The sequence below is a fragment of the Salminus brasiliensis genome, chromosome 7, assembly GCF_030463535.1.
Source record: "Salminus brasiliensis chromosome 7, fSalBra1.hap2, whole genome shotgun sequence".
Lineage (NCBI taxonomy): Eukaryota > Metazoa > Chordata > Actinopteri > Characiformes > Bryconidae > Salminus > Salminus brasiliensis.
Window position 1 is genome coordinate 3,352,209 of NC_132884.1, and position 62,693 is coordinate 3,414,901.

The following is a 62,693-nucleotide window of genomic DNA, read 5'->3' on the forward strand; positions in this document are numbered from 1 at the left end:
TAAAATGCCCAAAATGTGTACACTATATGGACAAAAGTATTGGGACACCTGCTCATTCATTCTTTCTTTCACAATCAAGGGTGTTTTAAAAACAGCTGATCCTGCATTTGCAACTTAAAATACCTAAATACATTCATCAGACGGGGTGTCCACAAACATATCTCTAGTTATTACCCACCTCTGACCTAAACAGGCATGTTTAGAAGCTCGGAGTGTTTACTTAAAAGTACCTAAGAAAGGAAAAGGCATATTCCGGCTCTGGGCAGGTTGTTAAAAATATCCTAGAAATAAACGCATACGTAAAAAGTCACGTAAAATCAGTGTGGCTTCAACCCGTCAGCATGACAAACACTGATGTATTACAATAAACATATGCATTTAATATACAATGTGTAGTACAATGAATTCCTTGCTGTAAAATTTACAAAGCAGTCCTTAAATAATCATTGTTAATAATAAACAAAGGAAAATCGCTTCCCTTTTCAAACAAAAAGCCAGATTTAGAAAAAGAGCAGCTATCAACTGCCATCACGTCTCAAATGAAGGCGCATGCGCGACAAACCTCAGGTACAGCCTGGCTTCTTCCAGAGCGCAGAGCTCGGTGGCCAAGCACAAAGAGACAACAGGGTTCGTCCAAAATAAATAAGAGGGAAAAAAAAGCAACTGAAAGTCTGTACAAGTCTCCAACGAGTATCAATGTACAAAAAATCCTGGAAAAAATGTAGCTTAAAATGCTGTTACAAATACATTTATTACTCAGGCTTTTTTTTGTCTGTCTATCAAAGAAGAAAGGAAGGGATCTCTGGAATTTAGAGAGTGATGTTGGCCTCAACTGGCAAAAGCCATTAGGAGAATTCTGCAAACACTTCAGGTAATGCCGCGCCCAGCATCCACTGACATTCCTGACCCAACTGGGCCAAGAGTACAGTTCCTTCAGAACAACAACAAAAAACCCCCATCTCAGAACATCTCAAAAACACAGCCGTTCCCTTTATGCACTTGGATAAATGTAGGAGTTTATGGTATGGTGCCACCTCGTCCAGGTCCTGATTTGGTCTTAGACTCACAAACACTTTTAAATAAATGAGATATGGCATTGGCAGCTCCTGTCTAGACCAGTGTTCCTCAATGCTGGTCCTGCAGAGAGCCCTGTCCTAACACGCCTACAATTCAACTCATTGGGAGCTAATTAGTCTCGAAATTCTCATTAATTAGCAGACGAGCTGACGTCACGTTTGGATCCTAAGCCTAGGCTTAGACCAGAGGGTCCCGATCCCAGTCCTGGGGGCTCCACTCTATATTTCTACATCATGTTTTCATGCTTTCCCTCATCCAGTACATCTGATCCAGCTCTTTAAGCTATTACCAAGACTGATCACGAGCTGGGTCAGGACAAAATGCGAATGAGCAGAACATGGGTTCTTCAGGGCTGACTTTGGGAACCATTGGCTAGGAATAATATGGGTGGTCAATGGAATTGCAATGGAATTGAGACCAAGATGAGGATAAAAACATGTCCTGAAAAAAACAGGATTAAAACAACAATGAAGGTCTGATGGCACTGAATCGTCTAGAGTCCAGGTAATTAAATCTGGACCTTAAATCCAGTGTCCAGTCCTAGAGTTTGTTCTCGCTAGAAGTTAAGGGAGCGGTTAATGTAATTGTATGGTCACTTAATGTCTCACCCAACAAGTGGATTTAAGGTCCAGATATGAAGACCTTTCCTCTGGAGTAGTCCACAAGTCCACTAGTTATCTTAGCAGCCACTCGCCACCACAGAATATGGTCTTAAGCTAAGCTAACTGTCTAGTTCTAATATCTAAATATCTTAACCACCAATTTAGCCAATTAGCTTTAGCAATCAGGCAACTTAGAACCTCCAGGATTGAGATTGGATCTGAACCACTGGTCTAGAATCAGCCCTGACCACGATCGGGTTCATGCTGTGGTCCCAAACATTGGTCCTGCATATTCTGCTGCGTCCACTGCTCAAACACACCAATCAGCTAATTAACAACTCATCTACGAGCTGAATGTGCAGGACAGGGGGAACTACAGGTCTGGGATAAGAACACCATCGGCAGTGAATGATTTTCAATCCCAGTCCTGGGTTCCCTACACATTGTGTGTTCTCCCTTTGTCCAACACATGCAACACAACTCATGGTAAGAAGGTCTTGGTAATTACCTGATGAGATGAGATGATGTTTGAGAGAAGTGAAAACACTAAATATGCTCCAGGATCGGGTTTTAGAACCACTCAACCAGCCCCTTTAACAATACCGGCCCAAGCTGCCGTTGGTACCGTGGCACTCTTTTATATTCATGTGCAGCATCAGGTCAGCCTTCATGCCCACTAGAGCAGCACAGAGGGTGGGATACTGAAGTGGTGGTGAGGCATGATAAATGGCACTTAATCATTCGCAGGAAAACAAACCAAAAAAAAAACACCCCAAAAAAACCCACAAACCCTCCAAATTACGGCTTTCAAAGGAGAGGTAGTCTGGCAGGTCTACCAAAACCACCACAGATTTGGTTTACAAGTACAAAACAGGTCAATACTACAACTGGAGACACTGGCGGACTCATACGAGTGACTCCATGGCCTGTGGGCTGGTTGCTAAACCATTAATCCAGCTAAACTTGCCAATTGAAGTTAACATGGCCCCCCTGGAAGTACCTTCTGGTACACCCAGGCCTTCCTGCCACTCTGATCCGATCACTGAAGGGCCTTTAGCAGGAATAGCACGGCAGATTTCTAGAGTCCCGCCGACCTAATGGAGCATCGGAAGTTTCTCCTAGACTTCATATGAACCCTGTGGCTGGGCCGAGCTGAGCTCCGTGGTCCTGTGGCGTTAGCATGTGGTCTCTATTGCTGAGGGCTGTTACAGAACTGATTTGCTCAGAACTGCAAGCACCAGAGCTAATGTGCGACGATAAGCCGGTCTGAAAGAGACGGACGACAGAAAGAACCACAGAACAGAGGAAAAGAAGACGTAAGGAGGGACGAGGCACTAGAGTTTCTGACAATCCTTTTGGCACGGCTCCATGGTGACCGCCACACCGACTCCACTTCGCCCAGAGGTCATCTTTGTGACCTCTGTCCAGGTGTCCGTTTCAGGGTCATAGCACTCCACACTGTCCAAGAAAGTGTTTCCATCATATCCACCTAGAGGAGACGTGAAAAGGTGAACTGTCAACATCCTGGACACCAAGGCAGAACTGACTGCTATTCTAAAAGTAGGCTGTGTACAGCATTACGCAACTGTAAACAAGTCTCACTGCCAGTTCTGCGCAGAGTGGCTCATCTGGCCGAGCCCTTTCACTTCATCCTATCAAGAGGGAGAGTTTTCTGGCCTTGGTGCAAGCTACTATCAGGTGAAACCTCATACTGGTAAATAACCAGTGCAACAAATACCCTAAGCACTGTCATTTCCCTGCCACCAGAGGGCGTGCACAATTGGGTGGATTACTTGTAGCACCAGAAACGCTGCGTCACGTGGAACAAGTTCTTGTTTTATCTGTAGGGTAATTTAAGGGTGAATTTGAACTAGACTTCACATGGTTCTTTAAGCAATGCCATAAAACCCAGGCCTTCAAATCTGTACCTTGAATCCATTTTCCAGTCCTGGATTTTGTTCGCACTGCAAGTTAAGAGAACAGTTAATGCATCTGATTGGCCACGTAGTGTCACACCTACCAAGAGTTACAAAGTCCAGGACTGGAGACTGGATTCAAGGTCCAGATTTGAAGACCTATGTCACCACTTTTGTCGGGTTCCATAAAGAAGCATGTTTGAGACTGAGGAAGCTTTATAGTGGTAAAGAAACCTTTACCATGAGTGAAGGTCCTTTAGAACTTGACAAGTTCTCCATCTCTCCATTTGAAGCACCCTTTAGTTTTTAGAGTGTACACCAAACAACATGCCCTTCAAAGCCTAATAGAATCGGTCATCCCGTCTGTCTACGTCAGGGCTGCCCAAGCCTGCTATAGTAGAGGAGAGCCACAGCCCTGCCAAACTCATTTCCAGCCTGATCCATCTATTTCATCTAATAGGTTCTTGAGGAGCGTGTGAATATTGGAGCATTTTATTTATTTAATTATTTATTTTAAACGCAAGCAGTGTGTGCTCACCTGACAGCCTCAGTGGTTTGAGTAAGGGGTCATGTTAGACTATAAGGCACCTGGTGTGTCTCGAGGACTAGTCTAACATACACTGGACCAAGAGAATTTCTACAGAAGGCACAGTCACACTGAAAGGACACAGCTAAAATCAGCGCCTCCTTGGACGTTCAGTGCTGCTATGTGCCATACAGTCCTACAGGACCACCCCTTTATAGGTTAGGGCAAACAAAAGCAGTCGTGCTATTGGCTGATGATGTCGACGATTTCACCAAGGTTGATCTTGAACTGCTGGAAGTCTGTGTCAGTGGCTACACTATATGGACAAAAGTATTGGGACATTTGCCCATTCTTCTGAACTAGAGTGTAACGGTCCCTAGTGTCCAGAGAAAAAGGCTTTGTACTAGATTTGGAAGCATTGCTGTGAGGATTTGATTGCATTTAGTGACAAGAGAACACACTTCTTCCACTGCTCCACAGCTCAATGCTGGGGGGCTTTATACCCCTCAAGCCCACAGCTGGCATATTGTGCAGTACTTCTCTACAGTGACTAGAGTGTGTATGTGTGTGTGCATTTGCACATCTGTGTCTGTGTCTGAGTGCAACTTAAAGTAGCTGAGTGCATTCATTAGAAGGGGTGTCCACAAATATTTGGACATATAATGCATATTTTTCCATTTAAATGAATGCATTTCTTGCAAAACAGGGCGAGGACGGGGTGGATCTCTTGCGGGGCATGCAGAAGAGCAGGCCGATTTAGGACCCTTACCCAGAGCGTAGATACGGCCGTGGTGAGTGGTCACGCCCAGCGCACTGCGTCGGTGTCTCATGGACGAGATGAAGGTCCAGCTGTCCGTCTCCACATCGTAGCGCTCCACCGTGTTCAGCTGATTGGTGCCGTCATAGCCACCCATCACGAAGATATGGTTTCCCAACGCGCACACACCTGGACAATGCACATGGACTGGATGACTCACATCTCAAATTACAGCCTGGAATTTACACTTCAGCTGAGAAGTAAATCATGAAGGGGTCACGAAACAATGATCAACAATGACTTGCTTCATCTAGTTTACGGCGGGGTTGCTGGACTGCACTTGAATCATGACAGTGCAGAAACGGGTTAATGATTCAACTGGGACGCAAATGGCTTTGCAAAATAAAACGAACAAGGGTCACATTAGTGCACAGGCAGCTTTCTCATGCTTACGTTATACATTCAGGCGATTAAAGAACCTACACGTTCCCTGTTCCTCAATTTTAACTACCAAATATAATGTTCCAAAAAAACACACAGTTCATACTTTCCCAATTAGCTGACAAGATGTGGTCAGATGTGAGAATCTAAAGATCCTAGCTGCCATTTCAATCTGGATTTGCTCACTCTAGCTGGGTGTGGTTTCTCTTTGTCTCCTACTAAGCCAGTCTCTGACCCTGTTTACACCTGGTCACTTCTTATGACCAGCATCTGGGTTGTCTTCTGATAAGATTTTAGTCACATGCATTTACACTGGGTAGTCAAATGAGTCAGTCGGTTTCACTGGGAGGAGTTGGAGTGGGGTGGAGTGATGGATGTGCTTACACTGATATAACGTGGCTCAAATGCATCTCCGACCACCTCCTAAAGTGGCCTGAGTGATGGGACTTCTATCTGGTTTAAATGAATCTAAGGTTACACTTGCAGTTTTATGTGGTTTGGCCTGATCTAGATCTAATCCTGATACTCAAGGCAGGTGAAGTGACCAGGTGTAAACAGGATTTTCCTTAGGTGCCATTCTCCAGCTTTTTTCCCCCTCCTTATAATAATATAAATAATATTGTTATTGCTTTTTTTTTTTACTTCTAATATTTATATTGTGTATATGGTGGTAATTTATCTACGTTTTTGCATCCGAGTGTCTTGCTATACCTTTGCTGCTGTGACACTGACAATTTCAAGGATTATCTTATCTTATCTTACTCAGTGTCTAATAGCCTATTTCAGCCTGCCTTCTACTAACCTGTACACTTAAGACTATCTGAGCTGAATTCGTTCTACCACAGCAATACAGTCAGATTTAGAAAACTAACAAGGGTCACGTTTTACATTTAGACAAATCGAGAACCTAAACATTCACTGTTCCTGAGTTATAAGGTGTCTAGAAAAGCTGCTTTGCCACAACAAATGTCCATTCTTTGCCAATGCAGACGTAAGAAACTGCCAACAAGACGTGTGTCAGATCTGAGATTCTACTGATCTAAACTTCCTCTTAAATCTGGATTTGTTCAGTGTAGCTGGGTGTGGTTTCTCGATATCTTCGACAAACCTAGTCTCTGAGTCGTTCCCAAAGTCCCTTAGCTCTCAACCACTTTATTTAGTACTCACTACCTTCTAGTTTCTTTCAGTCTGCCTTATACTAACCATATGGATATTGCATTGATTTGTACTGGTTAAAAAACACAGATCTTGTTTATATTCACTGAAATAACTGTATGTTCCAAGGCTTAAGTCTCTACCAGTCTCTAGTACCTCTAGATCAGTGGTCCAGGGCACCCACTGGACATCTGATCCCTCCTGAAGGATCATTTATAACCCTTCTATGAGGTGTGGATTAGGTGGGGTGGGGAAAATATTAAAGCACTGGGTGCAGTTGATCCTGAGAACTGAGAATTTCTTTTGAGCCAAACAACTGGACTACCTTGCCACTCACCTGCTCCACTGCGGACAGTGTTCATGGATGATGTGCTTTTCCACTCGTCCTTCTCAGGATTGTAGCACTCCACCGAGCTCAGCCGGTGAGTGCCGTCAAACCCGCCCACCGCATAGAGGAGACGATTGATGACTGCCACCCCGACCCCGATCCGTCGCGTCAGCATGGGGGCCACGAGCTGCCACGTGTCTCGTTCCGGGTCATACCTGCATGGGTGACATGCACAGGGACATGACGCTATCAAAGCTGAAAATCCCGCTTATTTGGTGTTGTCTGGAGTGTCTGGCAACGTGCCACTGGCACTTTACGCAGCCAGTCGATATCATGGTCACGTAACAGTGGACTGTTTACTTTATAAGGACATCATGGTTACTCCCACCAATCAAACATTAACCAAAAGCCTCGGGTGGGACTTTTTTTTTTTCTTTGTCGGTTTATTTTTATCCACTGCTGGGGATAAGTAATAACACCAAGCTGCTCTCTTTGCTAACTGCCCAGCAGTTCCTTTCAGAGTACGGTTAGAAAAACTGGCAAATGCAGCAACAAAAGATTCTTTCAAGCTTCTCTAGATATTAGGAACTGCACTGAAATAACGCTTTCTTTGAGTTTCTGTGGAAAGGTGCAGGGGTGGCAGAGAGAAGGTAAATTGCTAATAATAGAATGCTTTCTGTTCCTTCTTCCTCTGGGTTCGGCTTTGTTCTGTGTCATTATCTAAGAGCTGAAGGCTGTGATCTAAACACACTTCCTCTTCTCTTAGCGTCACCATCACAATCCACATTACAACTAAAAGAGTGAGACAGAGAGAGGAAACGTTCTGGAAAGAATTTAAAGTAAGGGGATTTTGGGAATACACACTGAGCTCTCTTTATTCTAACCATATAGCAGCCAGCCGTATAAACAGCAGCTGCATCAAAAAGTAAAAAAACTAAATAAATAAATCTGTTGCTCTTGGCTAATATGAAGCTGTTCTAAAAACGCAACCCAACCTCACTCATAAAAGACCACCACTAGACTACTCCACAGTAGGAAAAGCAGAAAAAACACTGCCGCACACATCTTTAAATAAGCTATACCACCGCTTAACATGGATACTGAATTATTCACAGTAGATAGTAAATAATACATAGTTACTGAATAACCCATAACAGGCCCTAAATCCCTCACAGCGCACGCCGAATCCCTCACAGCGCACGCCGAATCCCTCACAGCGCACGCCGAATCCCACACAGCGCACGCCGAATCCCACACAGCGCACGCCGAATCCCTCACAGCGCACGCCGAATCCCACACAGCGCACGCCGAATCCCACACAGCGCACGCCGAATCCCACACAGCGCACGCCGAATCCCTCACAGCGCACGCCGAATCCCACACAGCGCACGCCGAATCCCACACAGCGCACGCCGAATCCCACACAGCGCACGCCGAATCCCACACAGCGCACGCCGAATCCCTCACAGCGCACGCCGAATCCCACACAGCGGACCCTGAATCCCACACAGCGCACGCCGAATCCCACACAGCGGACCCTGAATCCCACACAGCGGACCCTGAATCCCACACAGCGGACCCTGAATCCCACACAGCGGACCCTGAATCCCTCACAGCGGACACCGAATCCCTCATTGTGGATCCCGAATCCTTCATTGCGGATTCCCTAATACTTCATAAATCAAAACAAAGCATAAATATATAACAATTTAGAAAACAATCAGAACGTATAAACTGTAGATGTATAAACTGAGTAAAATCGGACTAAAATATCTAGACTAATAACGAACACACACACACACACACACACACACCACCCAGCTGTTTCTCTTAAAAAAAACCTGCTGCCCTGCACATTTTAGTGTTTACCCTGCTCCCAACACAGCGGACACAGCTGATCTAATTAAAAGCTCTTCCTGACTTTAGGTAGTGTGAAGTAGTGAGTCACAATTAATTGAATCAATTGAACCAACTGATACTTTAATTATGATCATTTTAATGAACAACTAAAAAAGAAGAATACTTAAAAGTTCTGAATGTCTAGGAAATTTGGTCCAGCCAAAAGAGATGATCTCGGTCGGGATCAACTGAACCCTGGTTTGTTTGTGTGCAGTAAAAACACATTGGATTTTCTGAACAATTACAGGAAGTTAAGGCAGGTTATCCTCACCCATTAAACAATAAGAGAAGTAAAAGAACAGGAAAATCATTACTGACATAACTTGCAGGACAAGCGCATTCACTTCAGTGAACTGGAACTAGTCTGAAATTCTATGCTGCTGGTAGTGATGCTTTACAACTTAAATGTGAAACCAAAACCAACCAGACTTTAAATAGATTAAATACATTAAATAGATTAAATAAACAATGTAACAAAAACATGAATCTTGGCCGGACTGTTCCATGTTTCTTCTTTTTATTTATAATATAAATTATATATATATCATTTAAAGATTATAGTGTGAAGTGTGTGTGTGTGGGTGTTCAAACAGCATTAAGACAGCCTCTCGTTCTTACCTCTCTACACTGTTGTGGTGAATGCAGCCATGGGACCCCCCTACTGCATAGATCATTCCGTCGATAACCCCAACCCCAATCCGATTCCGGGGAACACTCATGGGCGCGCAGGGGAGCCAGCAGTTATTCATGGGGTTGTAGCAGTCCAGCGTGTTGGAGTCCATGTTGCCATCTGGGGCGTTGTTTCGGCCACCCACAGCGTAGAAGAGTCCGCTGATGACGCAGGACGCCAGCCCGCTGCGGGGCACCTGCAGGTCGGCCAGGCGCAGCCACGCCCCCGTGCTGGGGTTAAAGGCCTCCAGGTAGCAGAGCGACTGGCGGAAGTAGCCTCCTGCCGTGTAGATGAGCTGGGGCACTTTGGGAGTGCGGCAGGAGATGACCTTGGTGGGCTTGTGAAGGGTGAGGTCCTGGAAGATCTGGGACAGGTAGTCTTTGCTCTGCGCATCCCACTCAAAGTGCTCCAGCTGCCGCTGCAGGAAGTTCGGCGTGAGCGAGTGGCAGCGCACGGCCTGCAGGAGGGCCTGGACATACGGCCGGCGGTTGTCACGGTCGTACTGCACCCACGCCACGCAGGCGTGGAACACTTCCGACTCACAGCGGACGTTCAGCTCGTCGCGGCTGATCAGCGTCACCAGCTGGCAGTGGGACAGGTTGAAGAACTCTTCCTGCGTCGCCACCTTTTGGTTTGGAGCAGAAGGAAAAGGATAAGGAGAGGGAGAACAGGAGGTCAAAAACAAGGGTTATGTTTAGAAAAAGAACAAAACAGAAAAATCTAACAAAATTAATAGATTTTTTTGTTCACTCCTCAATTTATTTAGTTAATCATCTTTCAATCTGCAGATAATGAATCCAGATGTAATATATGGTACATGCATTTACACCGTCTACATTAACATTTATAAAAACAACCAAATTGGGATGTCCCAATCAAGCGTGTGTGTTGGCATTAGCGTTAGCCTCCACTGGGTTCTGAATAATCTTCAGTGCTGGTTTTTAAACAGAGAAAGGCGAGTGCCGGTTCTCCCGCTGGTAAAACAGAGCGCATCAGTGAGAGTTTTATAAAGGGTCAGATATTATGGTCTGTTTTCATGTTCCACTGTAAAATAGCTCCACACTGCAGAGCCTCAACTCCTTCATTTACCTTCTGACAACGTCCGCACTGCTGCTGCTGCAGCCGGCTAGGCAAAGATGTCCGCTTATGGCACCCTGAGGCCACAAGATGGCGCTCTGAACACCGTGGTTAAGCTAGCCAATACCTGATCCATTAAAATATGCCTGGATTTACCCTCCTTTTCAGCAGTTTTATTATAATCTCCCACCCACCCAATCACATGCAACGCTCCCGACACTAGCACAGCCAGCCAGCACCAGTGCCATCCAGCATTGCACTAGAGTGATGTGTCGTAGAAACATCTCACTAACATTAGCTAGTTTAATCGTGTTTTAAGAAGAGGGGCTAGCTTAGCCTAGCGCAGTCAGAATCAGCATGTATGACCTGTATACTGGTGTAGGACGACCTTAAAAAAGGCTTGGGCTTGGGATATGATGGCTGATGGCAATCCTTTAATCTATCGTCTATCCATCAGATTATGTTAGGACATTCTTCTCCATGTTTGAATTTCAGAGCTGCTTTAAGCCAGCTAAGCAGACACTGTTAAACAAACACAAAAATGTAACACTTGCAAAAAGCACTGACTGACTAGAAGAACCAGTATTAAGACTTCAGGAATCGCACAGTGGTATGGCACACTGACCCAGTATTTAGGTTTTGTTGGAGAATTTTAGATGGGTGTGTCCTGGGCTTTAGGCCCACAACTACTGCACATACGGACATGACCATAATGAGTTATAATGACTGTTTAAAAACAGCAGTTTTATTTATTAAAGATATTTAATATCAATATCTAAATATTTATAATATTTATAATAATTTTAAATCACCTGCTGTCCAAAAGGTTGCAATTACATTTATGCAGTTACATAAAATGGTCTTAAAATGACAATAATAAGCGCTACTCTGGAAAACACCTTAACTTCTCAGGTACACATGGCTTTTACCGGCACATATACGATAATGTAGCTGGACAGGTACATCTTTCTTACTCAGCCTCACACCCACACATACCTCCCAACCATACTCACAGCATTCTTAGGCATTATCTAACTCTGCCAGTTCAGGCAGAGTCATGTTAGGAAGGATGTAGCTTTCACTGGAAGGAAATGTAAAAAATTGAATAGCCTGTTTTCATGAAGCTACTCCTACGTTTGTGGACCTTCACAAGTTACAAAATTGGTTGATTTGCTCGTTTCTCCAAATCCCAAATCAACTGACCTGTCGAGGCACCTGGATGGTCCTTAACCCCTTAATGCAGCAAAGCATATTTATTCAGTAACTACAGAGACTTCTGTACAAACTGGTGGGGTTATTCTGTGGTAACAGAAGTTTGTAATAACACTTTCGGCCTATCAGCGGGACATAGGCTGTTTAATGGGATTAACCATACCTTGCAGTAGGGCTGTTGATACGGTAAGAATACTATATCACAATATTTAAAGACTTTTTTCTTTATTTAGCACGATACATGTAATCATAGACTAAATACATCAGTAGCAACAGATTCTTATAAACGACTATTCAGATACTCTCCTGTACTGAATACAGTGATTTATACTCAACATCTGCTGCTCTTCATCTAAATAACCCAGTCTAATTACACTGTTAGTAATGAAACCTGCAGCTGATCAGTGTTTAATAAGCGCTAACAGTATTCACCATATGCTTAGAAAAGAATACTGTGTATCACAATAACAATATTATCGTCATATTGCCCAGCTCTAGTGTGCAGTGTTTCAATGAGCACTGCCCTGATGAAGAAGCCATGGTCATCAGGCAATACCATTGCCATAATGAAGGGGTTATACCCCTTATACACCTGGTCCACTACAATGCTTAGGTTGTTTGTACTTGAGTGTGATTATGAAGAACCCTATGGCATTGATCAAAGAACGCTCTGAAGCACCATTATTTTTAAGAGTGAGTGTGCCAGATACCACAGAACCACAGAGGTATTATAGACTCCATGCCTTGACAGGTTGCCGCTATTTCGGAAGGACCAAACGCATACATGATTCATAATGTTTTGGCTTGTTGGTGAAACTAACTTTTCAGTGGTAAAGCAGTCTTTAGCTGACCACAGTGGAACTGACTGAAACCTGTGGGACTCTAACCTGGCTGAAGTTCATGTATATGTATTCTCGGGCCTTCTGGTGCAGCTCAGTGCAGCCGATCTGCTCTGCAAAGTTGGCGATGCCGATGGCATTGCTGGGGTCCAGCTGCTGCACCAGGAAGTCGCAGCATGCCTTCACCACGCTGTCGATCTGATACATCACGGCACCGTTCATCACATGGATCACACACTTCTCTCCAACGGAGATACTCGCTGTGTATGCAAACTCGATCAGGCGACCCATGACCTGTTGGGACAGTAGTTGGAGAGCAATTAGAGAAGAAACAAGAAACCAAAACTCATGTGCAGGCATGACTCAGGTGTTCATGAGTATTGCAGCAGAGAGATTAACTGTTAACGTTGTGATTTCTAAATCACCAGCAGCTGCCCTGCAATCCATCTTGGTGCTTTACCCCAGTAATAAAAGAAAGCAGTAAAAGATTACACCTCAGCTTTCTTTCCTGGCCGGGAAACTGCAGACATGATGAAGGGAATATACGCACACACACACAGCCCGTCTAGTCCATTTTTTAGAGCACCGCCAGTAGGATAGGACTCTCTGGAGCAGATTAACATCAACCTATTGGCACCATGCTGCCTAATGCCAGGCGTGGGCTAGACGGGTTTAAAGAACAATGGAAGAACTGTGTTGGTGCTCCATCCAGTACTTTTGGGACATGAGTTGGACATGACGAGGTGGAGCAATGATCATTCAACATCCTGACCTCCCTAATGCTATTGTCCGAATTGTCCGAAACAATGAATGAGCAGGTGTCCCAATAGTTTTGTCCAAATTGTGTATGTTTTTAAAATTAGACCCATGTAGAGATCCCACCTCCTTGTAATTATTAGTCAAAGTACAGAGTTAATGGCACGGCACATTCTGTCTCGCTCTCTCAGCAGACTTGACCAAATCTAATCTCCACAGCAAACACAGCTGGAAAAACGCACCAGCTGAATCAAAGGCCAGCGTGATAGCCATCACTGGTGTGTGATGAGTGCCGGAGTGTGTAAAGCTGAGTGGATTCAGTAGATCTTATGATGATAATGATTGGGTGTTAAGATGGAGGGCAGCAGGGTTAAGGATTTTCTGCTTGAAACGAGGCTGACAGTCACACTCAGGAACAGAGTGTGAGTGTGTGTGTGTGTGTGTGTCTTGAATTGGGCTCAGCAAGGGCGTTAATCAGTTTTACACAGATGGTTCAGCCAAAAGTGAAACTTAAGAGAAGTCTCCAAACCAAACACAGTCAAATCAGTCGAGACATGTTTGTTAGAAACGGGCTGGTGAGTCTATAATAGAAGGGCTGCAACATATGACTACTGTGACAGACATTATCTATTGATTATCGAAAATAATAATTGATTACTCTGATTATTAAGAAGCACTTAATTACCAAATAACTGTTGCATTTTAATGAACTTTCCTGGCGATCGTGTATCATCTAGATTCCCAAGTTTCCCACGGAAATACAACTTCACTGATTGTTCAAGTGCAAAGTGGTACAAACAGTATTTCCCAGTTTCTGACATTAATCTAGAGACACATTTGACTACATGAATCGCATCTTAATTTTTGTCATAGTTTTCTTCACTGGCTTCTGTACAGTGTGTAAATAACTCTGGATGAATGGACCAATAGAAATGCTCTAAATGACCTGGAATAAACTCTTATTCTACATTGACTTTCATTCAAAGCTAAGAGCATTTTTGCATTGTGCTGTAAAGTCACCGTTTTGGAGAGACATGTTTTTAATTGCACAGCAACAAAATGCATGTGGCTAAAATCCTATCAGGATACAATCCAGATACTAGTCACATGAGATGTAAACAGGGTCTTGGCTTTCTAGATTTGCATTTGGATTTACCAAAACAATAAAATCTCTTGGCTGAAATACAAACGGGACTGAAAACCCAGTGCCTTTTAATTACCAGTGCATTCATTTTAATAATTAATTTAGCTTTCAATTCATATTCTAAATGAAATTAACTGAAAAATAATGATGAAGTAATGTAATAAGCCTTAATTATTGAACAGTCGAAACTGCATCTCTTAGCCTACTAACTAACTAGCCTCTACTGAGCTGCTACTGTACTGTGCAGAGGTTTTAGGCCCCAATCACATTATTATAAGTCGGTTCTCTCAGCAATAAGAGACTTTTTACTGTAGAAGCTCCAGATCTCATTAGAACAGATGCAGCTGAGCATAAATACAGTAAAAAGGAGCAAGAGCTTTTCATTCTGAAGAAAGTAGTGAGATCTTGTTGGTGAGCTAGTCTGAAGAACAGAGCTCAGCTCCTCCAGGTTTCTCCTGGACGCCCCCCAGTCCAGCCAGCACAGCGTGGAGGATGTGTTCAACCCCATCATCATCATCAGCAGCAGCAGCAGCTCACCTGATTTACCCTCATTAAGCCCTGATTTACCACCAAACCAGATGCAGTTTCGACTGTGAGGTACCTAAAACTAGGAGATGTCTATTTAATTTCTCATTATTGGCCAAAAACCAAAAATCTCTGTCTCTTTCCTGTAGCTGGCTGTTCTCTCCTTCAAGCCTCCTGTCCTTGCCCTCCCCACCTCCACCATTGTTGGTCCACTCACCCGCGGGTGGATCCCCTCGATGGGCACCACCTCCATGCCGCACTCTTTCAGCCCGTTGGTGAACATGGCCCGGAAGACGGGCGAGGAGGATGCCAGCACCACCTTGTGCGCCACAAAGTCCACAGCCTCCAGGTCGTTGTACTTCACGCGCAGCGTGACGTCGCACAGCTGCCGCTCGAGCCGCAGCTCGTTCATGATGGCGAAGGCGGCGGCCGTGTGGCTCTCCAACGTGTAGCTGAAGACGCGATGGCCATTGCTCGTGGACGGGGTCACCTCCGCCTTGCACTCAGTCATTCCTGACGCCGCATACATCCTCACCGGTGGCTGCCGCCCGGCGCTCGCATCTTCGCTCGCCAGCTCAAGTGGCGGACAGGGAACGGTGTGCAGATGAACAAAGGACGGAGGATGGTCTACTCCCCCACCGTCCCACAAGTCCCAGCCCCCAAGTTATCTCAGCGCTGGAAAGGGTAGGTACGGCATTGAGAAAGCTTGGACAAGTCCCTTGGCCTTTTATGAGTTCCTTGGAGATAAGAGCTTGCTTCTTCCTTGTGACGAGTTCCTCAAAACAACGTTTCTTGTTCTACTTGACGCAAGCTTGTAGTCCACGGGTCGCCTCCATGCCAACATGTAATTCAGCGTCACGTTTGAGAGCTCAAAGAAACATGAGATACATCTTCATTAGAAAGCCTAGGTGACCTGCTCACAGTCTACTTCGAAACATAAACATCCTGCTGTTACGTGAGGGTTATTCAGCAGAGAGAAGAAGAAGAAGAACATGAACAGTGTCCTACAGCCTCAGGTGACCCGGCTTCAGAAGGAAGCAATCCAGTTTGTGGTGCCCCAGGCACATTTGTGGTGGCAACAGCAGAACCTTCTGAGTGTGGAAAAGCAGCTAAACCTCACAACAGAGTCAGGCCGTTCTCTTGGAAAGGGGCTGCCTCAGTACAAAGATGGAGATACATAAGAAGTATACAAAATATAAAATCCGCTTACTAACCCCAACAGAGGTACAGGAACTCATTCACTTGGAAAGAGATCATTTCCTCTTGTTTTGGCAAAAGGGGCTTTTCTAAGTTAAAAGCTGCAGTTTCACCTCCGCCCGCAAGACCCGAAAAGTCTAGTCTTCAGCCTTAAAGATTACAGGCGTGCGAAAGGTGCCAGAGGTTATTCATCAGCCTGCGCAGACAACCTCCTCCAGGAAAACAGCCCAGCTTTACACAGCTGATCCCGCCAGGACTGAAGCTCTTGGAAAGCGCCGTGCCCAGGAATCTGTTTTCGCCTGCCGGTTGCTCAAAGACCTGCGAGGAAAGGAGGGAGAGAGTGAGCGAGAGAGAGAGAGAGAGAGAGAGATTTACGACAAGGATCGACAGGGTGAAATCACGGACATTCTGTCCTGACAAGTACATTCCTGTTGCTTAAGTGTCACACACTCGGGCAGCGCGGCTGAAGCTTAATCACCAGCGCTGATAAAACCAAGCCAACCCAAACAGCCTCTTACTTTACGTCCCAACACTTCGGTCCCAAAGGACATGGTCCTGAAGCCAGTTCACCCATTACCCGAGTCCATGGATGTCCCAGTCGCAGAAAAACAAGTCAACCAGTCTGCAAGCTGAGGTGTTGTGGTAGAGTGAGCTGAACAACACTGTTATTTAAGACCAGTGACGCACACACACATTTGGAGTGGTTTCAATCAGGTCCGACTCCACCTCGTCACCGTGACAGCATTTTCTCCTCACGTCACATGACCCCTGCTGACGTCCGCCTGCAACTAGCCAGCTACCTACAACCCTTCAAACAGGTGTCTTGTTTTGCACTGCACACAGCCTTCAGTTTGACCTGCTAATGTTACAAAAATGCTCAAATCTGACAGCTGAAGCTGTCGCCAACTTTCACCCACTCCCCAAAAGTTACCTCTAGCTAGCTATAAAACATCTGCCACATTTCCAGCCAACGTCCTATTGACATATCAGCACTCGCTTATCTTTTTAAACGACTTTAAAAAAGAAAAAGTGGTGAAAATGCTGAAATATTATAATATCAGCAAGAAAAAAAAAAATACAAAAACAAAACAAGGCCGCGAATCCCCGGGCTTGCGTTAGAGCCGCTGCGGGGAGCAGTGATGCCAAAGGCGGGAAAGCGGTTCTACTGAAGAGCGGGTTACAAGCCAACACTCGCGGGAAGCTCCATCGTTCTCCAGCCGTCCAGCTTCAAACTTTCCAGCCTAAGTGAAGTTAAAACCTCACAGCGCCGCGTCTAAAGGCTGGATAATGTTGTATCTAATAATGTTGTATCTAATGTCTCGTATCTTGATATATGTGAAATAAGGGGTATGAAGGCAGTTATTAAGCATACAGTCAGCTGGGTAAGGAAAGTAGGCGATCGTGTGTCGCTTCGCTAACCCCTGGACCCCGGTTTGGATTATTCAGGGGCTTCAGCGCCGCTTACTAAAGCCAGCGAGTGTGAGTTTGGGGCTGAATCAGTCTTGGCAAAGCGCCTTTGGCAGTGACTCATCGTGCCCTGTTGTTAACTATCGTTACAGCACGTTGTGTCCCGAAAGCATGAACCAGAAGTGCAGCTGAACCCTTATGTAAACCCTCCTCAATAACCTGCACCACCTTTTCAGCGGGGCACTGTGATCATAGCAGCCCATGCACTCTCAACCTGAACCGAATCTTTGCATGAATCGCAGCTCCGAAGCTTTGCATTATGCGATTCCTCAAATTGCAACTAGGTATATAGCTACGTTATGTTGCTACAGACAGGCAGGCAGGCAGACAGACAGGCAGGCAGGCAGACAGACAGGCAGGCAGACAAAAACACTGTGTTAAACTGTGCACTCTGGAGAAGCACGAGCAGATGAATCACTTCGCACCGACTCAGCAAAAAGGGAGGCGGTAAACAAAGAAAATGCACAGGGAAAAAAGTGCAGCTCAAACGAATCACAGCGGCGGTTTTTGCAATGCAAACGTTTTAAGGTTGCTACTCACGCGTCCGGTGAGGATGAAGTCTGGCAGTGCTGACTAAAGGCCAGAGGAGAGGGGGAGAGAGACCGCGAAAGCAGTAAGTCACCATGACTAAGCACTGCGACCGACTAGCGACGGTCGATTCAGGAACGAGTTGTTCTCTTTGAGCGACTCGCTCAAGTGAGTCAGGTGAATCGATTCGCGAGATTCAGAGTAGTTTTATTGTAAGGACTGTATAGAGAACACTATTGGCAAAGCATTAGCACAATAACAACAGTAGTAAATAAATAAATAATGATAGTAAAAATTGGGCAAATGTACAATACTTAAAATATATACATACACGTGTAATAATACTTGTGGTACAGTATAAAAAAGTCTATACAAAACAAAACAAAACCTAAAAAATCAAAAAAAAAATATATATATATATATAACTCCCTTATTACAATGAGGCATGAAACTATAAACTATTAACTACAAGTTAAAATAATATATTTTAATCATATTTTATATAATAAGTTATAAATAATATTATACAATATTTACTATAAATAAATAATTAGAATCTCTTTCTTTAGTAAGTATGTTACTTAATTTTACTTGGTGAGAGCAACACAAGTATGACATGTAACAAACACACAGACTGTTAACAAGTATTACACTAAGAGAGAGAGAGAAACACACCAAACAATAAATAGAATAAGGAATAATATAGGTTAAAATACTAAAAAATAATAAAGATTAAATATATATAATATATTACATTTACATAGATAGATAGATAGATAGATACAGATATATAGAGATTGCATCCAATGATCCTTCAATGGTCCTGATGATGCGCTGTAGTTTGGCTCGCTCTTAGGAGGTGGAGGAACCAAACCAGATGGTTATTAATGATGTGATGTCAGGTTGAATTTCTTGAGCTTTAAAAACGTACCTATAGATACACATCTCACTTACTACAAAAAGAACAACTCAAGAATATATACAAAAAATCCATCTACAACTACACTAATAATCACTGTAGACACATAGACTAAACATAAATATGCATTTAGACCTAACCTCGATAAAAGGCAGTGCAGAAGAGCAGATATCAGCACATAAATGACAGTACTGAACAAACATGTGCAAATATTGTTCAGAAGTGTAGATGTACAGGAGCACAGTAAAGTGTTAATAGTATAAATATATACATATTTATATCAGTCAATTGACCAACCTTTATTTAGGTACATTGATGGCGGTTCTCATTTTCAGTGTAGCCAGACGTTTACAATAAACTGGGATTAATAATGAAATGATAAAGAAAAATAAAACAAAATACTGCACTGTTACACATAAGGCCCAGCCCATTCCCTTCACCCATACTCTAATCACCCACTACATCAGAGGTGCCTCTCTTTATCAGTATTTTGCTGAATTAAGCCCACTTCCTTTATCCGCTCTCTCGTTCTTCTGTCTTGCTGTGGCTGTTTATGATCCGATTAGCATGATTTCCATTATCATGTCACTGAACTTTAGCAGTTTGCAGTGAAATAATACTGGAAGTCTGGACTCTTAAGACACCTAACAGTTAAGGTTACACACAGGGCCCAGCCCATTCCCCTCCCCCATGCTCCATTCAGCTGCTACGTCCCAAGGTATTCACAGGGGTCGTCAGGTAGTCGCCTCCCTTTGTTAGTGTTTCGCTGAATTAAGCCCACGACATCCCTGGAAGTCTCAACAGTGAAGTCTGGCGTCCCAGACCCACAACCTGTCCAGCTCACTTCACAAGATTTTACTCACAGCCTGAGTAACAGTATACCAACAGCAAGTGTGCACAACAGCCTATATCTCCCACCATACCACACCTTCAGGCACACACAGGCCCTCCCCACCCTCCCCACCCAACCTCAGCCCTGACTAGATCTTCCTGCTATTTCTGACAGTTCTTTTTTAATGGCTCTGAATCCACGTCAGTTCAGGGTTGTGCAGCACAGAGACACACTGTTAGTGTACATCTCCAGTGCAGAATAGGTTGGACATGATACAATAAGCAAGAGAGGAAGCCAGCTGCAGCCGTCGCCAGGCACTGCTGGAAACCTTCACTTAGCTACAAAAGCCCAAACACCTGTTCTGTACTGCTCTAATATCTGCCGCCACCCACACTCTCCTACCACAGCCACCAAATCTGCATACCTCAACCTTTTCCTTTAGCGAGCTCCATCAGCTTCATCTCCAAATGCAACTGTTTGCACAGAAAGAGAAAAATAAAAATAAGATTTAATCAACATTAAATTAACAAATAAAAAAACAAAACACTGGAAGGAAAACATAATAGCAGATTAGGGGTATAAAATAAATAAATTAAGATTTAATTAGTAAGAGAGGAAAAAAACACAACAAAAAACAAACAAACAAACCAAAAAAGGTAAATAGGTGAAAAGACAAAAGTAAGATCACATAACATGATTTTTACTTAATAAAAAAAAAACAAATAATAAAAAATCATAATGAGATCACTGATAATAATAATAATAACAACAACCAAAATAATAATTATATAATAAAAATAACAAAAAAAATATTATTAGTATAATAATATTAATTCTGATAATAATAATCATAATGATGATAATAATACAATACTAACAACAACAGCAATAACAATATTATATATATATAATAAAAATAATATAATATATATAATAATTGTTATTATTATACAGTAACAAAATTTCTATGAGCATTTATATATTAATTCCAGTCATAATTAAAATTAAAATATATAATTATAACCGGTATCTTAGCAACTGATGACATTTGTTAATCTTCATAAAAAATGAAGACCTAGAAAAATGGGTCCTCAAAAGGTAACAGGTGAGAACGAGCAGCTTTTTTTAGGCTAATAAACCAAAAGGAATCGTTTGGTTGAAAGAATGATTCGAAAGAGTCGATTCAGTAAACTGCCACAGCATACTTCAAACGAAACACACACACACACACACACACACACACACACACACACACACACACACGGTTACTTTAACAGACCTGTGCCTTTTTACCCGGCAGCCTTTCTGTCATCAGCTGTCAATCATTTGCAGCGCAGGTTTGACTGCAGTAGGCTTTTTTGATGGCTTGCACGAAGCTGACATGACAGACGAGCAGCTCTTGCTATCTGTGCTACAAGTGAAGGCGAACTATGAGCTTAATAATTCCCCCTCGTGACTTTTTGGAAATAGTGTCAGATCTAGTGATCGCGTGAACGTGTTTGGCAGACCGTGCACCAGGTCTCTTCTGCACTGGCCTGTGCAAAACCCATGCAATCACATGCCTGCAGCACTCAGCGATGTTTAATGTTCAAATGCATTACGTCATCGTGAAGTTTGCGAACGCATTACGTCATTTTTAAAGTAGGCTGCCCACCCTCTCCCTCCCTGCATGCGGTTCACAACTCAAACTGGGCGCACGCTGAACAGAGTGCGTGGTAATGCATATCTGACCATTACCCCTGACCAGACACCAACATCTGCTGCCTGCTCTTCTATGAAGGCTTGTTCTGAAACATGCTGATGTATGATATGATGGTTCTGAGGATTTTAGACGTTAAGAGGTTTTGCTGCGGCAACTGAGTTTGCAATGCTACGCACAATCCCACCACTAGGTGTCACTATTGGCCAGATCAATTTTAAAACGTATGGAACTACCTTCAGAGGGGCACATGTAACCCCAAGCGAGTCCCACCTCATTGCCTGTGACCAAAGGTCAGGTGTTTACATACACATTAAAACCACGTGCCACCTTTTATATAATCTAGATTTATTATTATTATTATTATTATTATTAATTCAATAATTGCTCTTTGGGTGTAACTGGGGCCTTGAGATCTCAATTTCGGTCCACCCCATGTACCACATGTGATTATCCTTGAATCCTAATATTGTGTGGCGCCCCGCCACCACCCCCCATGCTGCCAACACAGCTCTGAACCATTGAGGCCTCTGCAGGTGTCCTTAAAGGATCCACATTAGCTGTAGGTGCATCCATAACCTTGTCGCTGGTTTACCATCACAGTTGTCCTTCCGTGGAGCACTTTTGGTGGAAACACCCCACAAGACCCGCTCTGACCCAGTTGTCCAGCACCTACTGTATAAATCACATTGCCATGATACACATAAGCCCTTTAACCATGTCCAAAGCTCTCCTTAAAAGAAGGCCAGAATTCCCAGTCCTCCTCCTCAGCCCTTTATTAAAGTTAATCAGGTGAGCTGATGGCGGAACTGGCCCTCACAGAGAAGATCAGCCCCCGAACCTGTGCTCTTCTAACTAACCAACAGCACCTTCTGAGACTCCCGCACTGGTCTTGATAATAGATCAGTGCTGTTGCACGCGTCTCATGCACATCACTGCAGCACGTGTTTCGGCCGTTCTGACTCAACCAGCATATCATTCAGATCAGTTTTGAAACTATTGTGATAGCTGTGATCAGATTGTGCTCCTCCGCGCTCTGCACCCGTTTCTCTGCTTTCATGTCAGGCCAAGCTTTGATGCTGTTTGTGCTCCAGGCCTGCACCTGTGCTCGTTTGCTGTGGGCGAACGAGTGACTTGATTCAAGGATCGTAAACCCTTAATGTAATGACTAACTGCTAATTCCTACAGTCACCAGGCAGGACTCAGCATGCATGTGTGACAGGAGTGGCACAGTGGCACAGTGGACCAATCCACATGGTCCAAACTGACCTACATAGATCAACATCGGATTACTTTGATGTACATTAACATTGCATATCAATATTGCCATCAATACATTACCATTTCTAATGTACACGTTCAGCCAGAATATTAAAACCACTGACAAGTGAAGTGAAGGGCATTGATTATCTGGTTCCAGTGGCACTTGGTCAAGGAGGGGGATCTACATATTAAGCAGCTGTCTGTTCTTGAAGCAAATAATGGTCCAGTATAAGATTCTGACCCAAATTGTGATGGCTAGTCAGCTGGGTCAGGATATCTCCAAAACATCAGGTCAGGCAGGTCTTGTGGGATGTTCCTGTTATGGAGTGATCAGTACCTACCATCAGCGCTCCAAGGAACAACAACTAGTGACCCGGCAACAGGGTCATGATGCCCATGGAAGCCCCACCTCACAACTTACAGTACTTAAAGGATCTGCTGCTCCCGGGACATGCTGCCTGCCATCAGCAGCCGGATCCTGGGAGAGCACAATTGGCCTTGTTCTCTCCGGGTGGCTAGATGGCTCGCTCTCTTCAGTGGGAAGCTGGCCGGCACAGGTGTCAGCTAGCCGATGCATCATGGAGAGCTGGGTACTTTCCTCCAATGCTTGCCCGGTGATGTTGCATTGGCAACAGTTGGAAAAGAGGCGGTGGCTGGGAGAATTACATGTGGTGGTGGCGGGGTGGGGGGGGGGGGGTGCTAACGAGTGGGTTGCTTAATTGGCTAAAATAAAAGAATTGGGTAAATGTCTTGGTGCCAGATACCACGGAACACCTTCAGAGGTCTTGTTGAGCTGTTCTGGACCTACACAATAATAGGCATGGTCTTAATGTTATGGCAGATAGGTGTATGTTCACTCATAGAGACGTAGTGTAGAAAGTGAGAGAGTTGCACTGGTTGAAAGTGAGCTTCAACCACTTCTGCTACTGTTTTGATTGTTCGCTTAGCCTGGGGTGGCAGAGCTTGACATAGGCCCTAAGTGTGTGTGTGTGTGTTTTCATATGTGGGGGCTGATGAACGCGTGTTTCCCACACTTCAGTCTCATGCCTGTGGTTGGTTCAGTGCAGGGGCTTTGGTTTGCTGTGTGTGCCTACTTCTGAGAAGCGTACGTGGTCACTGCGTGTGTTGGAGCGTGTGTGTGTGTTCGCGTCTGCATTTACGGGTAAACAGGGGAAAAACTGAGCCGAAATGAGGTTTGCAACCAGGGCAGCTCTTTTCTAACCCTCTGATTCTTAACTATTCCTCCACCATTGGCTCATCATGGAGAATCGTAGGGGTAGACATGCTTGGCATTCAGTGTGGTTAAGCTGAAAGGAAGGCCTGTGATCTGACTTGGCCTGCCTGAACTCATCCTTGTATCTCCATTTTTGCCGTTTTTCACTTTTTTTTTGACATAATTTGGAACAATATTTTCGTGAGGAATGGACCAATAGAAATGTTCCAAAAGTTCTTGAAAAAATTTTTTTTTATATAAAATCCATTAATATCCATTAAATTCGTTTTTTTCTTTTCCTTCTGAGCTAAACTTGCCATTATGGAGCTACACAGTATTTGCTGCACATCGGCGATTCATGGCAGACTGAGCTAAAATATCATCAACACAATGAAATCATGGCTACAATAACACTCGTCTGGCAAACAGTTCTCAAATGCATTAAAACATAAGGTTGCTCCAAATGGTTATTTGAGCAGTGCCATAGAAGAACCCCTTTAGGTTCCATAAAGAACTGTGTACATAATAGAGATCTGAGTCTGAAGAACCTTTCTATCAACTGAAGGTTTATTAGATATTTAAAAGGTTCTTCACACACTTCCTCAGTATTATACACTTGGGTCTTTATTAAAGCAAAAAGGCTTTACTTCCCTTTTTGGGTTCTTTAGGTCTAAAATAAAACACGGAAGCTCCAAAGTGTGAGATGTGAGCTACAGAACAACCAGGAACAGTCTAGGAACCAAATTACAAAAATCATTGATGTGAAAACATCAATCAAAAAGCTAGATTACCTTATTTACAAATAATCTGCAAATATCTTCAGAAAAACACAAATCAAGTCAAATATTTAAAAATCTTAATGTAAAGATAGTTTCAAAAATAAATAAATAAACTAGCTACATTTCAGGAGTTACTATATAATACCTATTATCTTCACGTTTGATGTTTACACTTTGTTTTTTAACATAATGTAAATCTAGCAGTAGTCTTTTTTTATTGTGTCAATTTCTAGATGAATGGACCAATAGAAATGTTCCAAACTGACCTGGATTTTTGGACTTTTCCAAAAAAAGTTTTAAGTTAAAGTTGTAAAGTTTTTTCATTCTGCTGAAAAGATTTTTTTTTGGGAATGATTATATTTATTTTTAAATAATTTATATAGTGAACATATACATAGTATAGATAGTATAGTATAGTATGTTTACTATGTATACTATAGTGAACATATACATAATATAATGTACATCTATACATTTCTGTAAGTTGTTTTTAACAGTAACTGTTGGAAAATACTGTATTTAAAATATAATTAAATTATTATTAAAAAATAATGAACAATAATAATGTAATAAGTATTATTAAAATTTAATATTTCTACTGTCACTTTCTACAGTAACATTTCCTACACAGAAAATGTTACATATTATTTTGTCCTTATATTTTCATTTAGTACCTTTATGCACAAAGGACCAATTTCAAACACTGCGATCAGAATCTTTAAAAACATTTTTGTTAAAAATTCCAACCAATTTCTTCTGTAAAATGAAACTGCCCACTACTATGCAAATTTCTCTTTGTGTCAGAACATTTACCACCGATTAGTCACCGCTCCACACACCACAGCATCACACACCATCAATCAACCATAACATTTAAAATGTTTAATTTGTTATATTTATTTATATGTTTTATCATATTTATTTATGCTATTTTATTTACCTTTATATATAATATTATTACCTTTATACAGATTCTCTAAACTGAGAAAGATCGATGTGTTGATGGCTAAATCTTTGGTGTTTCACCTGCGGGTCACAGACTCTTTTCTAGCTGAAGCCTCTGCAGTTTGACTCTGGTATGTAGGGCAATGCCATTACCAGATGTACAGACGAGGGGCCCGTGCTTCAGCCTCGCAAAAATGCTCACAGATATAGAAGCACACATGTAATTTCCAGCCTTGCTGTCATTTTGCTGTTTATTAAATGTAAATATTATCAGAGTGGTAGATGTTCATCATGGATTTTGAAAGTTTACTTCTTTACTTTTGCACTGCAGCTACGAGGCTTATGTAGCTAAAAATAATAGAAGCTTATACCCACCAGTTAGCATTGTGCAAACTGCATTCCCACAGCATCACACCCTCAAAATAGGCCTTCTTATATGGTTGTAACACTGTGTGACATACTGTTCTACAAATCCATATCAAAAGCCATATCAAAAAAAAAAAAAAAAAAAAAAAAAAAAAAAAAAAATATATATATATATATATATATATATATATATATATATAAGTTAATACACATATACAAAAATCCATATATTTGTATATGAACAGTGCAGAAGTGTGTTCTCTCTCTCTACATATATGTATCTCCCTCTCTCTCTCTCTCTCTCTATATATATATATATATGTATATATATGTATTTCTCTCTCTCTCTCTCTAATGCAGGGGGGTTGTGTGTATACAAAATAATATTTAAATTTATATAAGAGAGTGTATAAGTTAATATCCATAATACAAAAATCCATATATTTGTATAATAACAGTGCAGAAGTGTGTTCTCTCTGTCTCTACACATATATATGTATGTATCTCTCTCTTTCTCTCTCTCTCTCTCTATATATATATATATATATGTATATATATATATATATATATGTGTGTGTGTGTGTGTGTGTACCCTTACATATAGAAAGAACACACTTCTGCAAACTTACTGTTTTTGAACATATTTGGACCAGGGGTAATTACAGGTCAAAATGTGTGTATGTGTGTGTGTGTGTGTGTGTACGTGTGTGTACAGTAATATAATGCACTATCATAGTACTGACATCCTGAAAGAAACGGACAGTTCTGGTTACAAAAGAATGTTTATTATTCTGATCATAATGAACATTATTTTAAAGTGTTAAGCGTAATGCATAGAAGCACATAATTTAAGGTTCAGTTTAATGTGACGTTACAAAAATAGACAACAGAAAACATTCAACACATTTCAGAACTGTGTACTGTATGTAATGCGTATTTGTGGAAAGAGATGCACTGTAATGGCAAAAGAAACTGTACACAGTGCCACGAACATCGAGATCTGATGTCCTTTCAGCAAACAAAGCCAGAAATGTGACGGTTGGCAGCGCTAAGAGGAGTATTTACAGTGCAACACTCTGTGCATGTTGCATCACTGGTCCACAACACCGCTGCCGTCGTCTGCCGTGCCTTCGTCACAGTGACGGCGAAGCCAGACCCACGGCCTGAATCACATGATAGAGACACAGGCAGACTGAAAGACTGCAGTCTTGAATGGTAGGCATTTGCTATGTCCATAGAAATGTTCTTGTCTCATAGGCTCTTTCAGCATCTGCAGCTTCTGAACTTTGTGACGTGTCGGTCCCAAGTGCTTGCAACATGAGCTTCCCTTCATAAACTCCCAAGATACTACTCCATCGGTTCTCTGCTGACACGGTGGCTGCTGTGCACAACTTCACCTGCTCATTCAGTTCTCTACATTTTTGATGCTCAGTCTGGATTTTCGAACCAGCGATACCCAGATTGACAAAGACTGTTCTCATATTAGCAGTCTTTTCTTGTCTGTCATCTTGTCTGTGGTTGCAAAGGTGTTACCTGAAAGGTGTCTTTTGTGGTGACACCGAAATCTGCCCATACCTGATTCAGAATTCAAGCACCTTCTCTGACCCACAGTTCTCTCACCACATGGTCACATGCTTCAGTCAGATTCGGTCCTGCTCAGATTTTGCTTGGTGTGGGAAAGCTACAGCTTCCCGTGCTGTGTGTCTGTCTGGCACCGTATGACTGCTGTCAATTAGAGTGCAGACTTAATAACTGATTACTCAGTGAACTCACACCGGAGTGATGGCTTTGCCTGTGCTTGTGCACCTGGGTGTCTCATTCTGAGAATGCTCGAACATTAAGATCACTCCCAGAGGCCTTGTTCACAAGCCTACGGCGTTCTTTGATTCCTCTGACAATTTTTTTTAACGCTGCATGATCAACACCTGGCCAGAGATCAAGTGATCATAACTGGACGGGAAGCTTGCCTGCTCGCTTCTCAGAGTTCTTAAACTTTTTGATCACTCTTAAAGGGCACCCCCCCCCCACAAGTTCTGAGGTGGTCCCTGGTGCATTAACAGCCTGATGCCGCTGGTGAGAGGCTCATAACTTGACAGATTGTAGCCTGGCAAGTTTTGGGTAGGTTCTGACCGGGGAGGACGTACCGTTCCCTGAGGAGATGGTCGTCTCCAGGCCTCGGTGAATAGCCACTTCGGTCTTGGTGAGGCTACACTCCAGGAAGGGCACCCCGATCTTCTTCACCTGTCCATCTTCGTTGATAAGGCAGCGGCGGCAGAGCAGTTTGATGATGGCCTTGCGCATGTCCTTGCTGGTCAGCGTGTAGATAATGGGGTTGATCAGGGAATTGATCATGGCGACTCCCAGGAAATAATCCACCTTGAAGAGGATTTTGCAAGTATTGGCCGGGCACACGAAGTCCAGCAGCAGGAGCACAAAGAGTGGCAGCCAGCAGGCGATGAAGACACCTAGGACGATTGTCACGGTCTTCAGCAGGGCCATGTACTTCTGGGAGCGACGAGCTAGCCCCTTGCGCTGCAGGCTGCCCAGCTTCTTGGTGTTAGCCTTGACCGTGTGGAAGATGCGTCCGTACAGCACTACAATGGACAGCAGTATGGCGGTGAACACGGACACACAGCAGAGTACGTAGTACTTGGAGTAGAGCGGTAAAACGGTGGAGCAAAGCTCTAGCTTGCCTATGCAGTTCCAACCCATGATGGGCAGGACACCTAGCAAGATGGACAGTGCCCAGCTGGCGCTGATCAGTGCAAACATGCGGTTGCGCTTGGTGCCGTGGTAGGGTTTCATGTTCACCATGGTGACATGGCGCTCGATCGCGATGGCCAAGAGGCTGATCACCGAGGCGGCCAGCGTGATGAAGACCCCACCTTCCCTCAGAAACCACAGCAGAGGGGTCAGCTTGAGGGTGCAGGGCCCTGACATTATGATATTGACCATGTAGGTGAACCCAGCAAGCAGGTCCGATAGAGTCAGGTTGCCCAGTAAGTAGTACATGGGCAGGTGGAATTTCTTGTTCCTCCAGATGGCCACTAGGACGATGGCGTTTTCCAGCACGATGAGCATACAAATCAGGAGGAAGGTGATGGCCTCTGGTTTGAGCCCATCCTTGTACCTGTCCTGCTTTAGCTTCCCTGTGTAATTGTAGTGCAGTTGGATGACATCAGTAAGTTGGTACTTACTGTAAAAGTCCAGGAGGGAGGTGGTGGCGGAGCCAGCCAAGGGCACTGCCGTTGAAGAGGCTGCTGCGTCCGCAGAGTGAGACCCTGCCATGACACTGCGGTGGGGCGGCTAACTTTTGCTCAGCTGGCAGGCTGGGATTTTTCGGTGCTATCTAATAGTCCGCTGGCTGGGCATGATCCACAAGTCGGTCAAGGACAAGACAGACAGCAGGCCTAAATGTTGCAGTTTCAGATTCTTGGTTGAAGTGTCCAGGCGGCCGAGAACATGAGTGAGTTCCACTGGTGTAGAGAGAAATTTCACCACTAGAGAGAGCCAGTGAGCAGCACAGCCTCGAGGTTCCAGTTGGAAATCTGTAACTCTGAGATGCCAAAACACAGAAAAACTGGAATCAGTATGGAGGAAGCAATACAACAGCAGGGCAGTAGAGATCCTAAATCTAAACTGGCTCATCTTAACCCTTTAAAATCCCTGAATCCCTGATTCCTTATTAAAACCTACAGCTTTTTGAGCAGCAGATACATGGAATACAGTCCAGCTGTTCTAGGGTTTTCCTTAATTATACAAGTGTGTAATAAACGCTTGAACCTGCAAACAGTTCCTGGTCACTTCATTTATTTTAACATTTTTTTTACTACTCTTTGACTATTTGCTTGATCTTGGCCGACTGCATCTGCCCGCTCAGCAATGCACAAAATCTTAACTTTCCTAATTCAATTACACAAATGAAAACATTGCATTTCCCTTCTGTCTTGACTCAAATTCCCTCATATCTAGACTATGCCTTGCCCTGTAAAATGCATTCTGCTGGGTTCAGGAATGTTTCCCTGCTCCGTTCCTCGCTTACACACATGGTACCATTTTCCAGTCTCTTGTTACAGTGTTACAAGTCCAGTATGTCAGAGGTTAGAGTCTGTGCAATGCAGAGCCAAATACATGCATTCAGCACTGTGGAGTGATTTCATGCAATCCTTGATTCCTATGGCAAGCTCTCTCTCTCTCTTTCTCTCTCACACACACACACATATAAAGCTGGGCTATAGCCTGCAAATGTGTGATATTGGCAATTCTAGACAAGGAACTGGGAATAAATAAACCTTGCAACACCGAACAGGACTCCAACTATGGAGTGCTGGATAAGGTTTGAACCTCCAAGAACTTCTTCTGTCGTCCGTCAGCTCTGTAATTCTGAAATTAATTCCTCAGCAGGTTGAAGAATGTTGACGTAAACCTAGAAGTAGCTTCTGAAGTAACGGCTTGAGCAAAAAAGTGTCTAAATGTCCTCAACAGAATTACAGAATTGGGTTCTGTTCATTCTTCCAGGACAGCGGACCAGGACAGAAGATGTGAAGATCAGCAATGTCTTCGGGATTTGAATTGGGCTTATTTATTTTTGGCTGAAGATTGTTTCAATATACTGTTTATTTCAGTGTAATAAAGCCAGTTTTATAGCTTGTTACCATATGAGATAATGCTTTTTGGTAGGACTGACAAATCACCTTTTTAGAGTGACCATCGGCCAGCATCTCTCAGGATAGGAACTAAAGTTTCCAAGAATCAAATTTTCTCGTTTTGGGATCTTTTTGGTTTGCAAAAGCATCAGGAAAGCTCTCAGAACAGTGCAGGTTGGCTTATTTAACGTGAAGTTAACGCAATCTGAGTAAATGGAAGCACTTACAAGCCATTCTCCATCTGGTAATGGACAAACATAATAGCTCTAGGTCGAAATGCTGCAGTGGAATGCCAAGCAAGACTTCCGTTCACACTAACCCTTGGATTAAGAGGAAAGTACAAATCTTAGAACTTACCACCACTGTGGAGGAGAACGTCCAGCAGCTGGTCCAGGAAAAAGAAAGATAGTGTGACTGAAGCAGATAGTTCAACGTCTGAGGAGCACAATGATACAGATGGGACAGGATACAAGCTAAAGAAGGAGTGGGCTGGTCTTTTTCTTTGACTTGCTCTCTCTCTCTCTCTCACTCTCACTCACTCTCTGGTTTCTCTTGTCTCCTCCCATTCTTCTGTGGTCTCTTGAATTCCAGAATCAATACATTGGAGCATAATTCAGAACATAATTCAGCTTGACCCATATGAAATGAAACCTAATTATGTAGTGTCGCTCTCACATGCGTGTTCTCCATGATGTAATGATGGTTAAATGAAATTGCAGCGTGCACGCATGGAAAAGAAAGGCTGAAGGCTTCCAGATGTTCTTCATTAGGTGCAGTAGGTTCCATTTCCATTTTTCTACACCATGTACTGATTGATGCACATTTTTCTCAGATAAACTTTCAGCTATCAGTCCAGCGCCAGTCCATTCAGGGTTCAGATAAACCTTATTCATCTTCTCATCCTGGTCAGGGCCATTGTGGGTTCAGAGCCTACGTGGAATCACTGGATGCAAAGCATGAATACCCCCTAGACAGGGTGCCAGGGTGCAGTTCAGTTGACTTGATTCTTACGGGTCAGGGTCAATTTGGGTCCAGAGCCTACCCAGAATCTCTGAGTGCAATACCCCGGAATACCCCCTGGACAGGGTGCCAGTTCATTTCAGGGTTCAGATAAGCTTTATCATTTATTCATCCACCCCTGGTTAGGGTCAAGGTGGGTCTGAAACCTACCTGGAATCATTGGGTGCAAAGCATGAGTGTCAGCCCATTGCAGGGTTCCGATCAATTGAATTAATTGGTTTGGTTCATCCCTATTCTTATGGGTCTGGGTCAATTTGGGTCCAGAGCCTACCTGGAATCACTGGGCGCAAGGCAGGACAGGGCACCAGTCCATAGCAGGGTTCAGACAAACTTTATTTAATCCTCATCTTATCCACTTCTTCTTGGTCAGGGTCACGGTGGGTCTGGAGCCTACCTGGAATCACTGGGCACAATGCAGGAATACCCCCTGGACAGGGCACCAGTTCATCTCAGGGGTCAGATAAGCTTCATCATTCATCCATCCATCTTCTTATCTGCTTCTTCCTGGTTAGGGTCAAGGTGGGCCTAGAACCTACCTGGAATCATTGGGCGCAAAGCAGGAATACCCCCTGGACAGTGGGCCAGTTCATCGCAGGGTCCTGATAAACTTCAAGGCTCAGCAGAATGTCAACAAAGAGGTCAAGCCTGCCCCAAGCTGCCCCAACGGCCATAGTGGACTTTTTGTTTGTGCTTGATTTCCTTACCTGGGAAATAAAGATGTCTCTACTTCGTTAGAGCTTTCTGAGGAACCATGTAGAAGATAGATTACTTAACTGGAAATCATCTAGTTGTTGTTGACAGTGGCAGTAATTCAAGATCCAGCTGGTCTGCCCTTGCCTCTCGAGCGTTCACTGTGTGTTTCAGTTATAGTAATCTTTGCTGCAGCATCAAGTTCAGGCTTGTCCTTACACTTTCTCTTGCTTGGCTGGGGATTATAGTGCACGGGTGATGTTGCAACAGTTCCCTCTAAGAAACCAAACCTGTGTGAGAACCTCTCTGCAAGCTGCACGGCTAGAAGAACTCCCTGTTTGCACACCTGCATGTAGGCTGCGTGAGCGTAATGGGCGGCAGTAGGCCATTGTCTTTTCAGATGGGCATTTCTATTCAAATTCAGATGGGTCTTCCGAGGTAAACCATCTGTGCCAAGTTCTTTTAAAATGGGGGAGGCCTGACGCCAACCGCAGTTTGGTGGTTTGACCCAATGAACGTTTGGAAGTCAACAGCCCTGCCCGTTTGATCAGTCTATTTGCTTCTAGTGTCTTTACCCTGCAAATGCTGTAAGGCTAGGCTGTGAGTAATCAGTAATAACAATGAATTTAACGCCTAAAAGCGGTTATAATGATGCCACTGTCTACTGCGTCTATCGATAAGTTGGATGATGGACATAAGCCTTCTAATGAATGCATTGAGCTACTTTACATTGCATCCATCGCTGACACAGATGTGCAAATGGACACACACAGCTCGTCCAGTCCCTGTAGAGAAGCACTGCCAGTAGAATAGGACTCTCTATAGCAGATAAGAAATATGATCCTATTGGCACTATACTACCTAATGCCAGGTGTGGGCTAGAGGGGTATAAAGCCCCCTTACATTGAGCTGTGGAGCAGTGGAAGAACTGTGTTCTCCGGTACTTTTGGGATGAGTTGGGGATGATGAGGTGAGGTGGTGATCATCATCATCTAACATCCTGACCTCACTTACGCTCTTGTCGCTGAATGCAATCAAATCAGGATAAACTTCAGATTTCTGAAGACATAATGAATGAGTAGGTGTCCCAATACTTTTGTCCATATAGTAAATGTTACTGTGGGTTTAAACCCAGCCAATCAGTAGAAAGAAAAGGCTGAGCACATAAAATAACATAGAAGCCTCAAGAACTAAATGTAAAGTCATACGTTTGAGTGTTTAGAGCTCCAGCTTTACCTTCATTACAGCTTCCATTCTACTCCGGAGACTCCAGTCCAGGGAAAATCAACAGGGAGATCTTTCCACAGCCCCAAAGTTCAGTCTTAGAAGATTTAAGAGCACATCGTCCCTGTGGATGTTTTTGTCTTGATTTTCTCTCTCTTAAAGATGAAAGCGTCGTTTATCTGATGGGGGCAGTGTTGGTGGTCTACCAGGTCTAGCATGGTTGTTAGGCATCCCATTTTCTGTGTATCTTTGAATCAGTTTCTGGAAAGTTTTGGAATCTTTTTGGAACAACACCAACCTATTGGCACCATGCTGCATAATGCCAGGTGTGGGCTAGAGGGGTATAAAGCCCCCCAGGCTTGAGCAGTGGAGCAGTGGAAGAACTGTGTTCTCTGGAACAGTGATGACTTCCTGACCTCACCAACGCTCTTGTTGCTGAATGCAATCAAATCCTCACAGCAGTGTCCAAAGATCTAGCAGAAGGTCTTCCCTGGACAGTAGAGACAGTTACTCCAACAAAACCCAGGATAAGCTCTTTTTAATACCCTTGATTTTGGAAGAAACAATAAACAAGCAGGTGTCCCAATACTTTTGTCCATGTAGTGTCAGAACAGAGGTTAAGGCTGGTGGTAGACGACATTTGGAGACCAGTTGGCTGATGCTGGGGGTCCTGAAGCTTCTCAAGTCAAAACTAAAACTACTGGAGCCGCAAGACTTCCTCGGGCTCCTGCATTCAGCGTCAGCTAAGCGGATTAACTGATAGCAAGACACACTGATAGTGTGTAATCTTCTGATGGACAGATAGCAGGGATTGGGCCTGGCTCCTACACCCCCCATTAGTGCAACTGTGTGTGGAGAGGCTTTCAGGCCAGGCCTCTGTCTGGTGTTCTGCGTTGGTGTGTGTAGAGTATCTTAAAGGTGCATTGTTGACATACTGGCGTGCTCAGACTCACCCACAACATAAACGTCTGTAATCGCCGTCTAAACCGTGAACCCTGGAGCTGCCTTGAATGCGAGAACGGGGCCTGAAATGTTCAACGGGATTATGGTGTATTATTGGGGGCGTAAGGTGTTCATGCTGTCTTTATTCATGGCGGCAGAAAATCTCTCATCAAATTTCAGCATGATTACATCCTGTTTAATTCCATTATTACTGCTATTGATTATATGATACGTTGGTTGAATAAACCGTGACATGATATAGCTGATAAAACCATTCATAAACATTGTTGTTCATGTTTTTAATCATTAAAAAATGCCCATCTCAGCCAAAATTGACCACATACTTAATATATATATATATATATATATATATATATATATATATATATATATATATATATAAATTCCCTTAAACCTGGCTGTGGGCTGAAAAGCATAAAAGCACGTTCCCAGTTTTGATTAGTATCCTCATTTTAATTGAGGTTGAAATTTTAATATCTATGTTGGATCAACAGTGTGGTTTTGCCTAAGTGCCAGAGGACACACAAGCTTACCGGCAATTCCAACAGACCCAACCGAACGTTTAACAGCTAACCGCTGCCTCTGAGGTCATGAGAAAATGTTCCATTTCTGAGAGATTATTGGTAATACATATCAGTTCTGACTGAATATTGATTATTTTAAAGCATAAACCAAATTATCTTCACATTATACTGTAGGAAAATGCCTGGTTAGATAACTAGCGCTAACTAGCTAGCCATGCTCCAGTGAAGCTCCACTGAAGTGGACTCGTCTGATGCTTGTGAGGCTCTTAGGTTAGCTTCTAGCCTTACGTCTTACTTGATAGCCCCAAAATGGTAAGAGCAGACGTACGGCCGTTTGGGTGGATGTTTTCGCTGAGTTTAGCACCTTTAACTACAGACGCAGGTCTTCCTCTCCTTTGTATGTGGTGCCTCACAAAACTCAAAACTTTTTGTTAGCTGGCTCTGCTCTAAAAGGTAAGGGTGCATGTATTTGTCACTGTACACTGTACAGCGAAATGTGTCCTCTGCATTTAACCCATCTGTGGTAGTGAACACACACACACACACACACTAGTGAACTAGGGGCAGTGAGTACACACACACACCCAGAGCGGTGGGCAGCCAACTCCAGCGCCCAGGGAGCAGAGAGGGTAAAGGGCCTTGCTCAAGGGCACAACAGTAGCAGCTTGCTGAGCCCATCAATAGCTCTCAATAGCTCTAACCGCTGAGCCACCACTGCCTCTAAATAATGTTAAATAGCCTGTTGGAAAGGTGGGTTAGCATAGCTAGCTACTTTCTGATCAGTGTCGGCAGCAGTAGTGAACTTTAGCCTGCGTTCACGTTAATTATGATACGACCAGAGTCAAAAACCCTCTTAACATTCAATGGAAGTCAATGTAAAAAATATTTGAATCAAACATTATAGCATTTCTATTGGTCTATTGGTCCAGAATTCTTCATACAGTTATTGATATATATATATATATATATATATATATATATATATATATATATATATATATATATATATATATATATAATTTAAATAATTTTATTCACATTAAACTGTTTTTTCAACTTTTTTCTTAATGTACTGTGCCTTTAAGACGCCCGTTTTCAAATGAGCTCTGTTCTGATTGGCTGTTCCATATTTGGCCTCATCCAAAAAGCAGTCCAGGCTGAAATACCCCTTATCAAACTTGTTTTGGACTTTTGGACAGGGGGTTCACCATTGAAGGAGACGTTCATTAATATATTTTGATAAACTGAGCATGAAGCTATTGAGCCATTTCCATGGATCTCCACGAAAACTATTCCATCAATATCATGTCCTCTGATCTTATTAGGGCACCGTTAAAGAGCAATATCCTGCGAGAGGGACAGCAGTATGGCCAGACATCAAAAGGCCAGAGAAGGAAGTGCGTACGTGTGTGTGTGTGTCTCTGGGATGAGCGGATTTCCAGATGCTACAGCAGCAAGTGACCACGCATGAAGCCATCATATCCTGTGTGTCCTCCCCATAACAGTCGCTCTCTAGCTTCTCCTGCCTCCTCCGGCTTTCGTCTCTACGTTCCGGTCCATCCCGGACCTCAGAACTCATGAGAATGGCTTTTCCAACCGTACATCCTTTATTTCTCTCTCGGGAGCAGGAACGTGCCTTTGTGATGGAACATCTAAAGCAAGCTCTGAGCTCCAGTGACCGAATAAACTGCCTGCTTTTACAGATATACAGTCTATTATTAGAGCTGACCTGATGACCTAATAAACTGCCAGAACCGTGTTGTTGGCACAGCAAAACCAGTTGCACTTGCTTGATGTTGTCAGGAAAGTCCGCAAACAACCACAGACCTCCGCCCAGCTGTGGTCCCATCTGCACAGTGTACACAGTAACGATGGGCTAACGAATTTTTCAATGGGATTTATTGTGAAAATGAGTGCACGCTCATTATACACTATACACTGCAGAACAATGATAACAATAATAATAATAATTATTATTATTAACTAACATTTCTCATTATAAGATTGTTGTTTTAATATTATTTAATATTTCAACTTATATTTGGATGTTTTTGCTTATTTTAAAGCCGCATTCTGCAAGAAATGGCATTTCTCATGGGCGCCCCCTACAGTTGTGGAGTGTAATTTACCTTTACATCACTGCAGTAAATACAAATCAGCTTGTAAAGATGCATTCCTGGACAACCTGAGAGATCCAGAAGCAGCATCTGAAGGTAAGGAAGACTGAGGCGGACACCTTGATTATTCTTATGTGTCTAGAGGCTGAGCTGGTCAACACTGTGTATCTGACTCCAGTCCCAGTCATACACACACAAACACTCTCACAGTTCCTCACTGCTGATAAGCCTTCAGTGTGGGTCAGGGGGCATAGATAAAGGCTGCATTCCTCAGTCGACTGTTACCACTTCAGATTTTGTGCGTCACTCTCCGCCTCCACTCCCCCGTGCTGTTTCAAACGACCATCCTCGCGTTCTCGTGAGCTCTTTCGCTGTGGTCTGCTGACCGCTAAGCTGCATGACCTAAGACAGTCCACTCATTATGGGCCTGGGTTTATTTACAGCAGAACTGGATGGGTTTGTGAAGTCATGCAAGAAGGACTTTTTTGAGGTTTTGTTTGGTTTGAGGACTCTTCAAGCAGTGGTTTGGGATGGGTTCATACTCCAATCAGAGTTTGAGTTTATTGGGAATGCTCTGAATTACAGTAAAATGGCTCAATTATACAAAAAAGTCATAAACCACCCTTCATTTATTTCATTTCCACTCAAAACTGCCATTAAAAATACTCTAGAGGGGATTAGACTGCAGAAGATCCACTTACATGAAGAAAGAGAATGCCAAAGAAAAGCAAGTGAGAAACAGAAGCTTCCAAAACTGGAGTTCAAAAACTACGACTTCAAAGCTACAGAAAAAAAAACCCTAACAACCCCCTGCAAGACCGGGTAAACCCCCCACCCCAAACAGCCGTCATCAGATAAACAGCACTTAAAGCTTTCTGAGAGCATCCACAGGTTTTAATGTCCATCTTTCTTCCACTGTAAGAAAATGTGAACTGATCAAGGCAACAGACAAATCACTTCACTGAAGTTGCCCCAGTTCTCAGAATAATGGACTGACCCCCCCAGAGTCCAGACCTCAACATTATCGAGTGTCTTGTGGACAACTTGGATTGTGAGTCAGAAAATTAACTTTATGACCTTCGAACACTGAACTTTGGAGGCGTGGGAAGATCTCCCTGCAGTAATCCTCCTGAGAAGGATGAAAGGTTTGATAGATAATGTGTCCAAATGTTTGTGGACACCCCTTCTAATGAATGCATTCAGCTACTTTAAGTTGCACCCATCGCTGACACAAATGTGCAAATCCACACACACACAAAGCTTGTCTAGTCCCTGTAGAGAAGTACTGCCAATAGAATAGGACTCTCTGGAGCAGATAAACATGAACCTATTGGCACCATGCTGCCTAAAATGGCAGGCATGGGCTAGAGAAGTAGAAAACCCCCCAGCATTGAGCTGAGGAGCAGTGAAAGAACTGTGTTCTCTGGAATGTTGGTTGGTGCTCCCTCCAATACTTTTGGGATGAGTTGATGAGTTGGGGATGATAAGGTGAGGTAGTGATCATCCAACATTCTGACCTCACTAATGCTCTTGTCGCTGAATGCAATCAAATCTTCACATCAATGCACCAAAACCCCAAATCTATTAGAAAGTCTTCTTCCCTGGACGGTAGAAACAGTTACTCCAACAAAAGCAGGATAAACTCTTTTAATACCCTTGATTTTGGACAAAACAATGAGTGAGCAGGTGTCCCAATACTTTTGTCTGTATAGTGTAGATAGATATATATATATAGATAGAGGTGTTTTGGATGCCATAGAATGACTACAGGCTTTTAACATGGTTGCTAGCTTGAAGATCTGTGCTTGCTAATGAGATGAGCTGAGTTCTTTCACCTAGAACATAAGGCCCAAGCCAAGAACCATTTAGAGATCATTTACAAGTTGTCTATGGTGTTCAAGCCATGCTAATCAGATAACACAGCATAGAGCACCAGTCTAAAGACTCATGTACAGGCAAGCAAAACACACAAGCAGCGTAGGCGTTCATGAGTCTCACTGCATTTCTGACAAACGGTCTGGAAATATATCTCGTAGCTCTTGGCCTTGCGTGGTGGAAATTGCTCAAAATCGAGCCTCATACACTAATATCTTCCCTGGAATTTTCTTCAATTTGTTCTTGGGAAAATCCCAAGTTAAAAAAACATTCATTGATTGTCAGAATCTTTGTTAAAAAAGTGCATAAGTGAGCTTTATTCTTAAGAACTGGTGAATAAGGCCCAGACAGGCCGAAGTGAGTCGTCTACACTCCTCCACGCCAGCCTTATGCGGCATGGAGGAGTGGAAATGCTCAGTACGAGAAAACGTCGCTGTACGAGAATCATCTGTGAGCGCTGACTCGTGAAGACGATTCCCATTCATCAGGAAACGAGTGCTTAAGGATCTCACTTACACAGATAACACCCTGCCGAGAGACACACCGAGGGGAGTGTGAGGGAGTGTGCTTGGAGGTTGTGCATGTACCCATTTGCATTGCCTCACCCCAAATGTAGTCAATCAGTCAAGACAAGCTTGCATCCTAGACTGAATCGATCTCGTGATGGAAGCTCATTGACACCATCAAGTGACCCTAAATCGTCTCACGCTTCCCATCACACAGACCATGTTTGATCGGTTGATATCCACAGTTTCTTCTGAAATCAAGAGTATTATAAAGAGCTGATCCTGCTTCTGTTGCAGTAACTGTCTCTACTGTCCAGGGAGGACGAAAATCTACTAGATGCTGTCAGGATTTGATTGCTTTCAGTAACAAGATTGTTCAATACCCCAACTCCCAATATTATTTAATATTTAATCATTTTAAAGCAGCATTCTGTGAGAAATGGCATTTCTCCTGGGCGCCCCCTACAGTTGTGGAGTGTAATCTACCTTTACACCACTGCAGTAAATACAAATCAGCTTGGACAGCTGTACAGATGCATTCCTGGACAACCTGAGAGATCCAGAAGCAGCATCATTTGACGCATGTAAAAAATGAAGCATATTAAAAAGAGTTGATCCTGCTTTTGTTGGAGTAACTGTCTCTACTGTCCAGAGAGGAAGAATTTCTACTAGATGCTGTCAGGATTTGATTGCTATCAGCAACAAGATTGTTCAATACCCCAACCCATCCCAAAAGTACTGGATGGAGCTCTGTCATCCATCATTCCAGAGTCCACAGTTCTTCCACTGCTCCACAGCTCGGCACTGGGGGGCTTTATACCCCTCTAGTCCACACCTGGAATTAGGCAGCATGGTGCCAATAGGTTCATGTGTATCTGCTCCAGAGAGTCCTATTAAGTGTCGGCAACAGGTGCAGCTAAAAGCAGCCGAATGCATTCATTAGATGGGGTGTCCCAAAATATTTGGACAGTGGATAGTGTACTTGTAGTGTACAATGTTACACACACTAATGTTGCTCTTGATTGACCTCGTGGGACATTTAGCACTTTCACTAATCAAGCCTTTTCAGGGATCCTCCGGCTCTCCTGCTTTTCTGGCGGATGATTTGGCAGCGCAGTGTGGGTCAGTCTTGCGGCTTCTTTGGTGTCGGTCAGTGCAGCTGAAAGTCTTCGGTTATTTCTACAGTTACAGTGTGACCGGGGCGCGCTGATAAGCCCCAATAAATGCGTCAGAGACACACACTTTTAATCAGGCGTAGCAGAGTGTCTATGTTGTAATGTGGATGATGCAGTATGTGTGTGTGTGTGTGTGTGTGTGTGTGTGTGTCTGAGCTGGGTGAGTGTATTGCAGATAATGCTCTGGGCTTTTTTGGTGAGCTGCTGTGCTGCTTGCTGCAGTTTCTGTCCCTGCCTTGGCCCCTGGCACACACCACGCACCAGGAGATTAAACGAAACCAAAAGCCAGTAACGAGCTACACGAGCGCAAGCCGCAGACAGCGTGGTCGAGTCCCTGCAACTCTGAAGCCTGAGAAAGAGCACAAGAGAGAGATTTTGTCTATGTCTGTTTGTTTGTCTGTCTGTCTCTAGTTGTTCCTGTTTTTTTTAAGTGGGGTTCTGCTTCTGCAGCTTCTGTGTGTGAAGTTAATTTTTTTTAAATGTCACTAATGTTAAACATATTTCCTATTGAAGTTATTCATATTTATTAAAAAAGAATAATAATGATAATGAATAGGGGCCTCCCGGGTGGCCCAGCTGTCTAAGCGTCAGCCCTGTCATCAGGAGTTTGCTGGTCCAGTTCCCAGTGACACCACTGCCATCCATGGCTGGGAATCCCAGGGAGCGTACAGAGGGTCTGACCCTCCTCTCCCTCCACCACTCGTGCGATGCGATGCTAGGCAACATGGGCGTCTGTTAGCTGATGTACAGGACTGGTTAGCGTGTTGAACTGCCCAGTGATGTTGTATTAACAATAGTGGAGCTTTATGTAAATCTGAGGAAGCATGTACTGGCCTTTGTCCTCCCGGCACTGGTAGTTTTATGTAATGGGGGAGTTCTATCTACTGGGTGGGAAATGGAAACAACTAAAATTGAGATTTTTAAAAAGGTATTTAATTATTTAATAATTGTTATATTTTGAATCAGTGAAGGTGGTGCTGGTGGTGGTAATATTCACATTTTTATTAGTAATTGCAAAGCAAAGCAGCTTTTAACCCCTTGCTCCGAGACTTTTATTACACCCTAAGGATGACTACTCATGCAAATACATGCAAAGCAATGCAAACTGGCTGAGTTGTTCCTAAGTTATACCAGTGGGGGAAAACAGCCAGGAACCACCGGAGGTTCCACAGAGTTTATAAGGCTAAATAAGACCGTCCCTATTATAACAGTGATGAATGGTTTAATGAATAATTGTCTTTTAATAGTTAGTAATTAGGTTGTAAACAACAGCAACCTTTCTCTTGCTAAATAGGGAACCTCTATTCAAAATAGTGAAATCCAGCTCAATACAATTTTTTTCTACTAATTAAAAGATGTCCTTCTAATTACAAGTGAAGCCTTTCTTGCATTTATATTTGCTTATATTTGCTTAATAGTTTCTGAATGATTTGTTGACTTTTAGTTCGGTGACTCAATTTGCTACTGACTCATTTTGAGCCTGAAACGCCGTAGGTCAATACGGAAATATTCATTTCACTGTTTAGTGTTAATTAAGGATTCACCCACTTCTCTTGTTCATTTAAAATTTGCAAACAAACCAAAGATATGGTCCTTAGATAGTTAATTAACAGCGCCTTCCATACCATTAGTGTTAAAATTAGCAGTAAAGTTAAATAAATAGATTTTATTTATTTATATATATATATATATATATATATATATATATATATATATATATATATATATATATGTACGTAAACATATTGTTAAATATATACATATGTGTAAAACTTGATACTATATATAGTGTAAATCTATAAAGAGTCTGAGGCTGTCTGGACTTATTTAATAGAACGATTTATCCAATAGAATTAAAACAAAGTATATTATTAAATATAATAAAATAAACAGTTAAAAAATAAATATTTATATTTTTTACAAAAATATTTTTTGTAATTTTGTATATATTATTTTTAGCTGTGTTAAAATAAAAAGTGGCATGGAGCAAAACATAACATGTTATTTACCTTTTTGTTAAATAATGCAAAATATTTAGGATTATAAGATATTTTTTCATTTTAAATTAAAATAATAAAGTATAAACTTCATTAAAATAAATAATAATGTAAAGGAAAATTGTTTAACTAGTGGCACAAGTCGAAAGAACTTAAGGAACTTAAATGAAAAAAAGTTGGATGATTTTGATTCTGATCTGTACGCTCCAAACAATCTTTTTTATACTTTGAGAAGATATAGTTCTAGTTACAGTAACAGTGTGGTAAACCAGTCCCCTTCCCCGTCTCTGTGTGAAGGCTGTGAGTTATTTAAATACTTCAAAAAGGTGCTCAGAGAGGGTCTGAAACTGTTTGGAGGTCTCCACTCATCTGAAACACTGTTAATTTAAACCTCACTGATGTGATCAGGTGCAGATATCATTACACAGGAAGAGTGGATGCATCCGTACATATAGATAAGTAGACTTTGGGTTGTCCGCAAAGCCCAACTGGGTAATCGGTAGAGAGTCATGAGAACTACCAGTGGGCCGGTAGCACTTTGAGCTAGTTGCTGTGGGCTACCACACTGTCTGTACCCACGTATGTAAACAGAAAGACGTGCAGACAAACTCCACACGTTTCAGCCAAGTCTACTCTCCAGTGCAGTCTACAGTAGATTTACAGCAGTTAATAGCTGTCTGCCCCCTCCTCTAATGATCCAGCCTGATTGTTATTGGTGATTGTCCCGTAGAGAAGGTAGAGATTAGACTTCTCGAGTCCTGTGTGGTGGTTTGAACCGGGCCCTGGCTGACACAATAGTTTACACAGTGCATAAGTTTGTTTACCAAAGTCACATGAATCATATGATGAAAGTGACACAAAATGAAAACAAAACAAAAAATCACTCCAAAGTAGCTACAGTGACTGAAAAAAGAGAAAAGAATAATGTAAGAATTATAATATTTAAATAATAATAAATCTATAAATATTTATACAAATATTTTATGGTTTTTTTTTTATAATTTAAGTTAAATCTTTCACAAGGGGACAAAATTACACTGTTGAAACATGTACATTTTTTTAAACTAAAAGAAGACCTTGCTTTGAATACATTTTAAAATATGTAATTAAATATTTAAATATTGATATGTACATAAAATATTTGTAAATATATATATATATATATATATATTTAAGAATAATTATTATATCACATTCTGCTAAAATTGTACAGCATTATGTTGCACATTCACTTCTGCACTTTTCACTTAGCAATCTTGCACACCAGCTATATAGTCCTTTCATTTTTTTATATCTTGTCAATTTATTGTATATATATTTGTATCCCCTTCTCTATATTTACATCTAGTGTAAATTTTATCTTTAATCTCTACGAATAATATATATGTTTTTTTATTTTATGTGAGTGGTCTGGCTTCAACGAATGATAAATTATATATAATTATACATGATATATAACATAAAATTATTCTAAATAATAATAACAAACTATAATAATAATTATAACTAACAAATAATAAATAAATAAATACATATATAATAATTTAAACACAAAAGAACCAAAGTATCAAATAATCATAAATAAAAAATAAAGAGAATAAAAAAGTCATTTTAGTTTAGACATTTCTTAAAAACATGAACCGAGAGAGTCTAATCATCAGTGCAGAGATTATTCCACAGGTTTGGGGCCTAATCTGAAATCCACCTCATGAGCTTTCTCGCTTTACAGGTCAATCATATGTAAATGAACCTGTATTGAAATATATCGTTATTAAAATTAAGAAGTTTGAAGTCCATATATGGAAGCTAAATCAGTTTCTCTGATATTACCAGAACCAACTCCTTTACTTATCCCCACCTATTCAGCCTACCACCGTTTAGCCACGCCCCCTCACACTGCAGTTCTCAGGAGCGCCAATCAGAACAGAGTTCATTTATGTCTTGGATCTGTTTAAAAACAGCATTGGGCAAAAATTTATATTTTTTGTGACAGGGCTCCCCCTACAGGTGGGGAGTGTAAGTCACCTCACATCACTGCCCTCTCATGTACACATGCATTTCTGGACAAGCTGATAGCATTCCGGCCTGTAGTGGGACCGACAGAGACGCCGTTCTCCCTGATACAGTCAGTGGACGCAGACAGAAGCAGCCTGTTTATTTCTAACTGAAAAGGTCATGAATTATGAATTATGACTCTTTTAAGTATGAAAATAAATGGACTATATAGGCGCTTTGAAAGCCAGAGAGTCAAAGATGGCGTCTCCTCAGCAGAGCTTTTAATCTGCCACATGAGAAATGTGAAAAATTTCATGACCACAGCAACTTGGCAACCCGAGCAGCTGAAACAGGGATGTGTTTTCCAAAGCGTCCTGATGGGGATTTTAAGATATGCCTGTTTTCAGCAGATACCTTGGCGTGCTCTCCACAGTGGACGGACTTCAAAGAGAATGCTCTGACAGGCTAGAACTCTTCTACACCAGTGCTGCACCTCCTGCGAAAACCTTGGAAGTCTATGAGAGCTGGAGTCTGGGGCTGTCCAGCCATTTCATTCAATAGAGCCATTTATCCGATGGAAAAAAGGCAAAGTGTAGATATTATAAGCCAGCTGTTGGTTCATTTAAGGTGAATTTGAGCGTGATGTTTCATGAAGTGTGACGAGACAGGATGGGACGCTTTTTTGCACGTTGGGCTTCATCTACACGACCGTATGTTGACTGTGAAAAGCAAAAAAAAAAAAAAAAAGCATTACAAGCAAAACAGGAAGCAATAGAGCGAGATGCTGTGAGATGTACACAGATATACACACACAGATGTAGTGCCACATCCAGCACTACTGTAGCAAACACACACACACACACGGCTGCTTTTCTTCTGCAGAACGGGTTTCATAGTTGTCTGGTGGTTTCAGACATCATTTAACATCAATTCATCTTCCTAACGTGCACCGCTGACCTGAAATTGGGCCTCCCAGCAAGTCACTTCCTAGACCATCCTGCCACACACACACACATATAGAAACACAAATCTCAATAACCACACAGCGCTCGACTGCCAGACAGACGTTTCTCTCCTGAACCAGGCTGGAGAGGCTATCTACCGAGGCTTAGAAGTGTGATAGCTTCAGATGTTAAAGCATGAGGGCGTCTCACTTCTTACTTTGTCAGATTCTGAGCTCCAGTATTAATGGGATTTGGATGGATTCAGACATCATTGCTCAGATATTTGGTGGGCTTCGAGAGGGGGGCTCTCTGGCCCATCTTCATCATCTTCACCCATACCAGATTGCTTTAGTATTTGTCTACTTTGTTCTTCTGCTTTCAGATTTCAGTCTGGCAGGTTTAGGTTCCACAAGACCCGTGTGGTTAACAGTGGGTTGTTGGTTTTGTTGGAGTAAAAAGGTTTCAAACAGGATTCTGTCAGGCTGCAGTCGGATCAGACAGAATTCTGCTGATGAGCTGCAGTCGGATCAGACAGAATTCTGCTGATGAGCTGCAGTCGGATCAGACAGATTTCTGGTGATGAACTGCAGTCGGATCAGACAGAATTCTGTTGATGAGCTGCAGTCGGATCAGACAGATTTCTGCTGATGAGCTGCAGTCGGATCAGACAGAATTCTGCTGATGAGCTGCAGTCGGATCAGACAGAATTCTGTTGATGAGCTGCAGTCGGATCAGACAGATTTCTGCTGATGAGCTGCAGTCGGATCAGACAGAATTCTGCTGATGAGCTGCAGTCGGATCAGACAGATTTCTGGTGATGAGCTGCAGTCGGATCAGACAGATTTCTGGTGATGAGCTGCAGTCGGATCAGACAGAATTCTGTTGTCGGAACAGACAGATTTCTGTTGTGGAGCTGCAGTCGGGTCAGACAGATTTCTGTTGTGGGGCTGCAGTTGGATCAGACAGATTTCTGTTGTGGGGCTGCAGTCGGATCAGACAGATTTCTGTTGTGGGGCTGCAGTCGGGTCAGACAGATTTCTGGTGATGAGCTGCAGTCGGATCAGACAGAATTCTGTTGTCGGATCAGCCAGATTTCTGTTGTGGGGCTGCAGTCGGATCAGACAGATTTCTCTTGTGGAGCTTCAGTCGGATCAGACTGAATTCTGTTGTTGAGCTGCAGCTGGGTTCAAACAATGTTGTCGGTCAGGCTACAGTTGGGTCGGGTCAGGTTACAGGTTACAGATCAGACAGATTTCTGTTGGTGAGCTGTAGTCGGATCAGACAGATTTCTGTCGTTGTGGTCCAGATCTGGATGGTGTCTCTGCTGTTCTGGAAGCAATCTGCTGCACCTCAGACCACATCATTGTTCCAGTTTCCGAGCAACACTATCTGAATATCCTCAAAAGCTTCTGGGATGCCAAGGCACTGTTTCTTTCAACCACGTTATCATCATCATCATCATCACCACCATTATCAATCCAGGTCCTGGAGTTCGGCAGGTTTGAGCTGTCCCAGCTGGGCTCCTTTCCCCTCTCCAACCCCCATCATTAACCCTCCACCTGGAACTGGAAACATACCCGGCTCTATCGAACCCTCATCTACGCCTGGTTGGTTTAGTCAGATGGTAACAATGTGAAACAGCTGTCAGCCTGCAATTTGTCGGAGTATGCGAATGTAAAAGACACTGGAGGGATTTCGGTGACTGAGAGCCAGGCCTTCTAACCACAAATCTTGAGGTTCGAGCTGCCAGTCATGTGTCACACTTTTGGGGCCTCCTGGAGAAGTGTTTTACTGCCACAACCTGTGAACTCAGCAAGTAAATTAACCCTGGTCACATAAACCTATGAGATCAGCAAGAATGAGAGAGAAGTAGAAAGGAAGCGTCTCAGTTCTGAACTGTATGGAAAAATGCCATTAACTTTAACAGCGCCTGGAAACACATTCCAAAAGCTGGAGAGCTAACTGCTCCACAATCAGGGTGGTTACTCAGCACCCCTCCATTCAGCTTCATTGCCCTGTTATGATACAGAAGTACAGGAATTTGAGGTGATATTAAACTTCCACAGAGTGTCAAAGTGTCACTATGTTAAAGTAAATAAGGGATTCTGGACATTCGGAAGTAGCCTATATTATTAATTAAGTTAATTGTGTAGTGTTACAAACTAGGGGTGTAAGAAAATATCGATATATCAAATTATTGTGATATTATGTTTTGCAATACTGTTGCAGAAACACAGAATAGGGGGCTTTGAGTGGCTCAGCTGTCTAAAGCACTGCCATGGTGCGAGTTTGAGTCCCGAGCCATGCTACTTTGCCATCAGCGACCAGAATGGGAAAGAGCACAATTGACTGTGCTATCTCCAGGCAGGTAGATGGCGCTCTTTTCCCTCTTTACTCCTAAAGCAATGTTGGAACAAGCATCTGTTGGCTGGTGCGGTGGAACTGGGGACCTGGCGCTTTCTATTGGTCCATTCATCATGAGATTCTGACACAATGTAGAGCCAGATTCACATCCTGTCAAAAAGTGGAAAATGGCAAAAATTGATGTTTTTTTGGTCAACAGTGACCATATGTATTGTTACGGCCCTGTGTGTGTCCTCTGCTGGCCGCTAGTGGGATATGCCAGGGATGCGATGGTATTGAGATAAGTTGAGGTGTGCTCGCTCAGATCCAGGGTAGACTCCCAGGAGAGATGGTAGATCCCGGCTCCCCTCTGTTGTAGAACCTGAAGACCCTAGATGACCATGTGGAGTGGACGCTTGATTGTGCTGCCTTCTACAGGCCACCCATAAATATATATACTTTTTTCACCCATTTATTCATTTATTTATATTATATTATATTATATTATATATTGTATTATATACATATATAAAAGCAAAGCTGTGAAACCAGTCATAGTCAAGTCAAGTCAGATTTATTTGTATGGCTTTTTACAACTGTTGTCGTCACAAAGCAGCTTTACATAAATAGTGATTAATAAAAGACAAAGACAAAGAGACAAAGAAGAAAGAAGAAAATAACGTAAGATATGATGGATCAAAGACCCCCAGGGAGCAGCCAACGGCGACAGTGGCAAGGAAAAACTCCCTCAGAGCTGGAGGAAGAAACCTTGGGAGGAACCAAGACTCCAAGACAAGGGGGACCCGACCCGTCCTCCTCTGGTCAGAACTATTTAAACATTAATGATAAAAATGACCAAACCAGGTATAACAAATAGTGAAAAATGGTTTTAACATGGTCACTAAACAGGTAGCAGTGGTAGGCGGGTGAGCCGCTGGTCTGCCATGGGTGGTGGTGGGTGGGGGGGTCTGCTGGTTGGACCGGTAGGTGGCAGCTGGTTTGACGCAGGTAGAGGGGACCTCAGCGGGCAATCTTCCAGCAGATCGGGCCGGGTGGCCATTTACTCGGAGAAGGTAAAAAGCGAGAGAGTTAGTTCTGACTGGTCATACAGTCTGACTGGATTAACATGAGAATGTTTATTTTACTACAAAATGTAAAAACCACAAAAAACAAGGTAAATTCAACCAATGCAAAACATCCATGGATCTTTTTGCCTCAAATTTGAACACGTTTTCTTAGAGTTCAGCACTTCCAGAAAGAGAGAGAGAGAGAGAACGAGCAAGAGAGAGGGGTGAGCTTCTCTAGCTTTTGTTTGGATTTGGAACATTCCAGCATATTAGCTCATATATGCACACATTCCCCTGAAGTTATCTCTTTTCCAGTCATTACTGGCCTAAACTGTTTTCTCATCTTGAGGAAAAATGTAGATTATCATTATTTGAGCTCACCCCAAAGCCAAGCTCACCCCCACCCCCACCGGCCCCCTCGCTCCACTCCACTCCACCCCACCCCACCACCCCCTCCAACCAAAGAATAACAGTGAGGCTCGTATGTCTTTAGATTTATGACGTTATTCTGTCCTTTCACACGCGCTGGCTTCTGGGGTCGGCGGCGGGACTCGCGTAGTTTTCTCTTAAATAACAGAATAAAAGCATCATCTCCTCACTGTTCTCCTGCGTTAATTCAATTATGGTTTCACTCAAGGCTCTTCTCAAATCTTCTCTTGCTGTAATTGCACTAAAATCACTGTTTTCATCCTTAGAGAACGGATGACGCTGGATGTGACCGGTTCCAAACACGTCAGGACGTCTCCTGTGTCGAGGAAGGCTGAACTAAACGAATAGCCTGTTTAGGAAAATAACTGTGCTGAACTTTGACCCAGCACGCACTGGGGCCTTCGCGGCGTTTTCACAGACGTGGGTGTGTGTGCTGGACAGAGCTGAAAAAGTGGCCGGAAGTGAGCGTGAGGCAGCCGGCCTGGAGACGACGGAGCGGGAGGATAAACAGTGGTGATTTTATTTTGTTGTTTTGAGGGGAGGGGAGGGGATGGAATGGAGCCCGGGCTGGGACGGGGGGCGGTGGCTGGGGCGTGGGCGGTTAGCATTTCTGCTATTAAGTGACTTATGATCCTCGCTGTTTATGTAAACCGCTACGTCGCCAACTTTGTCTAAATATCAGTATCCAGTTCCCCTGAGTGTGGTTCTGTGGTGTGAAAGGTCAAGTCAGGTCGTGGCGAAATAATTGATTGCTGCTTTTTTGTTGTTGGCGTGGTCCTGCACTGTCCTCACTGTGCTTCTCTCTCTGAACTTTAGCACTGGCCACGAGCTGCAGCACACTGGATGCATAAGAAGCAGACGATTAGAAACAGGAGAACTGGAGCAGCTACACGTATGCCGGCTACAAACTACATGAAACTCAGTTGAGTCGAGGTCAGAACTTTGTGAAGGCCATTCCAGAAGCTTCATATTAGCCTATGTCTCCAAGTTTCAAGCAAGATGTTTTAAGGACGTGCTAAAGCATTCTCAGGTGGTCCTCCTTCCTCATCATTTCACAGTCCCAAAGCATGATGCTTCCACCACCATGCTTAACAGCTGGTACAGTGTTCTTGGCCTCGCTTTCACTACTCCAAGCATGCCTCTTTGTTGTCATTGTGGCCAAACAACTCATCCGATGGTCTCATCTGACCATAAAAGTTTTCTGTAGAAGGTGTTTTTTTAGTCCGTGTGCTTGAAGGCTGTCATTGCAGGTGTGTGGATCTTTCAGAAGGCTTTCCCAAAGTCAGGACCATAACTCCACATGAGAATCGACGGGAAGGGCTAATGTGGGGTTAAAAATGAATTAAAAAAATTATAATAATTAAAAATATTGAAATAACCCTATTTATGTATCAAATGTATCCCAAGCATTATGTATTATCTATAAATACCTACAATGAAGCCCTGAAGTGACACAAGATTAAAAACGCCCAAAAATGCTTAAGCATATGGGTTCATTTCAAACAGGCTGTTTTGCAGCTTCATTTCTGTACTGTACAGATTGTGCAAACCCCATTTTTGTATTATAAAAGGCCAAGCACATCCGTTTTTCCGTGATCTTCCCCCCTTTCAAGGAATTTTATTGGAATTAGCAGAAAATGTTCTGTTCAGCTCTTGTTAGTGGTTGGTGTGTTTAAGCTGCCTTGATTATTTCCCTTAAACATTTCAGGAGACACCATCTGTGCCACATTCCCTCCCAGATGTGAACCCAAGGTATTCTGATCGTACACACACACACACACACACACACACACACACACCACACACACTGCACTTAGCTAATAGCCCTCTGAGTGAAGTGAGCTTCACATCTGAGGCCAGAGATATGGGAGCTAATGAAGAGAAAGTAGAGTGTTATTTAAGTGTGTTTAGACTGGAGCACGAGGGGCCTTTTATTCCTGAGCACTCTTCCAGGCCTGCCTCTCTTGCCCGGCTCTTATCTGCCCCTCACCACATCTGGCTGTGACAAAACGACATGCACATGTACGCTCACACCCAGTTGCGGCCGCGCCACTTAAGCAAGAGTGGGTTCGTATCTGGGTTGCTTTAATAAGGTCGGCGGTTGGAGGGGTATTGGTTTTCAGCGCTGGGTTTGAAACTCACCGTATAAGGCTGCGCCAAACCCCCATGTTTGCTTTGCAAGGGAGTTTTGATAAATCTGGGAAATTATTACCGCGTTATCTTTCGCTGGCGATTTAAGAAGTGGAGGCGACTGGGAGATTTCCTGAGGAAAGTCCAGTCTAATCATCTGCACATACCTGCTGGCCTGCTGGACACGTCCAGCGCAGTGGAGCTGATTTATTTCAAAAATATTTAGGAGCGCTGCACGAGCTGACTGCGAGTGAATCTTTGCCGAAATCCAAAGGTTACGGTTTTCCACTGCCGGTGCCGAGCGCTCACATTTCAGCCGAAAACAAGAGTGTGTTCTGAGCTTTATAAGGCTCTTGCAGACTCATAGTTCATGCTTTATTTCCTTTAGCAATGCGAGTGTGACGGGGCAACAGCAGTTTCATCACAGAGTTTATTAAACAGACTGCATGGCGGCGGCCAGGTTGGTGCAACGGAATAGGCCGCTAAGTGCAGAAGTGAACAAGCAACAGCTGGACAGGTCAGAAGCATATTTACTGCTTGACTAGAGAAGCAAGAACACACACATTGCTTTGCTTTCTTAAAGGAGCCCTAGAACGGAAGACTGTTTTCCTCGGCATGGCTGAATAATTAGAGTTCAGTACATGGAAGTGACAAAACGGGAACCTGCTGTTCCCCCTTCAACCGTACATCCAGCAGACGCCCAAAAAAGAGTTGGAAAACAGGTCAATTCCAAACCTCCACAGCTCTTACCTCACAGTCTTGACTCGTTATATTTATACCCCCCAAATTGACATACCGCCACCCACTAGAGAAAGCTGAATTCAAGGCTAAGTGCAATGGCTAGTTCAGGAGAATATGGAAGTGAGGCTAAAAAGGGTGGATATCCCAGTGCTGGGCTGAAAGCTCAATCAGCCAATCGGCTTCAATCTCTTTAGCGTGCTAATCACACCCCAAAAGTTTGTGGACACCCCTTCTTTACTTCGCATTTATTGATGACAATATTACTGCCAATAGAATAAACAATAGACACGAACCTGTTGGCACCATGCTGCTAATGCCAGGCGTGGGCTAGAGGAGGGGTATAAAGCCCCCCAGCAGCATTGAGCTGTGGAGCAGTGGAAGAACTGTGGTCTCTGGAATGATGGATGTGCTCTATCCAATACTTCTGGGATGGATTGGGGAGTCGACGATGGTGATCATCCAACATCCTGACCTCCCTAAAGCTCTGGTCATTGAATGCAATCAAATCATTATGGCAATGCTCCTCAATGTCTAGTAGAAAGCTTTCCTCCCTGGACAGTAGAGACAGCTACTCAAATAACTCCTTTTAATACCCTTGATTTCAGAAGAAACTATGAATGAGCAGGCGTCCCAATACTTTACTTTTGTCCACATAGTGTATATAGATCCAAGTTAGCTACAAGCAGCCAACTGACAACAGTGTGTCATACCACAGACACTCCATATTTGAGACTGTGTAAGCATGGTTCACAGCTAACCTGATGGCCATGGAGGTAAAGAGGAGGGATTATGTAAATGACACTCCCCCACACATACACCTTCATGTCTTACTTTCTCGTGTAACTCCAGTCCTGTGCATGAGGAGGATGGTTCTTCCAGTCATAACAAACTCATTTCAAGCCAGCAACTCTCACACCCACACACACCCACACAGGCCCTAGAATTTACTTTATTCAAATGCGCCTGCATAATGTGCACGTTTGAATCAAATAAATGCATAATTTCGTTTTTTTTTTTTTTTTTTTGCAGATGACCCCACTTCAAAAGTGCCCACATCAGAACGTCCGCTTTGAGCTGGACCGGTCCATTTGTCTTCATTTGCAGTGTTAGGTTTTTAGGGGTTTCACACATAGCACTGTTTTGTTTACTCCTGTAACTGGTATTTATGTGCTTTGGAAAATTCTAGCCCTCTTTCATCCTAAATGTGATAACTGCAGGTGTGCTTAATAAGTGTGTGTGTGTGTGTGGTCATGTATTTAGCTCATAGTTTGGACCATATATTCCCAGAGTAATGGAACATCCGGATGCTCTCCACGAGGAAAAATGAGTGGCATGATCAAGAAGGAATTGTTGAGGGATCTTGGGTGGCGCAACAGTCTAAGCGTTGGCCGTGTTATTGGGTGATAGTTGATTTGATCCCCAGTGATGCGACAGCCTAGATAGCTTAGTTGACCTTGCTCTCTCCGGGAGGGTAGGATGGCTCTACAGCAATCACTCAGGGTACTTCTAGCCAGTGCAGGTGATGTTAGCTGTTAGCTGATGTAACAGAACTGGCAGTTAGCGCTGTGTTAGCAGCAGTTTGTTAGCAGTGCGCCCTCCCAGCACTCGTAAAGTTTTATGGGTGAGTTTTAACTAGGGGACGGGATTTGAAAATGAGTGAATGTGGGAGAAAATTGGGAAGAAAACGAAAAGAAAAGCAATTATTTTCTAGTAGGTAGCATTTAATGCTAATCCACGGATTCCCGTCCGGTCAGGCAGCGCTGAAGAAGTTACTGGCACTGTTTGAAAGCACTGGCCATATTTCAAATTCTGTATAAAGATGTTTTTTTTAAGCCACTCACAAAGCTAGTTTTCTAACAGAGCACTGAATTAAGCAATGTCGGTCTTATCTCCAGGCTAACTAGCATGTAGCATCGAGATGGGAGGGCTCACATTTTAAAAGGATGAAGTGCACGAGGTATACAGTGATGTCACCCAAAGGTATACACTTTTATACATACATACATAAGAGACAAAAGTATTGGGACACCTGCTAATTCATTGTTTCTTCTGAAATCAAGCATATTAAAAATAGTTGATCCTGCTTTTGTTGGAGTAACTGTCTCTACTGTCCAGGAAAGAAGACTTTCTACTAGGTTTTAGAGGGACATTGCTGTGAGGATATAATTGCATTCGGCAACAAGAGCGTTATTAAGGTCAGGATGTTGGTTGATCACCACCCCACCTCATCATCCCCAACTCCTCAACTCATCCCAAAAGTGCTAGATGGAGCACCACCATCCATCATTCCAGACAACACAGTTATTCCACTGCTCCACAGCTTCATGCTGGGGGTCTTTATACCCCTCTATAGCCCTGGCATTAGGCAGCATGGTACCAATAAGTTCATGTTAATCTGCTCCAGAGACTCCTGTTTATTCTACTGGCAGGTCTTCTCGATGGGGACTAGACAAGCTGTGTCTTGTGTGTGTATATTTGCACATCTGTTTCAGCAGTGGGTGCAACTTAAAGTAGGTGAATGCATTCATTAGAAGGGGTGTCCACAAACATTTGGACATTGTATTGTATTGTGCACATTGTAGTTGTCAGACAAATTTACAGAAGGATGAAAAATCTTAACTTTCAATGAAGGTCAATGTAAAAAGGTTGTACTCCAGGTCATTATGGAGCATTTCTATTGGTCCATTCATCATGAACTTCTGATACAATGTAAAGAACAACATCCAGCTTCCGATTATGTCAAATTATTCTGATCACAGTTATTACCATTTGATTTTCTTGTTGGATGACCTCGCTTTGAACCCAAGGAACCCCAAAGCTTGGGGCTTTGGGCCCTGAGGCTTGGGTATAAGACCTTGCAAGGCTCACAGCACAGTGTCCACCTTTGCACAGAAGACCACGGAAACACACCGCAGGTACAGAAGCACACACTCACTGCTACACTCTTTACAGTTCGACATGCAGATGTGAAGCAAAGGCAGTGTGTGGGTGGGAGTGCGGTGGTCCCATATGTTTTGCCAGGAAGTGGGTGCAAGTGAGCTGGGTTAACAATATTCATTCAGATAACCTCCCACATACACCCACCTTTAAAATTCTGTGTATTCTAATGGCCTTATCTTGAATGTGTGTCTTCATGATGAAGTTGGTGTGGAATATTAGTGTGTGTGAGTGTGTATTTGTGTGTGTGCACATCTCACATCTCAAACACTGCTGTTCCTTCTTCAAAAGCAAAACCTACGTAGCTAAAACAGAGCTGTAAAACGGGCCATTTCCAAAACCCCAAAACTGTTACATCACAGTCTGAACTCATTTTATTTATGTCTCCAAAAATGACATGAACCCCACCCACTAGTGAAAACTTTTTAAGGGCTAAACTCAACGGCTACTTTGGAAGGATAAGGGAGTGAGCAGGTATCCATGCTAAGCTAAGAAACGAGGAGAAAGACTGACCAGATAAAGCGCCGCTGTGAGAACCTACAAAAAAGCTGGCGAAGCAACCAGGTATCTGTACTAGGCTAAAAGCTAACCTCTTAACTACAAAACATTATTACAGTGTTCTTGTTACACAGGGTGACCAAATTTTGTTTTTTTAAAAAGAGGACACTGGACACAGACTGAGTCTGTCGTGGTTAGGATGTGGTGGATGGAGGGCTTCAAGTAGGCCTAAGTTGTAAGACTGTGGTACTGTGTCTGTATGCAGGTGGGAAGGGGTTAAATATCTCTAAAACCAGGCAGCCACACTATTAAACATTAATACATACATTTGACTTATTTACTTAAACTAATAAATAGATGTCTACCATATGGAAGCACGACAACGCCACCAAGTGAACGTCTCACACTTTCCTGCTGCTCTGGCTGTAAATGTTCCCTTCGGAGCTCGGTCAGATGTTCTCTGGGTCGATTTCCAGTGTTCTCTTGGAAGACGGCCAGGATTCCCAATTCCCATTCAGCACCATGTTTATGTAATTAGTCCTTCATTAAAGTAAATCAGGTGAGCTGCTGATGGACCTTTCAATGGAAGTCGATGTACTGGTCCATTCATCATGGAATTTGGACACAATGTAAAGAAAGACTGCCAGACATGAGGGGAAAATTGAGACACATGGTTTTTGCATGACAGCGATGATATCAATAACTTTATTGACCAACAGCACATTCTGACCACTGCATACTGTACTGTACTATGCAGTAATAAATTAAATAGTACTAAACACATTTTATATTTACAGTATTATATTGTAATTTATTGTGTAGTAACACATGATGTAGTAATAAATACACTTTATATATACAGTGCTTTATAGTCATGTATTATATAGTAATAAGTGTAATAAGTATATAGTAATAAATACATTTTATATATACAGTATGATATTGTAATTTATTATGTAGTAATAAACTATGTAGTAATAAAGACACTTTATATATACAATGCTTTATAGTTATTTATTATATAGCAATAAATATGTTTAATATATATAGTATTATATTGTAATGTATTATGTGGTAATAAATTATGTAGTAATAAATACATTTTATATATACAGTATGATATTGTAATTTATTATGTAGTAATAAACTATGTAGTAATAAAGACACTTTATATATACAATGCTTTATAGTTATTTATTATATCGTAATAAATATGTTTTATATATACAGTATTATTTGTAATTTATTATGTAGTCATAAACTATGTAGTAATAAATACACTTTATATATACAGTACTTCATAATCATGTACTATATAGTAATAAAGTACATAGTAATAAATACACTTTATATATACAGTATTATTTATATTAATTATTAATATGATATAGTCATTTATTGTATAATAATAAAGACACTTTATATAGAATACAACTTTGCTGCTGAGATAAATTGAAGAGATTTTGAGTATAATTTGGTCACCTTTAGATACATTGCATTTTGTACATATACAGATACACAAACCTCCCAACAAAATGGGTTACAAACATTTAATTAACTTTTTATTAACAAATAGAAAGGCAAACGTGTGTCTATTGTGCCAAACTTGTTCCATTTTGGACAGCCTTCCAGTTCTAAAATCTTTCACCATAAGGAACTACACCATGCCAATGAGCCGTCATGTATATTTTTAGGTCGAGTTACCTTGACTCTAACAGCCAAAAACGTGTGTAAGTGGTTGGTGTAGTGTATTAGCTAACACCACCGCCTTCCCAACACTCTACATCAATCAGTCCTTGGGCAAGAGTCCTAACTCTCCTAACTCCAAGAAGACGGAAGATGAGCGTCCAGGCTTTTTTCTGTCCTGCTCCGAAGTGGTGGAACGAGCTTCCCCTGGTCTGGGTGTCCGAACAGCAGAGTCCAGCACTCGCTGTCTTCAAACCCAGACTGAAAAATCCTCCTCTCCTGAGAGTACTTAGGCAGTGCATGTCGTGTACTGTGATCTCCAGACTGACTTCTGTATGAGGTATTATCTAAGCTTAGAGGCATATTTTGGATCCTAGCCGATACAAACTAGCTAAGGGTCATTTCTGAGTGAACAGTGAAGCACTTCTGTAAGTCGCTCTGGAGAAAAGAAGAGCGTCTGCTAAAGGCCTTTAATGTAAATGTAATGTAAACTCTGTATTCTGTACTGAGCCAATAGTACGCTACTCTGGATTGCAGTGTCAAATTTTTAAAAACTGCTGTAAATGTAAATATGTAAGTAATAAATGTAAATTCAAGAATGATCTGAGATGATATGCTTCAGGGAAATTCGGAAGCAATCCTTCAGTGTGTGATTGATGTGTATATCTGTGTGTGTGTGTGTGTGTGTGTGTGTGTGTTTGTAACTTAAAAATCATTCCACGTCAGCTGTAGATTCATTCCACAGTAATCCCTCAGGCATTACATGCAAGCATTCTCTGAGTGTGGGAGTTGTGTGTTTTTGTTGTTCCTTTCGTTTCTGGCTGAGCTTCACTGCCGGCACTTCAGATTTCATAAATCCTAATCAGGCCGTAATGACGCCTGACACACTGTTTGCTGCGGAATTCATTTAATTACACGCTGAGGCAGTTGTGCATTCATTGGGGGATTTATTCCAGTAAACTATGAAGAGTGTTTATTAAAGCACTGCATGATCACATCCTTTAATGTCTCTGCTTTCAACTCCCAGTGACGTCGCCTCCATTCTCCGTCAGCACCCATTCTTCGTCAGGCTCCATTCTCCATCAGCCTCCATTCTTCTTCAGCCATCATTCTCCGTCAGCCTCCATTCTCCTTCAGCCTCCATTCTCCGTCAGCCTCCATTCCCCTTTAGCCTCCATTCTCCTTCAGCCTTCATTCTCCGTCAGCCTCCATTCTCCTTCAGCCTCCATTCTCCTTCAGCCTCCATTCCCCTTCAGCCTCCATTATCCTTCAGCCTCCATTTTCCGTCAGCCTCCATTCTCCTTCAGTCTCTATTCTCCGTCAGCCTCCATTCTCCTTCAGCCTCCATTCTCCATCAGCCTCCACTCTCCTTCAGCCTCCATTCTCCGTCAGCCTCCATTCTCCTTCAGCCTCCATTCTCCGTCAGCCCCCATTCTCCGTCAGCACCCATTCTTCGTCAGGCTCCATTCTCCGTCAGCCTCCATTCTTCTTCAGCCTTCATTCTCCGTCAGCCTCCATTCTTTTTCAGCCTTCATTCTCCTTCAGCCTCCATTCTCCTTCTCCTGTTTTCGCCACTTCAGTCGTATTAGCCTAAAAAAACAAGCTCAACCTCAGAATACGCTGTGTGTGCATCGCTTCTTCTGAAATTAAGGGTATCAACAGGGAGTGTGTCTGTGCTTTGCAACAGTTAGAGCCTCTACTCTCTTATGAAGGCTAGATTGTACTAGAATTGGGAAAGTGTTCAGCCATGAGAGAATTACTGAGGTCAGGTGCTGATGTTAGACAATTCGTTCTGGACCATGAACCCCACTCCAGCTCATCCCAAAGGTATCACTCCAGAAGGCAGTACTGGGGACTAAGCATTGGGCATGGAGACTGCAGGCCTGAATCTAATGACAATCCTTTTCTGTAGGGATTATACAAGACGTGTTTCACTAATTCAAAGGGATGTCCGGATACTTTAGGCCATAGTGTGAATAATTGACCTGAATGAACCGAACTGTTACAATAAACATGCTATTTTCATATACAGTAAATACAGATCCCACATGACTATGACGACATTTAAAATTGCAGATTTTGAGGCGTGAACCTAGTTGGAAGTGTCCAAACATGCTGGAAAACCACTTTTCCAAACGATTCCTAAAGCCTTTCTAAACCCGAAGAAGAAAAGAGCTTAACATAGTTTTTTTCCGGATTAGTCCTGGTCTTACGTTAAGTAAGGCCTGACACACCTCCAGCCAGTGGCAGCTTTATTTTTCATTTGAGCAGACTCTTAAAAAAGGGTTCCAAGAACCTTTTGTATGCTTCTCCCAACTAAGAGTAAAAGAAGCCTTTTCCAGGACTAAGAAGAACTCCAGCACTAACTGCTTTTGGGCTGACTCTAAAAAATGGTTCCTCGAGGCTTGTTTAGTGGTTCTGTAGAAAACTAAGAAACCTCAAAAACCCATTTGGATGCTTGAGTTGTTCTTTGCCCAACTGAGTTGTCTTTGTGTAAACCTTTTAAAAAAAAAGGATTCCTCAAGGGTTCTTTAGTAATGACTGTGGTTCTATAGAGAACCGTGACAACTCAAAGAACCATTTGGATGCTAAGAGTTGTTTGGATTAGGTGCAAACCTTTTGCCGACGGTTCTTAACCAATGGAAGAATCAATGAACTCCTTTCAGGACTATGAAGAACTTCAGCACTAATTGCTTTTGGGCTGACTTTTCAAAAAGGTTCCTCGAGGCTTGTTTAGTGAAAACAATGGTTCTGTAGAGCTTAAAACCACGAAACCTCAAAGACTCATTTGGATGCTTGAGTTGTTCTCTGCCCAACTAAGAGCTGTTTGGATTGGTGGCAAACCCTTTGCAGACGGTTCTTTACAGTGTCAGAGTCAAAGAACCTATTGGAAGTTATGTGTAGACCTCCAGGAATAATTGCCTTTGTGTAGACTCTTAATAAAGGGTGTGGTTCTATAGAGAACCGTGACAACTCAAAGACCCATTTGGATGCTTGACTGGATCTTTGCCCAACTCCGGGCAACTGAGAGTTGTTTGGATTGGTGGCAAACCCACTGCAAGCGGTTCTTTATAGTTTCAAAGTCAAAGAACCTATTTGAAGTTATGTGTAGACCTCAAGGAATAATTGTCTAAAAAGGATTCCTCAAAGGTTCTCTAGAGAACCGTGACAACTCAAAGACCCATTTAGATGCTTGAGTTGTTCTTTGCCCAACTAAAAGTTGTTTGGAATGGTGGCAAACCTTTTTTGCGGATGGTTCTTAACAGTGTCAGAACCAAAGGACCCTTTTCAGGACTATGTAGAACTTTTGGGTAGAGGATTCCTCAAAGGTTCTTTAGTAAAACCAGTGGTTCTATATAGAATTGTGACAATTGAGTGGTTGAGTGGTTCCTGGCATCTTTTGTAGACGGTTCTTTACAGTGCCAGAGTCAAAGAACCTCTTTTAGTACTATGTAGAACTCCAGGTTCTAGAGTGCTCAAGGGTTCTTTAGTAAAGAATGCAGCTATATAGGCTTAGGTGCCGGCCTAGAGGAGGCACTTTTGCTTACTGACTGACCGAGTGGAAAACCTTATGTAGACGGTTCTCTATGGTGTCTATGTGGTTTCATGCAGAACCCTTCTTGCTTGGACTGTAACTGATCACACATGCTACTCTGATGGCCCCCCACTTCATCCCGTTCCCTAAATCTGCTTCGCATGACTATAATTTGTAAAATGATGCGATTGCTTTCACTCCTTTATGGCGGGAAGGGGCATCCCCAATCCAACAGAACTTTTCCTTTGTTGCAGGAGCTGGAGTTTCTTCCCTTGGTGATCTGGCATTTCTGCTCTGATCCCTGTCTGCTGTGTTGAAGTGTGTCTGTCAAACCTCCACACTGTCCTGCAGCTCGCACTGATGCCAGATACTCCATTCTCAATTCAGCAAAGAAGATAGATAGTGAAGTGTTGTTGAACGCATGGTCTGGTGTTGAATACGAGTAGACTACTCTCTCTCTCTCTCTCTCTCTTTCTTTCATTCTCTATCTCTCTCTATCTCTCTCCCTCTGTCGCCCCTCTCTGCGTTTGCCTCAGACCGAAAACAAACAAAGAAAGAACTAGCATGGAGAAGCCCCTCTCAGTGCAGTCTGCAGTAAAACCACAGTCAAAACACACAGACACACACACACACACACACATACTCACACAGACAAAGAGTCATTTCAGATTTCCTGTTTATATATATTTCTTAAAAATAACAGACAGTAAAATCAGTTTGTTGGCCTGTCATGATAATTAGCTATCAGCTTATCGTACAATCATATGACAATGACCTCAATCTTTTTGCTGACCTTGATATGTGGCTCATTGGATTTACTCACGTGTTTGTTTACATGAGAACGAACATCACCGATATGTCAGCCAGTTGCAGTACAACTACACTAAAAGCCCATGTTACTGTTCTACTTTGTTTTACTGACACTATACGTCCAAATATTTGTGGACACCCCTTCTAATGAATGCATTCAGCCACTTTAAGTTGCACCTATTGCTGCTGACACAAATGTGAAAATGAACACACGGTAGAATAGGACTCTCTGGAGCAGGTCAACATGAACCTATTGGTGCTATACCTTAATGCCAGACCCGGGCTAGAGGGGTATAAAGCCCCCCAGCATTGAGCTGTGGAGCAGTGGAAGAACCGTGTTGCCGTTCTTGCAGACGTGGAGTTAGGAGGAGGAGTTAGGGATGAAGTGAGGAGCTGATCATCCAACATCCTGACCTCATTAATGTTCTAATACAAAGAATGCAATCAAATCCTCACCGCAGGGTGCTTCAAAATCTAGTAGAAAGCCTTCTTAGATTCCCTGGACAGTAGAGACGATTACCAACAAAAGCCTGATCAGCTTTTTTAATGGACCCTTGATTTCAGAAGAAGCAGTGAATGAGCAGGTGTCCCAATACTTTTGACCATATAGCGTATATCTCACATACAGTGTTTATTAGTTTTTACTTCGCAGTTTTTTTAGTATTAAGGGTATTTTGGGTCAACAGAGCCGAAGAGAGTCCAATTATTA

The 62,693-nt window shown here is 42.8% G+C and overlaps 2 protein-coding genes across 4 annotated transcripts; both read right to left on the reverse strand.

Moving 5' to 3' along the window:
- Positions 1 to 359: 359 nt before the first annotated feature.
- On the reverse strand, positions 360 to 18,332 carry keap1b (kelch-like ECH-associated protein 1b). Of its 3 annotated transcripts, none has more exons than XM_072683469.1 (7): positions 18,129 to 18,332; positions 15,142 to 16,439; positions 12,548 to 12,793; positions 9,320 to 9,996; positions 6,812 to 7,017; positions 4,891 to 5,067; positions 360 to 3,168 (listed from the first exon to the last, which is right to left on the reverse strand). In XM_072683469.1, the coding sequence occupies exons 2-7, from the start codon at positions 15,451 to 15,453 to the stop codon at positions 3,014 to 3,016; spliced, it is 1,773 nt and encodes a 590-aa protein (XP_072539570.1). In that variant the 5' UTR covers positions 15,454 to 16,439; positions 18,129 to 18,332; the 3' UTR covers positions 360 to 3,013. The 3 variants fall into 3 exon arrangements, with proteins under 3 accessions (XP_072539570.1, XP_072539571.1, XP_072539569.1); XM_072683470.1 differs by lacking the exon at positions 18,129 to 18,332 and adding an exon at positions 16,640 to 18,049; XM_072683468.1 differs by lacking the exon at positions 18,129 to 18,332 and having other exon boundaries at positions 15,142 to 18,049.
- An 8,563-nt stretch (positions 18,333 to 26,895) lies between these two features.
- On the reverse strand, positions 26,896 to 31,228 carry s1pr5b (sphingosine-1-phosphate receptor 5b). Its single transcript, XM_072682813.1, has 2 exons — positions 31,136 to 31,228; positions 26,896 to 29,688 (listed from the first exon to the last, which is right to left on the reverse strand). Exon 2 carries the CDS (start codon positions 29,418 to 29,420, stop codon positions 28,215 to 28,217), a length of 1,206 nt encoding a protein of 401 aa, XP_072538914.1. The 5' UTR covers positions 29,421 to 29,688; positions 31,136 to 31,228; the 3' UTR covers positions 26,896 to 28,214.
- Positions 31,229 to 62,693: the final 31,465 nt, after the last annotated feature.

What these genes read in the sequence shown, in the direction of transcription:
- keap1b (XM_072683469.1), bottom strand. Translation starts at nt 15,453, where the DNA reads ATGTATGCGGCGTCAGGAATGACTGAGTGCAAGGCGGAGGTGACCCCG. An exon ending in CACTGTCCGCAGTGGAGCAG is followed by an intron (nt 5,068 to 6,811) that starts GTGAGTGGCAAG and finishes TGCATTGTCCAG; the next exon opens with GTGTGTGCGCGTTGGGAAAC. An exon ending in CGGCCGTATCTACGCTCTGG is followed by an intron (nt 3,169 to 4,890) that starts GTAAGGGTCCTA and finishes CGTCTCCTCTAG; the next exon opens with GTGGATATGATGGAAACACT.
- s1pr5b (XM_072682813.1), bottom strand. Translation starts at nt 29,420, where the DNA reads ATGGCAGGGTCTCACTCTGCGGACGCAGCAGCCTCTTCAACGGCAGTG.